Raw genomic sequence first — 72,089 nt, 5'->3', positions numbered from 1 at the left:
TTAAGGCGTAATCACCTGTTTACGGCTCACAGAGTCTATTGGACTCCGGCTAAATTACACAGGATAACACAAAACAACTACTATTGCCCTCGTTGTAACCAGAACGCCGCGGATGATATCCACATCTTTCTAGAATGTCCGGCCATTCAAAATTTCTGGAAAGCGATAATGGATTTCTTGGGAGATGTACTTTCAACAACTATTGCATGTTCTCGCAGATTAGTCTTTTTTGGCTTTCTGAAAGAATATAACATCAAGGATTTGGATACTCAATTCATTTTTTACACAATAATTATTGCAAGGAGACAAATATGTATGGAGTGGAAGTCAGCGGCTCCCCCTAGATTTGCAGTATGTTTGAAGTACCTAATGGAAGTGTGTAAAATGGATCAGGCTGGCCGCAGCGAGAGTTTGGAGAATGTCTGGTCTAAACTGATGGTCTGGATAAATAGGTGAGCAGTCCTGTGATTATGCCAGAGGTTGTGTAGGTCCTGTCCTCCACCAGGCCTAGGGTGCCCAAAATAGGTCTGGAGGAGTAGGATAAGGAAAACAGCCTACCTCTGGGAACCCCTGTTCGCTATGATACTGTTTTCCATGGTGGACCAGAAAGAAAAACAACAGTATAAGAGGCAACAGTGAGACCCATCTAGAGCATATATATTCTGGTGAAAAAAAATAAAAAAAAAATAAAAAAAAAAAAAAAAAGAAAAGAAAAACTAGCCTTGAGAAAGCCCCGGCGCAAATCGCCATGAGGGGGCGAAACACGTGTCGGCTGTCCATGTTCTATGAAAAACAATAAAGATACCTTTCTGCAATGAAAAATAGCTCTGTCCTTTGTACTACAATTCAAAAGAACGGATATTAATCCTGGAAAAACTTTCGAGATCTTCTTTGGAGTACACACTCACCATTCCCTAAGCACATTACCATCAACTTGAAGCTGATGGTAATCAGCATTTTCTAAATGCACAGTTCGCATCTAGGAAAAGGCAACTTGCAGCGCATTAGGGAATTACAAATTGCAATTCCCTAAATGAATTCACAATATAGGTAATCGCAAATAATTGCAATTACCCAATTTGCAAATGCCAAGGCTTTTAATGCTTCAGAAAAGTCCTTTTTGCCCTCGCAAATGGGCTGATTCAATGCTTGATGCATGTGGCCCTTGGTCTTCTAAAGCTATAAAACTGAGGCTTGGCCTGTGTGATTTCCGACAATCAATCAATCAATCAATCAGAACATTTGTAGAGCGCACTACTTACCCGTGAGGGTCTCATGGCACTGCGGGGGGGGGAGGGGGGGTGCTACTGCTGCTCGAATAGCCAGGTCTTGAGGACTCTTCTGAAGGTTAGCAGGTCCTGGGTCTGCCGTAAGAGGATGGGGAGGGTGTTCCAAGTCTTGGCTGTGAGGTGGGAGAACGATCTGCCACCGGAGGTCACTCTTCGGATGTGGGAGACGGTGGCGAGGGCGAGGTCAGCGGAGCGGAGATGGCGGTTGGGGGTGTAGAAGTTGAGTCGCCTGTTGAGGCATGCTGGTCCAATGTTGTGGAGTGCCTTGTGTGCGTGGGTGAGGATCTTAAAGGTGATCCTCTTGTTGGGTAGCCAGTGCAGGCCTCTCAGGTGTGGGATGATGTGGCTGCGGTGAGGGATGTCGAGGATCAGACGTGCAGAGGCGTTTTGAATACCCTGAAGTCGGTTCAGGAGTTTGGCCGAAGCTCCTGCATAGAGCGTGTTTCCATAGTCCAGCCTGCTCCTGACGAGGGCCTGTGTGACTGTTCTTCTTGTTTCTGTGGGGATCCACCTGTAGATCTTGCGGAGCATGCAGAGGGTGTTGAAGCAGGAGGTTGAGATGGTATTGACCTGCTTTCTCATGGAAGTGTGGAGTCGAGGATGAACCCCAAGTTACGTACATGGTCGGTGGGTGTTGGAGCAGTTCCCAGTGCGGTTGGCCACCAGGAGTTGCGCCAGGCTGAGGGGGTGGAACCGAGGATGAGGACTTCCATCTTGTCTGAGGTTAGCTTCGGTCGGCATTTCTTCATCCACTCGGCGATGACTTTCATCCCTTTGTGGAGGCTGGTTTTGGCAGTGAGGGAGTCCTTGGTAAGGGAGAGGATCAGCTGAGTGTCGTCAGCATAGGAGATGATGTTGAGGTCGTGTAGTCGGGCGACGTGGGCGAGCAGTGCCATGTAGATGTTGAACAATGTCGGGCTGATGGATGAGCCTTGGGGTATGCCGCAGATGATCTTGGTGGCTTCGGAGCGGATGGGGGAGATGGACGCTCTGGGTTCTTCTGGAGAGGAAGGAGGTGGTCCAGTCCAGAGCCTTGTCTTGGATCCCAGCGTTGTAGAGGCGTGTGCGTAGGGTACGGTGGCAGATGGCGTCGAAGGCAGCTGACAGATCCAGGAGGAAGAGGGCTGCGGTTTCTCCATTGTTCAGCAGGGCCCTGATGTCATCAGTGGCGGTGATGAGGGCAGTTTCTGTGCTGTGGTTGCTGCGGAACCGAACTGAGAAGGGTCCAGGATACTGTTCTCCTCAAGGTAGCGGGCCAGTTGTCTGCTGAAGGTCTTCTCAATGACCTTTGCCGTGAACAGGAGGAGGAAGATGGGCCGGAAGTTCTTCAGGTCCTTGGGGTCCTTGGGGTCAGCCTTGGGTTTTTTGAGTAAGGCTTTGATCTCTGCGTGCTTCCAGCTCTCCGGGAAGGTTGCTGTCTCGAAGGAGAGGTTGATGGTTTTCCGGAGATGGGGTGCAACGGTGGTGCAGGCTCTGTTACAGATATGGTGTGGGCATGAATCTGATGGAGATCCAGAGTGGATGGAGTCCATGATTTTGATGGTGTCGTCGTCGCTTATGTTAGTCCAGGTGAACAGGGGGTCGGTGTGAATGGTGACCGTGGGGACGGAGTTCTCAGCGGTTGTCGGGGTGGTCATGGCGTTAAAGCTGTCATGAATGTCTGCGATCATGCAATGGAAGAAGGTGGCAAGGGAATCGCACAGGTCTTGCGAGGGTGGGATGTCGTTGGTGTTGGTGTTGGAGCTGAGGTTGGAGAGTTCCTTCACGATGTTGATGAGTCCTTTGCTGCTGTGTGCATTGCTGTCTAGGCGGTCTTTGAAGGAGATCCTTTTGGTGGAAGTGATGAGGTGAAGGTGTCTGCGGGTGGCGTTCTTGTGGGCTGCGTAGCTGTCTGGTGTCTGTTCGCGGTGCCATTTCTTCTCTAACTTTTGGCATGTTTGCTTGGAGGCCTGGAGGTCCTCAGTGAACCAACTGGCTTTCTTGCTGGTGTGTCTGTTGGAGGGCTTCTTGATCGGGGCAAGGCTGTTGGCGCAGTCGTCGATCCATTGTCTGAGGTTGCAAGCGCCGGTGTCGGGGTTGGTGGGGCTGCTAGGTGGGCTCCAGGCGAGGGTGGTGGTTAGCTGGTTTCAGGGACTTTGCTCCAGCAGCGTCGGGGGATCTGTTGGGAGCGGTGGTGCGTGGTGGGTTTCCAGAAGGTGAAGTGGATGCAGCAATGGTCGGTCCAGTGGAGATCGGTTGTGTGGTTGAAGGAGACATGGGAGCTTGCGGAAAAGATGGGGTCAAGCGTGTGGCTGGCAGAGTAGGTGGGTGTTGTGACGAGTTGTCTAAGTCCGAGGTTGGCAAGGTTGTCAATCAGGGTGGTGGAGTTGGTGTAGTTGTTGTTATCGAGGTGGAAGTTCAGGATCCCGAGGAGGATGTAGTCTGTGGAGGCGAGTGCGTGTGAACCGACAAAGTCGGCGATGGAGTCTCTGAACTGTGGTCGGGTCCGGAGGGTCTGTAGACGAGGGTTCCTCTGAAGGTGGTGTTGGGATCAGTGTGGATCTGGAAGTGCAGGTGTTCAGCGGTGCTGATGGTGTCGACAGGCCCATTTGAGAGTGTTTTAAGTAGCATCAAAGGTAATTATCCACAACATAATGTTCAGAACAGCAGTAAACTGCATGTTTTCATATGTGCTTGAAGTGCTATTCCCAAAACATGCACACAGAAAATAACAAGAGACAAAAAAGGGGTTCCAAGTCCCCAAGTAGCAAAGAAAGCTTTGGGGATTCGTGGCTAGGATAACAATAAAACACTTTAAAATATGAGCACTCCGTAAGGACAAAGAAAGGAAAGGAGATAAAGGCATTCAAGCAGCAAGCATGGCGCTGCTCGTTCCAGAGGCAATACTCCATGGAAATTAATTTGCAAGAAGCGGTAGGGCATGTTCCAACCATTAACCAATTGTAGGCTATGATTTTGGAATGACACAGACATAAGCCAATCCGAACGGTGGGATGGATCAGACCCCACAAAGTTAATACAACAGATCACCTGGCAGCTGCAATGTCTAGGCTCGACCTAAAAAAAGAAGGAGGGATGACAATAGCTCACAGCTGAGACAAAATAGTAATCCTCACAAGAAGCACCGCTGCCTAGGGAGACAGGCATTTGCAATGCAGTAGGTCTCTCGTTTGCAAGAGTTTGAGCTATAGGCATTGTAAATGACAATACCTTTTATGTATGTGTTGGTTTTTAAAACATAAATTAAAGGCATTGTCGTTTATAATGCCAGTAGATTAAACTCTCGCAAATGCAAGACCTATTGCATTGCAAATGCTTGTTTTTAGTATTGGAGTCCACCAGTGCCGGTATCAGTGGGTTATCGATTATCAGAATGGAAGGAGCTTAAAGGCATGGGAGCCATGCCCGACGTCTTAGGCCATCCCATGCCCATCGCACAGTCAGTCATGGTAACTAGTGTTCTTCTGTATGGGTGGGTGATATAGTGCCGTGGATAGGGGGGTGCAATGTATCAGGTCTGCCTCCACTGCCACGTGCGGTTGAAATTTGATGGGATATGTCCAGTTGAGGGCATATTGAGCCTGCGCACATAGTGCATATAATTATGATAATAAAGTAATTTGTAAAGCGCCTGGCTACACCGACTGGTGTGTCCCCGCGGTATGGAAACTGTTATATGCAGGAGTCAAACCGAGAGGCACAGCTTATAACTGGTAAAGCCAGGTTTTTAGGCCTTTGCGAAAGATGTTCTCAGATTTTTCTACATGCAGCAAAGGTGGCTGAGTGTTCCAATGTTTGTCTGCTGGATAGCCAAATGAGCGTGCACCCATCCTTGCCCTTTTAATTTTCGGTGATTTGAGTACATGTGCTCCTGTCGATCTCAACTAACGATTAGGCTTGTAGTGGGTCAGGGGATCATACAGGTAGCTAGGGCCTTTCCCCTGTAGACTCCGGTGACAGAAACATAAAGCTTTTAAGAGAATTCTTATACTGATTGGCAGCCAGTGAAGTGAGTCCAGAGCTTTCGTCGCTGAAGCCCGTCTAGGTAGATTGAAAACTAGGGTTACCACTACATTCTGAATGCGTTGCAGCAGTGCAGGCTTCATTTTGATGCTCCCAATTATTGGACATTCCCATAGTCCAGCTGCAAGGTCACCAGAGTGTGGACTAAATATTGCGTGTCTTACTGATTTGTATTTATGATGTATAAAATGAAGAAGGATCTTTAAGAACAAATTACGAATCAATTTGCTTGTTGTTTCTGTATTTTTTTGTTAAGTTGTTGGTAATAACCAGTAGATGAACGTTACATTTGATGACAGATAGAAATCATACAACTTATGTTGTGATAAGACAGATAATTAGTAGTGTTTGTTTTTATAAATAATATTTTTTCTGAAGTAAACACCGTGGCATCCTCTTTTCTTTAATTAGCTATATTCACCCAGATGCCGCTTGGTTTACCGGGTACCCCCTGTTGTTAATAATCATACTTGGAGACCAGCCCTCTGCGGAGTCTGAAGTTAAGCACCCTGTGTGCGTGGTATTGTCGTAGTCGGGCTGCGAGTGGTTCCATTGCCATGGCAAACAGAATTTGAGAAATAGGACATCACTGTCGGGTACCTCTTGGAATGGGGCTGATGTCATTCTGTTAAGGCGTTAGGGTGCCATCGGGGACTGATATAGCAAAGTTATAAGGCGGATGAATTGGGGGTAAAATCCTATTCGCCGGAGGAGACCGAACAGGAAAGGCCATTCCAGTGAATCAAATGCCTTTGTGGCGCCTAGGAGGGCAGCGCCTGTCACTAATGTGGGCTCCACACATTGTATGACTGTGACCTGTGTTCTGAGATTATGTGCTGTCGACAAAGCCCGATTGGTCGGGGAGAATTATGTCTGGTAAAACGGTCCATATTCGATTGGAAATCAGTTTAGCTAGGATTTTGTTATCAATGTTAATCACTGACAAGGGGCAAGAAGAGTCACATAAATGTGGTGATTTCCTCGTTTTCGGTATGGAAATGATCATTGCTTCTCTTAAGGAGGGTGGCAGCATTTGGGCCTCTACATAACAACCATATGGGGGACTAGCAGGATAGCATATTCTTTATAAAAAGAGGCAGTTATGCCGTCCAGACCAGGGGCTTTGTTGTTCTGGAGACTGTGGTTGACTTGCAGGACTTCCTCTTCAGTGATGGGTGAACCAAAGTACTGTCACCTCACATCGTCAAGCCACAGCAGTTCAAAGGTATCAAAGTATTCTATTAGCATTTCCTCAGGTATCTCTTCCATAGTATGGTAGAGATTAGAGTAGAAGGAGGTCATTGTGTCGAGTATGGCCTGTGGGGAATTCTGGTTTGTTAATTGCTCATTGTGGAGTTCTGTAATATAGTGTTGTGCTCTAGGTCTGTGTAGCATATCGCCCAGGATTTAGCTAGGACCTTCGCCTTCCCTGTACTGTCTCGCTTGGGATTCGCGGGTTAAATAGTGAAGTTAGTGGTTTGCTTCTTCCTCGTATTCGGTGAGTTTCCCTCGTATTGACGCTAGTATAGCAGGGGATCTCATGTCACAGAGTAGCGTTTCATTATCCCACAGATTGTTTTCCAGCAAGTCTGGAATGGATTGCTTTTAGCACCCCAGTCTGCTTTAAGATACAAGCCCCTCTTACCACAGCCTTGAAGGCCTCCCATAGTATCTGGGGGGACTGACTGAGCCCCCACTGACTACAAACTATTCTGTGATGGCCTGGTGTATTTCAGCCTAGAATACCTGATCACGCAGTGCGCCGCTGCGCGTGGTGCCATGTAAAGCTGCAGTTTGTGGTCGAGAGAAGGGTACACTCTAGAAGTACTGGAACATGGTCAGACAGAGTCCGATGGTGGTGTGTCATGGCCGTTGCTGTTGACAATGTAGTCACGTCTCTGGTGGTCAGCCAGTAGTCTATGCATGACCAGGCTTTGTGTGCCAATGTCATGCATGTTCCCTCCCCATGGGTCCCGTTCTTATCTACATACATCATTTATGTTGAAATCTTGCATTAAAGCATGGAGTTGTGCCACTGCTTTAGGATGGGGCCGCCGAGCATCTCCTGATCTGTCTAGTTCAGATCTAGGATTACATTAAAATCTCCCCCCAGGTTATAGCTCCGTGGCCCATTTTCACTATTTGGTGCCACAGCTCAGTGTAAAAGTCTGGGTCGTCTATGTTAGGGCCATATATGCAAACCAGTATGAGGGATTGCTGTTGGAGTTGTCCTGCCGCTATAGCATACCGCCCCTCTGTATCTTTTTTAATCTGACTGAGCATCCATGGGATTCCTTTCCTATAAGTATTGCAGTGCCCCTGGCATAGCTGGGATTCAGGGAGGGGTGTACCCCTGCACACCAGCGCACCTCTAGGCGAGTGGAGGTGGGTGGGGTCAGGTGTATTTCCTGAAGGAAGCAGATATCTGTGTGGTGTCTGTTGAGGTATGTGTAAACAAGGCGAGCTTTCCTGGGGTTGTTGAGCCGTCTAACATTCCACGTTAGGAGCCTAAGTCCTCTGGGTGCCATTGGTATGTTATGAAATCTGGGTGCTGTTATGCAGGGTCATCTTCTTGGTGCGCCGTCTACTTGGTTGGGGTCGTTGTGAGCTCAGTCTGGTGTCTACCATGATACAGTAGGGCAGTAGTATGGGATCTGTCCTATAGACTGTCTGCTTCAGTGTCTTACCTATGTGTATTTGACAGGGGCCTCCTCTAAAACTTAGACAAAATCTAACACTCTCAAAACAGTAGAATAATGAAACCCCCTTCCCTCCCCCTCCAATCCCTGAACTTGCTTGGATAATCCATCCCCACCCCCTCCCTGGTCTGAATAGAAGAGTGTGGGACTCATTCCTGGGGGCAAAGAGGACCCTCGTGTACACCCAGCCTTCCTCCAGCTTCGTGGGTGACATAGTTGCTCATGCCTTGTGGATGGCTCCATTGGCGGTAGATCACATAAACTGTGTTAAGGAACCCTGAAGTGGGCTCTGCACAGGTCTTCCCCCACAGTTACAGTGCCGCTTTGTACTGTGGTGATTGTTTGAAGTGGATCAGAGAGGTTTGAGTTGAAAGTTCAGTCATTTTCGTCCAGATTCCATGATCTTGATCCCTTGGAGAGTGTCTGGACATCATTGCAATCAGCCCTTTAGCAAATTTGAGCGCTGCTTTGGCGTCAGTGAACTGATGAGCTCTGCCACCATGTGTTATCCGTCGTTTGGATTGGTGGAAAGGAGTAGATTTTTTTCTCAGATTTTTGGAGTAATTTTTTAGTTGGTAAAAATTCCTTACGGTCAGTCTGAACTATAATCGTGAAGTCCGGGTAAAAGGAGATTGTATTGATAGAAAGAAAGAGGAGTTCTCCCAGTTAATTATAGGCCAAGAGGGGGGGACAAGAGTGAACTAGGCATAAAGGGTACCTCTTAAGAGACCTATATTGCTTTTGTCAAAGGAATATATCCAGAAAACATTTACATATAAAAGGATGCTATAGTTAGAAGCCAAGACTTGTAGATATTACAAAAACATTTTATTTTCCTTTTCTTTAGTCTTTTTTTTAAATTTTACTTTTTTAGAAATTTATACATATGTGCATTTTATCACATAACAATACATGCAGAAATTCATAAATATTCATTATACATTTTATAGGTTTCAAACAGTGCGGTTGAATAAAGTGCAATTAGAGAAAGTTGTGCCCCTAATAATGTCGTATCTTGCTAACAAACATTCTTTCACACATACATGTCCAGGTACACTCACCACCCCTATGCATAATGTCTCTAACATATAGTCGCCAACTGAGTTCAAACATAGTTTCTGATAATAGTGTTTGCATTTTATTCTATGCAGAACCATATGAAGATATAAGATAAATGTACATCGTTTAACTCACAAATATACGGTGTCACCCAGTCTACAATCAATCCATGGAATATTTTACAAAATCGACCTATTTTGCTCAGCAGGTAACGCCTTCTAGTATAATCTCTGCAGGTTTCTCTCCCTCTAAAAAACATTACCTTACCAGTTCAATCATTCTTTTCTAGATTTTACCCCACCTGTAGCAGTAAGAGTGGACCCGTATCTCTTCTTCTGGTCACATACACTGTACATCTGTGACTTGAAATAGGTAACCTCTTTAGGTGGCATTTTCTGATAAAATCTATCAACCTTGGTAATAGAAACTTTATGTCTGACTGTCCTCAGCACTTTCAATCCCTTACAAATCTGTTATCATTATGACCGCACTGGGTGTTCTTTTGCTCCACCTCTTAGGCCAGCTTTCTACTTTCCCCTCATATTTTTCATGTCTTCAACAAGATCTTTATATACTTTATACTACAGCAGTCTTTATAAATTAGATACATGATCAAAAACGGATCTACTAGACTATTGCACTTATAGGATGCTATGTTGCAAAATGCTAAATGGTATACATTTTTGTAAGTAAAAAAGTAAAACCAACAGAATGAATAAATGTTTACAGTTGTTTTCTTTTACTTTCAGAACAGAAAAAACTTACTGCCCCTTCTTCTTTTTAAGCTTTGTATATTGGTCTTTTGTATAAGTCTTTTGTGTTTAATCATCCTGGCCCTGAGGAAGGTGATCCAATCATACACTATCACCGAAACGTACGTAGGCCGTACACCCCAATAAGATCTGGACAATGCATCAAAGATTGGTCAATAATACATAGATCAACGACTAACTGGTGGAATTCTCAATTTTGTGTACCAACAGTGAACCACCATATGCACCTTTGGGTTATCGTTTCATTCTGTCAAGTTTTGTTTTCATGTTTCTATGTATTTTTATAAAGAATAATGAATGTAGATGTATGACTGGTATGTGTGAAAGAATGTATGTTAGCAAGATACGACATTATTAGGGGCACAACTTTCTCTAATTTATTCAACCGCACTGTTTGAAACCTATAAAATGTATAATGAATATTTATGAATTTCTGCTTGTATTCTTATGTGATAAAATGCACATATGTATAAATTTCTAAAAAAGTAAAATTTAAAAAAAAGACAAAAGAAAAGGAAAATAAAATAATGTTTTTGTAATATCTACAAGTCTGGCTTCTAACTATAGCATCCTTTTATATGTAAATGTTTTCTGGATATATTCCTTTGACAAAAGCAATATAGGTCTCTTAAGAGGTACCCTTTATGCCTAGTTCAAAAGGAGATTGTATTTCCTTGGTATTGTAGGTTGCCGCGTTCACTTGAAAGTCACAGCACTGTGTCTCAATCCTTGATGTTTAGGATTCACGCTGTAATGGGGCGGGACGGTGCGCCTGGGGGCGGTCTGGGGTCCAGCGTTCTGTGAGCCCGCTCTATTATGAATCAGGGGAGAACACTTCTCCGAACAATTCCTTGATCATGTTTGTTACGTATTTTTCCATATTGTCAATGGCAGTGGACTTCTGGACTCCAATAATTCTCAGGTTATTTCATCTAGATTGTGCCCCTATTTCTTCATTTTTGCCTCTTATTATTTCAAGTATTTTCTCCATCTTGGGTAGTTGTTCATTTCACTTTGTTTGGTCATTCTCTACATCAGAGACTCTAGTTCCAAGGTGCTCTAGTCTATTATTGTATTTATCCACCTGTTCCTTCATTCTGGTGAGCTGACTGTCCTAGAGCTCTAGTTTGGCGTCTATGTTGCAGAGACTGGACTTAACTTCCACCAAGATTTCTTTGTTGTCGACATCTTGGGCGTCTTCCTCCTGGGGGTAGTCTAGGCTGGTCGCGGGTTGTGGTGTGTCTGCTTGGCCTGTCTTTTTTCACTTTTGAAAGGGAGTTTGGTCTGTCTAGTGTCAGGTTTGCCCATGTTGTTGAAGAGTCTAGTTATTGCTTTCACTTTCCAGTCACAGCAGGTATTGCGTCTTCTGTATGAAGATCAGCAGGGGGCTCTCACGGAAACTCACAGTGCAAGTTTCGCAGGTTGAGTTTTGTGTGCTAGCGCCATTGTTCTGAGCGACCTCTGTCTCATCCAAGGCCGTCCCAGTTCCACAGGGCCTGCGCTCCCAGGGAGGGGGGCCACAGGAAAGCGTATCCACTCTGCCCCGGGTTCTGGGTGTAATGGTGGGGCAGCTTTTTCTCAAGTGTAGCCCCATCAGGGTGAGCTGCCGGACCGCCGTCCCCTCCAACAGATGTTGTGTCATAGGAGTTATAAGGGGCCTTGCCCGGTCTCTGGTCTTTGCGTGACCCAACCTAGTCAGGCCTGTTGCTCATCCTCAGCCCCCTCTTGTGCACTTTTTGTGGTGGGCCAGCTTGTATGTTACTATAGCAGGTCGTCTTCTTGGCATCAGTGTCATGGGGTATTCAGTGGGTTCTCAATAGAATGGGGTGGGCAGCCGCAGCATCTATCTGCAACACTGAGGGGCATATTCTCAAAGAGCTATTGTGGAGTTAAACCAGACATATACTTGGCCATTCCCACTGGCTATCGCCTGTTGGGAGTTAATCGTGCCAACTCCAAATCTGGAGGAGGCCTTGCTGTTATTGCTAAGTCCCACTTTATTATTAACATAAATAAAATACCCAACCTGGGGCTCATTGAAGCTATGTATCTCACAATAATGGACTCCGCCTCTACAATCTTTGCTGGCATCCTGGTTTATAACCCTCCCTCCGCTTCTTCCGCATCCCTTAGCGCTCTGCTACACTCAATTGCAGATTTTTCCCTTAAACACTCGTATTTTACAGTGTTGGGAGATTTCAATCTCCACGTTGACAATCCCGCCTGCACCCAAGCCTCATCTCTGCTCGAAACTTTACAGGGCCTGACCCTGTCTCAGCTTATAGAGGGTCCGACCCATAAAGCAGGTCATACGCTTGATCTTATTTTTTCGAACCACCCTGGCATCTCCTCTCTCCCCTCCGTACCCCTCACGTGGACAGACCACTTCCTCCTCCCTTTTGAATTCAGCCTCCCCTCCCTGCCCCCCCCTACTCCATGAACAGAGAAATAGGACGCAAATGGTCCAAAGTTACCAGTGAGGCCATTAAGACCTGTTTGGACTATCATTTTAATCCATTGGAAGACCTGGACAAGGAAACAGCGAGATTTAACTCTGCCCTCTCTTCTGCTTTAGATATTATTTCCCCCCTGGCCCCTATGACTTCCTTCAGATCTCGCCCATCTGCTCCTTGGTTCTCCCCCACGCTGAGAGAGGAAAAGAGCAGATGCAAACAGTTGGAACGAAAATGGCGCAAGTCCTACGACCCTATCAGCAAATCAGCCTATAAAACGGCATTAAATAAATTTCAAAAACTTAAGAGGTCCACAATGAGAGCTTACTTTTCTAAACCTATCCAACAGGCAGAGAATTCCTCAACACCCTCTTCACTATCGTTAAGGATTTTGTGAATCCGCCTGCCTTGAAAGCCCAATCTACTCCCACTCAGGATCTCTGTAACGGACTATCCGATTTTTTCCAGGAAAAAATCATCAAACTATCGTCTTCCTTTGAGCCCGTGCCTTCCAGCCCCCAGCTAGGGCCTTCAGACACCCAGCTCTGCTCTTTTAATACCTTTGCTGAGCTGACCTCAGATTCAGCCCTGTCACTTTTAAACCAGGTGAAGACTGGATCTCCTTTGGACCCAGTTCCGGCGAAAGTGATGGTCAATCTAGCCCCTGTTTTAATCAACCCTCTCCTCGCTATATGGAACTCTTCTTTGAATCATGGCCATTTCCCTTCAGTTTGGAAACAAGCCAGGCTGCTTCCTATTCTAAAGAAACCAGATGCAGATCCTTCCCAATTTAGCAATTACCGTCCCATCTCCCTTCTACCTAAACCTGCCAAAATTCTGGAGAAAGTGGTCTAGAAACAACTGGCCCTTTATCTAGAAACTAACCAGCTGCTGCATGATTCACAGTCCGGTTTTAGAATGGGATACAGTACTGAGACTGCTTTGCTAGAGGTATCGGAGACGATTAGGGAATCGGTGGACAGGGGCGAGGAGGCCATGCTGGTCCTCCTGGACCTGTCCGCTGCATTCGATACTGTGTCTCATGATATCCTGGTGACTAGGTTGCAGCAGTTGGGGATCGGAGGCACAGCCCTGGCCTGGATCAAATCATTTCTCACAGGGAGATCTCAAAGGGTACTTCTCCGTCCTTTTGAGTCTGAAGACAAACCCCTTCTTTGCGGGGTGCCTCAGGGCTCTGCCTTGAGCCCTCTTTTGTTTAACGCGTATGTGGGCCCTCTTGCCAGGGTAGTCGAATCGTGGGGAGTCAGGGTGGTCTCTTATGCTGATGATACCCAGCTCATTTTTTCTTTTAGAGACCATTCTGACTTGCATTTTTCCAACTTTCGTAACTGCCTTGGCAACATCTGCACCTGGATGGCTTCCAATCATCTGGCCCTTAATACAGACAAAACCGAGGTGCTTTTCTTTAGCCAGAAACCAGCCCCCCAGCCAACCTGTGGTGGCCTACTGTGCTAAACCCCCCTCCCAATCCAGTAGAGTCAGCCCGTAATCTCGGCTTCCTTTTCGATAACACCTTGTCCTGCAAAGCCCAGGTTAACAAAGTCACCGCAGCCTGCTTTGGCAAATTGCGCATGATCAGGAAGATCTTCCCTTACCTTCCCCAGACTTCCCATAAAACAATTGTCCATGCTCTCATTACGGCACATCTGGACTACGCCAACAGCCTATATGCTGGAGCCCCCCTCTATCTCATTGACCGATTACAAATCGTTCAAAATGCGGCTGCTAGGCTTATTGGTAACATCCCTGCCCGCAACTCAGTCAAAGCATATCGGAAAGATTTACACTGGCTCCCTATCGCTCGTAGAGTTCAGTTTAAAATCCTTACCCTTGCCTTTCGAGCCATTCACGGAATTGGCCCATCCTACCTGAGCCAAAGACTCAAACTATCCAAGTCTGATAGAAACCTAAGGTCCAATAACCTACGTCTTCTGGTTGTTCCCAGATTCAGGCTAGCCCGGAGCGGCGGCAGAACGTTCGGTGTGACGGCGGCTAAATTCTGGAACGACCTCCCTCTGGACCTTAGGTTTATCGAATCTGAGCAGATCTTCAGACGCAAATTAAAAACTTGGCTGTTCACCCAACCTTGAGTAGGAGGGCTTCTGCTACACTGGGCTGGAGGGTAGGACCCGGGTTGCCTCCTCTGGTGATATTCTTGCTCTCTCAGTGCCGGGACACCCCCGACGGGGGTAGCTGCGCGCTTTACAAGCTTCTTAAATAAATAAATAAATAAATAAATAACAGCACTTTATCGGAGCCAAAGTAGTGATGAATGTATCTCCCCATTCACAAGCAGGTGTTAACAGCCCACAGCACCAGTTCAACCGCGACAGCAGCTGCAAAAAAACATCGCCACAGATGACTTCCGCAACTATTGCTAATGAGATGCAGAGTAGGCGTTCCTGTGCCAAAAGCTGCGACAACACCACTCCACAACATTTACAACGACCAGAAAGAACTGCAATAGGAACACAAAACAGGTGATAAGGCACATTAGCACCAGGAAAATAACACCTTCTCTGACCTTGTGAAAATTTGGACCACAGCCTGCACCACAAAAGGGAACCCAGCCCACAGCCACATCTGAAGGGCAACAGATTCCATGGAGCCACTGGTCATGAGGCCTAGACACCCAAGAGGGCCACAACACCCACCGCCACCATCCCAGGACCCCAACCCCCCACCCAGAACACCCCAGCTCCCCGGAACACCACAGAGGCAGCGCAGACAAAGACAGCGGACCCCCAGGAACCGCACCAGCCTCACAGAACTAACACCTGACAATGTCATTGCCCACTACAGGCCCAAAAGGACAACCATCCTATGCATCTTGACCAACAATGCCAAACAGGCCGACTGAACCAACACAGCAGGCAACCAACATCACACCCCACACAAAGCTGCTGGCTGTGCTGCACCTATGGGCCCCTGGTACCCCACAACCAACACTTGCCAGAGTCAGAGGAGTCATACATGCAGCCACATCCAAGTCCATCACACCGGTCCTGGACATCACCACAGCCTGGTACCCCAGTCCCTGTATGTCCAACAGAATACGCAGGATCTGATGGCCACCAAGCACGGACCAAACGCCATAGCTTGATGCACGCACGTCTTGGGGGCAATCCACAGCACACATGTCAAACCTGTGCCCCCTGCCAACACAGCACACAATCACTGCAACGGAAAGCACACGTCTCACATCAATGTGCAGGCAACAACAGAACACTGTGGAACCTCCACCAACGTCGCCTCCGAATAACCAGCCAGTGTGCATGATTCCTCCATCCTCCGACAGTCCATCAGCAACCAGCGTTCCCAGGATGGCACCAAGGGAAATGCACAATCCCTTGGCAAGTATCAAACGAACACTCCACTCACCTCAACTCCACAACCATGCAACTCACAACCCTGGCAATACACACGTCACAAATTCATAACCAACATGCAAAACAACATGTCCACCCACCCGACATGACAGAACAACTCACAATGATAACCTGGGCAAGCCCTGCACATGAGCCATCAATGGCATGGCACCTCAGCCACACACTACCTGAATGTGGGGAGAGGTGGCAACCAGGCATGTGTGAAGGAGACAGGAGAACCGTGATTGGGAGAGTACACAATGCCAAGTATGGCGGAGATGTGCTGGACAGACCGCAGTATGCAGAACACACCCATATCCATGGCGACATACACCTCTGGTGTATGTAATGTAGTGGACACAACCATGTCTCCCTGGCCAATGGGAGAGTATGCAGAAATGTTGCCTGTTATGTCCTCCCAGTAAGCGTTCGCAGAGTGGGATGGCCCGCGTACGCCAGGCCAGCATAGGCGTGTGAATGAAAAGCACGTATCCCTGGGTGTGGTCCTCTTCCAGAAATCCCACAAGGCCATCCACGTGAGCGGAGTTGCCTGCAATCCTGTGCACCTGCTGTACCCAGGCCCACTGGACCCCAAACCCATAAGGCCGGCCCCTGCACAGCCAGGCCACACTGATTACCTCCCGACACCAGTGTCAAGCAGGACCCACCATGAGCAGGCACAAGCTCCAAAACCAAGGTCCACAACCCTGGCAGCCTCTCAGACCATCGCTGGCCCCCCGACGCTGGCCCACATTACTCCATCCTCATTCACATACTACACCGGCATCATCTTCGGCCCAGTAGGTACCATATGTGAAACTGTGTCCTGAGGCCTGAATGGCAGTGACCCCAATGCCGGGGCAGTGGCCCCAGCACCAGACCCCCCATCAGTGAGGCATAGTTCCATATTGGCATCTTGTGACATGTGGTGCCACTAACCCTGTTCAACTCTAGCCGGCTACACGTGGTGCCACTCACCCTGTCCAACGCAACCCGGCGACACATGGATGAGGGACCAGGACTAACCTGCAGGCCAGTAGTTCCCACATCCAGCACCTAGTTGTGAATCCCAAATGGCAGAGTCCACAGCAGTGGTCAAACGGAGAGGAGTAATAGGAAGATGGGGCTCAGTCTGGACGAAAGCCGGGTCACAGTCATGAGGTGACCAAACTCTATCAACAACTGACCTGGTGCCATCAACCCTGTTCATCACAAGTCCACGTCCCGTGGTGCCACAGAACCTGTTCTACGCAGGCCGTGGTGCCATCAAACCTATGCCAGAAACACTAGGTGAATGGCCCGTGCTGACCGCTGCCACAGGCCTACAATGTGGTCCATTAGGTCACACATGTAGAACTGTGTCTTGAGTAAGATGTGGAGGACTCCACACCATTGTACACACTGCATCACAGGAGGCATCCCTTAACAGCATGGGTGCCACTAACTCTCTGCGCAATGAGTCATGGGCACCATCTGGTTGGACCTTGGTGGCGTCAGAGCTCATGGCCTGGTGGTTTTCTGCATCTTCTTCTGGCTGGACTGGACTTGGTGTCCGACATGTGTCTGCTCCATTTATCTCCACAATGGTGACTGTATCAGCGTGGGCCGGCCCACTGCATCCTGCCCTGGGGGTACACCTTCCACTGTCCATCGATACACTCCGTGACAAGGCCCCTAGTCATCACATGAACCTGCTCTGCACCTGTGACCTTGCCCCAGTGCACCGTAAGTCAGCGGCCCGTGGCGGCAGGCCCATGCAGGACGCAGTGCATTCGTGGCTACTAACTCCGTGCAGCACAAATCCGAGGGCCTTATGGTTGAATGGTTGTGTCCTTTATAATGTACACTGTTGTCGGTTTCTGACTGTACCAGGCAGCCCTTGCCGGCTGGTGTGCACACACCCCACACACATCCAACACAGGTGTCACTCTGGAAGTGTGCCTAATAATAAATGTGGCCGTGCGCACATCCCCATAGCCATTTTCTCCATCTGAGCAAGTATGCTCGTGTATTCATTATGCAGCATGTTGGGCACCGGCCCTGCAACATCACAGTGTGCTGTCTTTTGCGGACGTTGCCATGTCACCTCGGCATTGGCAGTGACCCTTGACATGTAGCCCTACATCTGCCCCCTGCATGCACAGGCTGTGTGTGCTAGTTCGGCAGGGGTGGGCAGGGTGTGGTCTGGACATGTGCCGGTGCATGAAGTATGGTAATTGTGTCTTTGTTTTGGGGTATTGTCACCACCAGTGCCTCAGTACACGATGTTGCAATGTGGCATGTACCAGGAGGGCGGGCCCGCAGGGATGGGGACATGTAGGAGCGCGAGGACACTTGGTTTCTTGGCACCTGCATGCCAGGTGTTATGTGTATTAATCTTGCGGATGAATTAGTCTGTTGCCTGGCCTCATTCGCAGCACGTTCCCAGTCAGCCATGGGCTGAACACCTGTGTCCGCCCTGTCCGGACCATCGGCCTACACCCAAGTGGGTGCACACCTTCGAAGGCCAGTGTTATAGTTGGCATGGCACTGGACATGCGCGGACAGACAATAGAATGGTGTCCCATAGGAGTGCAGGTGATGGAACCGTGCAGCGCACACAACTGTGGATGCCCGTGGCTGGGAGGAGCAGCTGTGTAACAATGTGACACACTTTGAGTCTGTGCATTGTACTGGGCATGTCATCCATGAATCCCAGGGTCGCAGAGGTCCCACCACACCCACAACCGGCCTCTGTACGTCTCCTGTATGCATGCAGCTGTTGAAGTTACTGTAGGGTCGAAAGGTCCTTTCTCTGTACTATCAAACGGTAGCACATCTGCAGCTCCGAGCAGGAACTTGCATGTGCCCAGCACCCCCTGACAGAGGAACTTGCATGTGCCCAGCACCTCCTGACAGAGGAACTTGCATGTGCCCAGCACCCCCTGACAGAGGAACTTGCATGTGCCCAGCACCCCCTGACAGAGGAACTTGCATGTGCCCAGCACCCCCTGACAGAGGAACTTGCATGTGCCCAGCACCCCCTGACAGATACAATAGCATTTGTTTGTGACTCAAACAGTATGCACTGTCCGACGTGAGACCAACGTGTACACATCCCACACACAGTAGTCCTTGGTCATAGTTGGCGTGCGTGAAATGGCAGTCACACGTACTCCCACCCCAACCAAGGCCTGAACCCATTGTACACAGACACTGCTCATTGCACCGAGCTGTGCCATTTCATCCACTGGATTGTCTCAGGGCAAGCCAGTGCCGCTTCATGCAGAGGCACTGATGCAATGGCAGACCATCCCAGATACATGCTTGACTCCAGTCACGTGGAGCTGTACCGTGCACGTCTGCTGCATCTACTGGGGGCACCGCCATTGGCAGGGCTGCTGATCAGTTACCGGCTGAAGTTCCACTTTGCACACGTCACCTGGTGCAGCCTCTGTTGCATTGTCACTTGTGCATATTCGAGTGGCCCATGGATGTCTGCCTCTCCAAAGTAACGATAGCTGGCCTGGATTACTAGGTGTGTGTGCACCCCCTGTAGGCCCATGACCAGGAGGATCACCAGGATGACCGCTTATGGCATGCATGGATGTTTGGCATGCAGGCTGAAAACTGGACCTGGGAGATTGCACGAGTTGTAGTGTGCAGGGAGCACATTGAGCCACTACCCGATTGGGCTTTGGTGCACATTGGGTTCAGTGGTTGGAGTCAGCACATCTGTCCGGGTCAGCTAATGGATTACAATGGCAACATGTAAGATGTGCTGGACGACGATCGCTCATTGGAGATGTTGGCCTACGCAGCTGCAATCGCGTTCATGGACGACTGACAAGGTACCTGCAGCCACAACTGGATGTGAGCCATTGCATGTGTACCGACACATGGTTGCATGTTGTGGGTATGGTCACCTGTCCCAAGATGACAGTGGACATGGCTGCATTGGCCAGGACTCATATTCCAGGCGCGGACAACCAACGCGGGTTGGCACTGACTTGTGTTGGCGAGGTTCTCCTTCCTCATTCAGACATGCTGCTGTTGTTGTTTACATATCGTTGCACTTCTCTTGGCCGTACTGACTCGCACTTGTTGATTAAAGTTTCCGCACTTTCACTTGTCTTCAACTGTGTCGTTTCTTGATTTGTAGGCCAATGTGTGTGTCACAGACTCTCTGACTCCCTGCCATACGTGCATTGCTACACCATCAGGACTGTGTGTTTGTACTTCAGCATTATCATGTCCCTGTTTTGTGCTTTCCCAGTTGCGTCTGGCCGTTTACTGGCCACAGGCGGGTGCACTTGTGTCCTTTGTTTGATTGTGCACAAGTTGGTGTTTGTACCACGTTGTGTTCGAAGTTGGGGTGCTCTGCTTCCTATGTGTGTGTGCTGCATTGTGTGTGAGATGTTCCTTCCGCTCTGATTTGGCTCACCCTTCTCCCTATCAGGCAATGTTGTCTTCACCTCTGTGCTTGTCCAGTGGTGTGACATTACCGTGTTGTGTGACTTGTGCTCCTGGTTAGTGTTGTTACTCTTGGACATGGTTTGTCTGCAGTTGTGCTGTGCTTAGGTGTGCATGTGTGTTATTGTGCCCATCTCACCCCTTCCCTCAGTCCCTGCTGGTTCCTCTACCTGTTGCTGTTGTGTCTGTTGTTTGGTGCAGTTTCCGCTCCCTGTGTCCTGCCACCGTCTCCATTCTGATGTGGTGGACATCATTTCCTCCATGTCATCCAGCTCTTGGTGTGGTGCTGGACTCCCACCTCCAGTGTGCATTGCTGCCTTCTTGTTATTGCCATGTTTCTGCTTGTTTGTGACTTACGCATCATTTCTGGAGTTCTGGTTTTCTGCAATTATCCTACTCCACTCTCAGGCTGCATTCATCTTGTGCAAGATGGCCTGCCATGTCTAATGTTTTGTTGCAAATGGGTTTGGTGGGGTTATCTGCAGTCTCAGGTTGCCTCCATTGTATTTGGCTGTTGTTTTCTGTTTGGTCTGTCTAACTTTTTCAGGCTTTTGTTGTGCTTATTCCTGCCTGCCGTGTGTTTTGTGGACCTGGTGGTGCTTATCCCTGCTTTGCTCATTGCGAATGGGCTCATCGCACGTTTTCTGGTGCTGTGGTTTGTGTTTTTATCTCCGTCAGGGTGGTTGTATCTCTGACCTTGGCCGCGTTTTCGGCGGACTATGGCATGCTCCCATCGTGTTATGAATTACACGTTAACACAGGGTTATTTTCCCACGATTGGCTGCGATGTTTAAAGTTGCGTTAGCAATTTTTGGTGATGTTTATCACACGTTCTTGTGAATATACCCCTGAATTTTAGTCCTAGGCGCAGTGCATTCTCGGCACAGCCCTTTGCATGGTTCGTTTCTGCTCAGAATTGTCCCAGGTGCATTGGAGAGAAGGGGTTCCAAGCGGGATGTCCGCGCAGCCCATAGCCCCCACCGCAGCCATATGTTGGGCACACCTCACCAAGCCCCTCAGTGGATCGTCGCTTATTGAGTGCTCTAGGTTCATTGCCCACCGTGGGTGTTTGCTGTGCTGCATCACTATGTGGCCAGTGTTTGTCATTGAGGGTCGATGTCCCCGCTGATATTTCGAGTCTCCCTTTTTTCCTAGTGCTGTGTTGGTTTTTTACTAGTCTGACTGGGATCCTGGTAATCAGGACCCAAGTCTATCTGTTTTCTCCTTAAAACTGTTACGCCAACGACATCCCGCCCTCACAAGAACAGTGCGACTCGCTGGCCATCTTCTTCCACCGCAAGATCTCGGACCTCCACAACAGCTTCAACACCACAACTGCCTCGACTACGCCAGGCTCCACCTCACCTGCGAACACCACGAGCGCCATCCGTCTGACTCCTGGTCCAACGTCAACGATGACGAAACACGCAAGGTCATGAACTCCATCCACTCAGGATCTCCGTCAGACCCGTGCCAACACCACGTATTCAACAAAGCTGACGTAGCCATTTCACCCCAACTACGGAAGGTCATCAACATTATTATTATTATTATTATTACTGAGTTTATACAGCGCCTGGTTACACTAGCCAGTGTGTCCCCGCGCTATTCAGTGGCATAGGAAACCCCCCAGTACAGCTCACAGACTAATGCCGTTTAACCTTTTGGAAACAGATATGTTTTAAGTTCTCTGCGGAAGACTTTTTCAGAGGACTCCGTCCGGAGTCTAAGAGGAAGAGCATTCCAACTCCGGGCCGCCAAAAGGCGGAATGATCTGCCACCCATCCTGGCCCTAATGGTCTTTGGGATACACATTAATCCAGTACCCTCAGACCGCAGAAGCCGTGTGGGTTTGTACAGTATGAGCAGGTTCCGCAGGAAACTGGGGCCAGTTCCATGGGCGAAACGATGGCCAATGCAAAGTGCTTTGAACTGGATAGGCTCCTTGATTGGCAGCCAGTGTAGCATCTTCAAGGCCTTCATGGAGGAGGATCTTTTCGGCAGTGTCAATACCAGGCGTGCAGCAGCGTTTTGAACATCTCCTTTGAAACAGCGACATTCCCGGAAAGCTGGAAGCACGCCGAAATCAACGCCCTTCTCAAGAAGCCCAAGGTGGACTCCAAGGACCTCAAGAACTTCCGGCCCATCTCCCTGCTCCCGTTCCCAGCAAAGGTCATCGAGAAAATCGTCAACAGGCAATTGGCCCGCCACCTGGAAGACAACAACATCTTGGACCCGTCCCAGTCCGAATTCAGATGAAACCACAGCACCGAGACAGCCCTCATCGCCGCCACAGACGACATCAGGCGCCAACTAGACAACAGCGAAACATCAGCACTCATCCTCCTGGACCTGTCAGACGCCTTCGACACGGTCTGCCATCACACTCTAAAGACACGCCTTATAGAAGCCAGTATCCAAGAGAAGGCCCTTGACTGGACCACTTCCTACCTCTCCGGCAGAACCCAGAGCGTACGCCTCCCACCCATACGATCCGAAGCCACCAACATCATCTGCGGGTGTCCCCCAGGGCTTATCCCTCTCCCGATGCTGTTCAACATCTACATGGCCCCCTCCCACAAGTGGCCCACCAGCACGACCTCCACATCATCATCCTACGCCGATGACGCCCAGCTCATCCTCTCCCTCACCAAGGACCCACTCACCGCCAAAACCAACCTCCACAAGGGAATGAAGCTGTCGCCGACTGGATGAGGAGCAACCGTCTGAAACGGAACTCGGACAAGACAGAGGTACTCATCCTCAGACCCACCCCCTCAGCCTGGGACGACTCCTGGTGTCCAACCACACTGGGAACAGCACCAACAGCCAGCCACCATGCACGCAACCTAGGATTTATCCTCGACTCCTCCCTCTCCATGGCTACGCAGGTCAACGCCGTCTCCTCCTCTTGCTTCAACACCCTCCGCATGCTCCGCAGGATCTACAAGTGGATCCCGGCCGAAACAAGAAGAATGGTGACACAGGCCCTCCTCAGCAGCAGACTGGACTACAGCAACGCACTCTACGCAGGAGTCCCAGCCAAACACTTCCAACGACTACAAAGCATCCAAAACGCCTCCACCCGACTAATCGTCAACGTCCCCCGCCGCATCCACATCACCACCCACCTGAGAGACCTACACTGGCTCCCCATCAACAAGAGGATCACCTTCAAGCTCCTCACCCACGCACACAAAGCACTCCACAACGCCGGACCAGCCTACCTTAACAGCAGACTCAGCTTCTACACCCCACGCGCCAGCTCCGCTCTGCCAGTCTCGCCCTCACAGCTGTCCCCCGCATCCAACAACCTCAGGTGGCAGATCCTTCTCCTACCTCGCCGCCAAGACCTGGAACACCCTTCCTACCCACATACGGCAGACCCAAGACCTACTCGCCTTCAGAAAACTCCTCAAGACATGCCTCTTTGAGCAGTAGCAGCACCCCGTCCCCTCAGCGCCTTGAGACCCTCACGGGTAAGTAGCGCGCTCTACAAGTACTCTGATTGATTGATTGATTTATATGTACTAGGTACACTCCAGGTTGGATACTGGGGTACCCTTGTCAGTCCCTAGTATACAGTACACCAGGGCATAGGTACCCCAGAGGCCTCTCATAGGCTGAAGTATGTATTATGCCACCCATGAGAGGCCATGCAAAATGGAACTACATGTTTGCCATCGCAGTCTGTGTAAGATTTTACGAAAGATAGAGGTTTACCATATCTATTGGTCACTACACTTAAAACCTATAAGTCACCCCTATAGCAGACCTTGACAATCCTGAAGGCAGGGTGCTGGGTTTTACATGCGAGGGTGCCCCTGCATGAGCAGAGCATCCATGTGACGCAACCAGACATATACGTAGAGGTGCATGGTATGCTCGCGAAAAAATGCTATCTCGAAAGCTGCTGCAACAAACCATGTTGTGTCTGGTATCAAACACCTTGGAATCATTCCTCCACCCCAGTAACTGGTGTGGAAGGTATGATTCCACCTTTCTGATGCGAGCTTTGTGGGTCCCTGGTCTTCCCGGTACCACCCTTCCCGACCCAGACAGCACACAAGGGTTGCTGCCGACCATAGACACATGTATGCCCTCCTGCTGCTGAGCCAAGCTCAAGCAGAGGAAGGCAGAACAATAGGCATCCTGTCACAGGGAGGTGTGGGCACCATACAGACAGGATCTGGTATTCAGGCTTGGCGGGTGCACTTCCAAAGTGTTTCTTAAAATCAGCACGAGAGGCACTCTTGGTGCCCCTGTGCATAGTCCAACTCAAACCAGTTCTGGGAGCCGAGGGCTCCCACTGTGGCGCGAACCTGGACACAAGACAGAGTAGTATCCTCCCCACTGTCCACACCTCCCCTGGGAGGATCCCCAGAATCTGTCCAACCCTCTCCTGTGGGTACAAAGGGGCTTGCCTGGCTGTAGGACCCTAGATTCGACATGGACAAGATTCTGAACCAGAAACCACTGAACTTCGACCATCTGGACACTTGGACTTCGCTGGACTTTGTTTGGGCCCGACTTCATCTCCCACTCAGTCTGCTGCATTGTCTGTGCCCGTGCACCATACAGGATCTGTGCAGGACCTGTGGAGCATCAAGGACAGCTGAAGACATCTCCCTTGGAGCAAAGCAGTCACTCCCCTGCCTCAACAGGCACCACATCCCATAGTACCAGTCTGCTGTTCCTGAGCCCCTATGGACTCCAAAGATCCCAGCAAAACAGAAGGTAGGTCCCTATATCTCTCAAGGCCCACGTTGCCCTCTCACTACGTTTCAGGTCAGAATCCCTTGAAGGGGCTGCAAAATCCCTGTGCACTGCATACTTTTGCTAGTGCATATGCTTGTTGGCTGTTGCCAGACAAGTACATTGGGCTACTGATAGCCCCAATCTCTGGGCACATTTCTTACCAAGATCTTTGTCCTCCTCTCACTGAGTGCTCCATGGACTGTCATCTTGTGAATCCAACTGAGGTCCTCTCACGACACCTGTGCCTCTGGCCTGTGAGTCCACTTGAGGGTCAACTTTGTTTTCCATTAGCTTCCCTAGTTGCTCCAGGCTTGCCCTGACTCCCATTCCTGTGGTGAATCTCCTGGACTTTGCTGGTCTGTAGGTTGCCTGCAGTTACAGTTCCAATAATGGGGAAAAAACGGGTGCCTGTCCCGGCCGAGCCTGTGAATACTTTAGACTCATATCTCGTGCAAGTAGTCAATGATATTAACAACAAGCGAAGGCAATCTCTAGGGTTGAGTCAATCACCCATCTTGCCGTCAGTAAGTCCCTCGACAAGCGCTTTAAGTTCTGAGACATCAGAACCACCGCCAGAAAACCTCCCAGTAACCCCAGTAAATTTGAACTCTCAAGACTCGGGGTCTGTGGACAAAGTTGATTCTGACCCTCGATTAGACAGACAAGATTTGATAGATTTATCAGATAATACCATCAATGACTCAAACCAACAGATAGCTGCCACGGACGTAGCCTCACAATCCCCGCAGCCTGCTACACGGGCTGTTAGAGCTTGTCGAAAATCTGCAGCAAAACGGGGGGGAAAACATCTAGGTAGGAAAAAGGCCACTACCCCACCCCCTACTCGAGTAAGGAAACACGTTGATCCCGATATTGATACTGAGCCAAGAAGCACTATTGATGAGGACCTTTTTAACAGGATCCAAGATATGATTGACATCAAAATTAGGACTATAATTAAACCCATGATAGGGAAACTGGACAAGTTAACATCCGAGGTAAAAAAGTTGGGTGTGGCACATAGCAAGTTGGTAGACGAGGTTGAAAATGTATCTTCCCTCGTTACAAATTTAATACCCACAAATGTGGAGGTTACTCCGAACGAGAGCAGCTCGCAACCCATCCAGCAAGGGCCGCCACCCCCGCCTCTATCACCATCATTACCTGTAGTGGGTCAGGACGTAGACGCTGTAGACCCCCGCATCAGTACATCCGCTGCTATAGTGGGAACACATCAAGAGGATATTTCTGCTCAATTTATCTTGGAAGCCTCGCCGGTAGTTCTGGTGTTGGCAAACGTCCCTACTCTAACACAAGATAAAGTAGAGTCCAACCAGGACCTAAAAGACAAAGCGTTACATTGGCTCACTAATAACATGCACATGACAGAACAAGGTTTTGATAAGTTGGCAGGGGACATCGTTATGTCAAGGAGGGTACCATGGATTGGCAGCAAGCCCAAAAAGTTTCAAGGGGATTGCGTTATTCTTAACTTTGCTAATGCTGAGGTTCTTCCAGACATTTTAAATAACATTTTTCCACCCCAACGTCGCAGTGGCTCCATAATCCCTCTCACCCTCAAGTTCTTCTTTGATGAAAATAGGTTCACCATCTTACCTAAACTCCCCAGTTACAAAAGACATACCAATACTAGTAGATGGGGAGGGGGCCCCAGATTTCGACATTATAATGACTGGTCTCAGCCCATAGCATATCGGGAGCCAGGAAGACTTTATCGCCCAAATGAGCTAAACATTAGGCCACCCTTGGCACAAGAGCAAAGAGGAAATGTTTGGGGTTCTGGCCTACGGGCTTATGATTATAGCACCCGGGGCGTTAGGCCAACACAATGGTTGAGAAACGATCAGTTCCCGGCACACCCAATAACCCCACAACCCATGTGGAACTTAGCTCCATATGGTCAGGGCCAGGTAGCCACTCCCTTTGAGTGGGGATTTGGTACTGGCAATAGATTTGCTCCCTTGTCCGACTTAAATACCTGCGACTGACTTGAACCAGGAGTAGCTCAAGAACAGGAGGAGTCGATCGATACATCACCAATAAGCGATGGTCCGGCATTGCAACTACCAACAGTTGAAGGAGTAGTTGAGGGTGTAAATGAAGACTTAAGGTCACCCACTGACTCCTGTAAGATTATAAGTCGGAACGTGGCGGGCCTAAACGCCAAACGTCAGGACCATGCATGGCTAAGCTTTATTTCTAAATATCATATCATCGCCCTGCAAGAAACTTGGGACATATCTAACAACCTCTGGTGGGACGGGTTCACCAGTTTTACTAAACCTGCAGTCCCTAGTAGAGCAGGCAGAGCTAAAGGGGGCTTGGTGATTTTGTTTTCATTGGCTCTAAAAGGCAGCTATAGGCAGATCAGTTCTGATTCCGATAATATTCTAATGGTCGAAAGGGTGATCAGCAAAGACTGTAGGACACTATATGTCAATTTTTACAACTCTGGGAATAGCGAATTCAATGGTCGTAATGTCGCTAGTCTAGATAATATTTTAAACACAGTATTACAGGATATCAACTTAGTTTTTGAGCTGATTTTATTAGGCGATTTTAATATTCATTTATGTGAATTAGCTTGCAAGGGTAGCGATGTAAATGAGGTCGACGACGTAGCCCTACAGGGACCTCACTTCGAACATTCTGCAGAGGGGCAGGAGCTTGAGGAACTCCTGGCCAACTTTGATTTAAATGAACCTGACTGCGGCCTGAGAAACCCAACTTTTACTGGCACCCAACATGGCACAGTGATCGACTATATTTTTGTCTCATTAGGCATTTTAAGCCGGTCTATGGCCTATCGCACTGTATCAACACACTTCAGTGACCATAACCCAGTACTTCTTGAAGTGGCCTGGGGAGCCCACATGGGGGCACCACCAGCAACCGAGAAAGCGGCACATCCCCTGAGGACTATTGATCAAGACAGACGAGTAAAGTGGGCTAAAGTGATCCCGGAGAACTTCTATAAAAAATGCTTCCCTAAAATCGAAGCTCAAGTTGAGCTTTGTAGAAACCCGGGCACTAAAGGGCATACTATAGTAGCAGCTTACGAGGCAATATGCGTTCAGGTCTCCAAGGATCTCCTGGCCAAACCCACCCCGGGAGCCCAAGGTCATAAGCGTTGGTTTGACCATGTATGCTCGAAAGCACACAGAGAACTGCTGGCGGCACTAAAATCTGTTCCCAGGGCTAAAGCTGACATTTCAAGAAAAAGGAAGATTTATAAAGCCGCCATAAAAAAACGCAAAGACACCATTAAACGCGAAACATGGGACAATCTCCTTTCGGCGGCAGTACTGAAGGACAGTAGGAGATTTTGGGAGATCATGAAACAGCCCCTATTCTCGGAAGATAATAATGCACCTTTGGACTGCGTGATTACCGACGATACATGGTTGTCTTTTTTCAAAAACGTATATGGGGGCGCCGATGATGAAGGTTCTAATAGGGGTCAATTGCCCAACAACCACGTACATTCTATCACCTTTAATCCGCAAGAAGTGGAAAAAGCACTCCTGGCAACCACTAAACACAAGGCACCTGGTCCGGACGGAGTCCCGGCTGACTTTTTCATGTTTTCACCTAAACTATGGGCCGAGGTTATGTCAAATGTGTTTAATGCAGTCATCGGCAATCCAGCCCCCGCCTCATGGGCCATATCCACGATCGTCCCCATTTTCAAAAATAAAGGACGGAGGGACGATCCCGCATTCTACAGGCCCATATCCCTTTTGGACTCGACCATAAAAATATTGGGTAGAGTTCTCTTAGCCAGACTGAGGGAGAACATTGAGGGTTGTGGTGGGCTATCTGATCTGCAATATGGTTTTAGAGAGAGAAAAGGAACTATTGAACAATGTATTAACCTGCACTTACTCATCTCCAAGTATACGGTGGCCAAGGAGGGTTCTGTGTTTCTTGCTTTTATGGATCTTTCATCGGCGTTCGACCTTGTTAATAGGTCAAAACTGTGGGCGATCTTGTTGGAGCTGGGCATCGATGAGGCCTTGGTCTCGTTTATGGCCACCATGCATCAGGAGCTGTTTGCAGCCGTACGTGTGTCAAACAATGGTAGATGTACCCCACTGTTTAAATCCCTAAAGGGGGTACGGCAAGGCTGCATCTTAGCCCCCACGCTTTTTACCATCTATATTAATGGCCTGGGGGCACACCTGCGTGGCCAGGACGCGGACGTTCCACGCGCAGGAGATGTACAAATTCCGGCACTCCTGTACGCGGATGACGCCGTGTTGATCGCCCGCACTGGTGTTGGCCTTCAGATTCTTTTGGATGCCTTTGGCACTTTTATGGATAACTTGGATCTGAAGGTAAATGTCTCCAAATCTCACACGATGGTAATGGGGCGTGAGTGTACCAAAAAAAGGCATAAATTATTCTTTTGCAGAGGGGTCCCTGTCTCAAAGGTAACCACATTTCCCTATTTGGGTGTACTGTTTGACCAAAAGGGAACATGGGGGCCACAGATTAGAGCTAAAAAGTTGGCGGTAACTAGATCTTCTTCAGCGATCCTGGGTTTTGCAGGCAAGTTGGGAGCTAGGCCCATGGAAGCCCTTCTAAAGATCTATAAGTGCAAGCCAGTGGCCATCGCACTATATGGTTCACCTTTGTGGGGCTATGTTAACCTTGACCCTATCCAGAGAGCGAAAAATAGATTTATTAGATCCCTTCACTCTGTACCTCAGTCTACCCCTGTGAGAAGTTGGCCTGATAGGTAGTGTTTCCAATTCTGGAACCACTGGTTATCAGTCCAAACAAACCCCAAAGATGTCAGGTTGTAAGTCAACCTTGTTAGACAAGCTATCCTAGTGGTAGCATGGACTAAGCAGCCTTAAAGGCTTAACTTAAGAGGTCGTGTTAAGCGAGCTGTTTTACCACATACAATCCTGTAATCAAATGAAAGGACACCACACAAGTATATATTGTAAAAATATATGTATTTATTTCTAAATTACTCCCCAGTACTCTTTATGAGGAAAGGGGCACAAGCGTTAAATCAAAAGCACAGTAAAACATATAAAGTTGCACAATTATGGATGAGGGCGGGTGGCCACTCAGACCATATACTAAAAAAATGGTATAAGGAACACTTATCGAACAATGGTTAGGCCTAGGGCCTAGAGATTCGCTGGGAGCAGTCAGGACTAGCAATGCTGAAGTCGGGAGTAGCCCACAGGAGACGGGTGCAGCACGGAAAGTGCGGCGCGCACCAATGTAATGTCAATGGTGCGTAAAAGTTAGTTAAAGTGAATTAAATGATACTTCCGCTGAACCTAGGAACACAAAACTTTAGACACAGACCCTAGAGGTGTGTACCAGTGTATGGACACCGGCGTTGCAATGTTACCTCACCCACAGGCCGTGGGTGCACAGGGTCGAAGTGGCGTCGGGTTCTGACACGCAGGTTCTTGGTGCTTGAAGCTGTTGCAGCTGCAGGCGATGTGAAGCAGAAGTGTCCGGTGCGATCCAAGGGTGGATCGAAGTAGAAAAGTACCTGAAAGCAGAGGGGACAGAGTCTGGGTCACTCAGCAGTGACCAGGGTGGAACCAGGACGGAACCAGGCAATGTCGGGCGCAATCAGGCGGTTGTCGATAGGCTTCTCTCCGCTGTCACGTGGGCTCTGGGGCATCTGCGACGTCCAGGAGCAGGACACGATCTGTCCCACGTAGGCTCTCGCCGTCAGCACCGTCGGCTTCAAGATTGCAGCAAACAGCACTTGGCAAAAGCAATCCACGCGGAACCGGGAGATTGCTTATCACTCGAACCAGGAGGGTCAGAGTGGGGGCTCCTTTTCACAGGAGCTGGTGCAGATCTGGAGCAACCAGAAAAGCGAGTCGTATTTCAAGTTTCGTCGGCACAGGGGCCACAAGCCAGCTGGCAAGTGACCGGGCCAACGCGTCGAGCCCACACAAGCAGAAGGGCCCCACGCAGCACTCGTCGAGTGTGGAGGGGTGAGCTTTGGTGCAAGTGGAGCTCGGGGCTGGGGCTTCTCAAACCCCGGTGTACAGCTTCGAGGGTCACTCGGGGGCTGCACGGTCAGCGTCTCGTGGCCTTTTCAAGATGGCGTGCCCCACGCTTCCGGTCGCCTCCACGGGTCTCAGCTCTGCAGGGACTGTGGATCGGGCAGGTAGAAGGCAGGCAAGCTTGATCTCGTCGATCTCTGTCGCTCGAGTTCCGGCGGGAACTGCAACAAAGCAAGGGTCGAGGGCTGGGTGGTACCTGTTTGCACAGGGTGGTCACTCCTTGACCACAAGGGAGATTCTTCAGTCTTCTCACGTCGTGTAGAAAGTCGAAGGGTCCAGAATTCGTTTCTTATGTTTCTTCAGGATGATCTGAGTTCCATTGGGACTGCTCCCCCTCTTATTCGAATCTAGGGGGTTGGACATCCTGCTAGGTCCCCTCCTATGGGTGGGACCCAGGAAGGGGGTGGTTACACCCCTCTCCTTTGATCCTGGCCGCGCTGGGACAGGGGCTGGGAGGCCCCAGAACCGGTTTGGCCGGATCCTGCAAGGGGCAGCCTTGTGCTCCCCAGGCAGTGTCTGGTTTCTTTGAAACCTCCCTACTCCAATCCACTATCTCCTGTCTGGGGTGGTTTGACACCGCCCTGTGACAGGAAACTCTTTGTCCAGGCCTCCTCTGCCGAGTTTCGGTCAGCAGCAGGAGGCCAGACCCGTGTCTGTGGCAGGGGCATCCATTTTGTGGATCTGAGGCTCATTTTAAATCAACCGCGTTTCAGTAAAGTAACATGTCTTCTCCCTCTAGAAGGGTGGAATGCTACCCCCGTCGCCAGAACTGGCGAGGGGGTAGTATTCCAATTCGTATGACACCTTACACGACATGTTTTGATAAAGCCAAACCAAAGTTGCTATATAACCGCGAGGATTATAAGGCGCTTAAGAGTATATGGTATGGCATTATCCCGGATCAGCTTAGGGAGTTGTTCCCGACAGCTGCAGACAGGCTCAGCTCATGCCAGAGCACCATCTCACATAAAACCACGCACTCTGCCTCCAGGATTGATGAGGCCTTCCATAGGAGTGGCTTACAGGCTATATATGTGTCCAGATATAGGTTTAGATATAGGTATACTATATCTAAGCAAGGGGTGATTACACCCACTTGCCCCAGCTGAGTGATCAGCCAGTTGTGTCAATTTAAGAACCAGCCAGGGGTGGCAAAAGCTATGCTTCAGCCCCTGGTAGGCCTTGGTGGCACCTATGCCCTGAGCACCTATAGTGCATGGTACAGGGGCTGACAAGGAGTCCATTTCCAATTGTGGTATGTACCTATAGCACATGTATTATAAATTTAGAGAGAGAACAGCAGGCTGGGGGTCTGATTAGCAGGCCCACAGCCTCAGTAAGTCGAAAACCAGTGAAGCAAAAAGCAAAAATTGGGGTGACCATAGGATAGCAGACCCTACTCTCCTACATAACCCCCCCCCCCAAACGCAGGGACATTAAACTTAACCTTGACCAGATAAGTCTTCATGTTCTAAGTGGAAGTACCTGGAGAGACCATCTGCATTACCATGGTCAGTCCCTGGGCGGTGCTCCACTGTAAAGTCCATCCCCTGTAGGGAAATGGACCACCTGAGCAGTTTGGGATTTTCACCCTTCATCTGATTTAGCCACAAGAGGGGCTTATGGTCTGTCTGAATTAGGAAGTGAGTACCAAACAAGTATGGCCTCAACTTCTTCAGGGCCCAAACCACAGCAAAGGCCTCCCTCTCAATAGCTGACCAACGTTTCTCCCTGGGGGTCAGCCTTCTGCTAATAAAAGCAATGGGCTGGTCTTGACCATCTTGATTAAGTTGTGAAAGCACAGCTCCCACCCCCAACTCAGAAGCATCTGTCTGTACAATGAACTGTTTGGAGTAGTCAGGACTCTTCAGGATAGGTGCAGAGCACATGGCCTTCTTCAGGTCATCAAATGCCTTTTGACAGCTAACTGTCCACTGAACCTTTTTGGGCATCTTCTTGGATGTCAAGTCATTCAATGGTGTCACAATGGACCCATAGTTCTTTACAAATTTTCTGTAATACCCAGTCAGGCCCAAGAAGGCTCTGACTTGTGTCTGGGTAGTTGGAGGAGCCCAGTCCTGTATGGTCTGGATCTTGCTCTCCAGTGGTTGAACTTGACCCCCACCTACTAGGTGGCCCAAGTACACAACCTTGCTCTGCCCTATCTGGCACTTAGTAGCCTTGATAGTCAGGCCTGCCTTTTGCAGGGCCTCCAGAACCTTCTTCAGGTGGATCAGGTGATCCTCCCAGGTGGAGCTAAAGACAGCAATATCATCTAGATATGCTGCACAAAAGTCATCCAGCCCAGCAAGGACTTGATTCACCAACCTTTGGAAGGTGGCAGGTGCATTCTTCAAACCAAAGGGCATTACCACAAACTGATAATGTCCACTAGGGGTAGAGAATGCTGTTTTGGCTTTTGACTCTTCAGCTAGTCTGATTTGCCAGTAGCCAGCTGTCAAATCAAATGTGCTCAGAAACTTGGCAGAAGCCAATTTATCAATGAGCTCATCTGCTCTTGGGATGGGATGAGCATCTGTCCTAGTGACAGCATTGAGACCTCTGTAGTCCACACAAAACCTCATTTCTCTCTTTCCATCTTTGGTATGAGGTTTTGGCACAAGGACCACTGGGCTAGCCCATGGGCTCTCTGATGGCTCAATCACTCCAAGCTCCAACATCTTTTGCACCTCAGCCTTTATACAATCCCTGACATGGTCAGGTTGCCTGTAGATCTTATTCTTCACAGGCAGATTGTCACCAGTATCCACCTCATGGGTGCACCAGTTAGTCTGACTGGGTGTGAGTGAAAACAAATGTCTGTGGGCCTGCAACACCTGTCTGCAGTCCACCTGTTGCTGCTCAGTGAGGCTGCCTGCCAAGGCTACTCCATCAACTGAACCATCATCAGGGTTCTGGGAAAGCAGGTCTGGGAGAGGGTCACTCTCTTCCTCCTGTTCCCCATCTGTGGCCATGAGGAGACTCATGTCCTCCCTGTCAACAAATGCTTTCAAACGATTTACATGGAGCACCCTGTGGGGGCTCCTAGGGGTACCAAAGTCAACCATATAGGTGACTTCTCCCTTTTTCTCAATGATAGGGTAGGGTCCAGTCCATTGGTCCTGGAGAGCTGCTGGCCCCACTGGGTCCAACACCCACACCTTCTGCCCTGGCTGGTACTCAACCAGAACAGCCTTTTGGTCATGCCAGGCTTTCTGTAATTCCTGACTTGCCTCAAGGTTTTTGGATGCTCTCTCCATGTATTCAGCCATCCTGGAGCGGAGACCAAGTACATAGTCCACAATGTCTAGTTAAGGCTTTTTGAGAGGTAACTCCCATCCTTCCTTCACCAAACTCAGTGGACCCCTTACAGGGTGGCCAAACAAAAGTTCAAAAGGGCTGTAGCCAACCCCCTTCTGTGGGACCTCTCTGTAAGCAAAGAGCAAGCAGGGTAAAAGGATGTCCCATTTCCGCCTAAGCTTCTCTGGTAACCCTTTTATCATTCCCTTTAGGGTCTTGTTGAACCTTTCAACAAGCCCATTGCATTGTGGATGGTAGGGTGTGGTAAACTTATAGTTTACTCCACACTCTTTCCACATTGCTTTTAAGTATCCAGACATAAAGTTGGTACCTCTGTCTGAAAGAACCTCCTTTGGAAAGCCCACTCTTGAGAAAACTGCAATGAGGGCCTTTGCCACCACAGGAGCTGTGGTGGTCCTCAGGGGAATTGCCTCTGGATACCTGGTGGCATGATCCACTACCACCAGTATAAATCTGTGCCCAGATGCTGTTGGAGGATCCATGGGACCCACAATGTCTATTCCAACTCTTTCAAAGGGTACCCCCACCACAGGTAGTGGTATCAGGGGGGCCTTTGTTGTGCCACCTGACTTACCACTGGCTTGGCAAGTGACACAGGAGCGACAAAACTCCTTGACATTTTCTGACATGTGAGGCCAGTGAAAGTGTGGAACAAGCCTGTCCCAAGTCTTATTCTGGCCTAAGTGTCCTGCAAGGGGAATATCATGGGCCAAGGTAAGAAGGAAGCCCCTAAACTTCAAAGGTATAACCAACCTCCTGGTTGTGCCAGGCTTGGGGTCTCTAGCCTCTGAATAAAGGAGCCCTTCATCCCAATACACTTTATGGGTACCTTGAGCATTCCCTGCAGCCTCAGCAGCAGCTTGCTGTCTGAGGGGTTCAAGTGAAGGGCAATCTAATTGGGCCTGCCCCAGGTCTGCCCTTGAGGGTCCCCCTGTCCCCAGGAACTCAACCTGATCAGGCTCAAGCTCCTCTGAGACAGTCTCCTCTTGGACTGCAGAATCAGTTTCCTGTGAAACTTGATCCTCAACCTGGGGCAAGTGGGAAGGCACAGCCTTAACCCTCTTGCTCCTTCTCTTGGGTTGTGGTTGGTCTATTGTTTCAAGATCCACCACTGGTTCAGGAAGGCACTTCTTAGCCTGAGACCTTGTCACTGCAAGGACATGAGCTGAAATCCCTAGCATTTCTGCATGAGTCCTGTACTCCACTTCTGACCAAACTGAGCTTTCAAGATCATTGCCTAACAGACAGTCTACTGGGAGGTCTGCACTCACAACAACTTTCTTTAGGCCATCTACCCCTCCCCAGGAGAAGTTCACAACAGCCACACTATGGGAAGTAGTGGAGTTGCTTGCATTGGTCACTAGGTAACTTTCACCTAGTACAATCTGTCCAGGGTCCACAAAGCCAGGTGTCACCATTGTGACACTGGCACAAGTGTCCCTGTAGGCCTGAGCCAGTTTCTCATTGATTAAGGGAGTCTGCCTATATTTGCCCAGGTTACTGGGGCTTACTGCAGTGGGCAAAGATAAGTCCACATCATATAGGAGAACTGCCTGTGTGGGGATTCTGACTAGGCCAGATTCCACCTCAGTACCCAGGGTCAACCCTACTAAACCCTTTGGCTGTGTACCACCACTGTTAACTGTACTAGGGGGTGCAGGTGCTTTAGGAGCTGCAGTGGTGGGGACTGGATTTTTCTTAGTGCATTCACTGCCCCAGTGTGAAACTGATTTGCAGGTATTACACCAAGGTTTCTTTGGGCCATCATTCTTCTTTTTCTTGTTTCCATTTTGGGAACCCCCCTCCTTATTGCTAGTTTGGGGGCCTGAAAACTTCTGGTCCTTTTCTTTATCTTTCTGATTCCCACCCTTCTGGTCTGTTTTCTTCTGGTCACCTTGGTTCTGGTTTTTCTGCTTAATCCTTGTTCTGACCCATTTGTCTGCCTTCTTTCCCAATTCTTGGGGAGAGGTCAAATCAGAGTCAACAAGGTATTGATGCAACAGCTGGTTCTGACAGTTATTAAGGATCTGCTCTCTCATTATAAGATTGTACAATCCTGTATAGTCTGAAACTTTACTTCCCTGCAGCCAACCCTCCAGAGCCTTAGTGGCACAATCTACAAAATCAGTCCAGTCCTGAGTCTGTGCTTTTTGGGTGTCTCTGAACAACAACCTGTATTGCTCAGTGGTTAGGCCAAACCCTTCAATAAGAGCACTCTTCAGAACAGAGTAGTTTTTGGCTTCCTCAGGTCTAACAGTGAGGAGCCTGTCCCTCCCTTTCTCAGAAAAGGAGTACCATAAAATTGCTGCCCACTGATCCTCAGGGACCTGCTGTACCATGCAGGCCCTCTCAAGAGCAGTCATCCACTTGTGGATATCATCCCCTTCCTTGTAGGGGGGCACAATTTTTGTCAGGTTTCTATTGTCATAGGCCCTGTCTTTTTCTTTAGGAACTTTGCTGCCACCAGTGGCATCTAAGCCACTTAATTTCTGTTCCCTAGCCAAGGTAAGTTTAGCTTGAGCCAAGGTAAGTTTAGCTTGAGCCAGAGCCACCTCCTCCCTCTCTATCTGGAGTTGGACAGCCCTCATTCTGGCCCTATGCTCTTTTCTCTGGGAGGAAGTCATCCCTCTTTGAGATTCTCTTGAGGCACTAGAAAGATGAGAGTCCCCTGACAGAGATCTCACCCTCCTGTTGCCTGGGAGAATTTGGTTATGAGATCTGGAGTGGTGCTGGCCCTCTCCATTCTCATGTAGGTCCAAGTTGGCCTGGTTAAGCCTGGCAACCTGTACCTGGTTTTCCCTCTGATCCTGATCCTCAGGCTCTTCTAAATCAGAGCCTTCCTCTGGGTCTTCCTCCTCCTCTCCTTCTTCCTCTTGAAGATCCTCATTCTCAGGGGAGTTTATCCCTTCACCTGATTCTAAGGGAGCCTGACTCACCTTATCTAGGTCATCCTTTTCTAGGAGAGCTATTAGGGAAGGAATGGTAGGGCCTCTGCCCTTTTTTAGCCCCCTGGCTGTGCACAAGGCACTCAGGTCTTTGTGGCTAAGGTTGTCATATCTGGATGTTGTCCCTATAGGATCAACTTCTACAGGAGCAGAGCCTGAGGCTCTACCTGTATCAGACATGACTGCTAGTGAGGTGTAAGTGATGCACTTACCTACACTAAGTGTTTTCCTACTGTACCTTGCTAGTGAGTTGTAGTCAGGGTGTGCTACTCCCTTTAATCTACAACTACTAAGTTCAGTAGAACTTAATATGCTAAGCTTTTGATTTATATGTACCTAGAGGTACTTGATGTGATCTTTCAATTTGATAAAGATTGCAATGGTAAAACAAACAGCAAGCTCAAATCCGCACCGCTGCACACCAATGTGAGAAGTTGGCCTGATAGGTAGTGTTTCCAATTCTGGAACCACTGGTTATCAGTCCAAACAAACCCCAAAGATGTCAGGTTGTAAGTCAACCTTGTTAGACAAGCTATCCTAGTGGTAGCATGGACTAAGCAGCCTTAAAGGCTTAACTTAAGAGGTCGTGTTAAGCGAGCTGTTTTACCACATACAATCCTGTAATCAAATGAAAGGACACCACACAAGTATATATTGTAAAAATATATGTATTTATTTCTAAATTACTCCCCAGTACTCTTTATGAGGAAAGGGGCACAAGCGTTAAATCAAAAGCACAGTAAAACATATAAAGTTGCACAATTATGGATGAGGGCGGGTGGCCACTCAGACCATATACTAAAAAAATGGTATAAGGAACACTTATCGAACAATGGTTAGGCCTAGGGCCTAGAGATTCGCTGGGAGCAGTCAGGACTAGCAATGCTGAAGTCGGGAGTAGCCCACAGGAGACGTGTGCAGCACGGAAAGTGCGGCGCGCACCAATGTAATGTCAATGGTGCGTAAAAGTTAGTTAAAGTGAATTAAATGATACTTCCGCTGAACCTAGGAACACAAAACTTTAGACACAGACCCTAGAGGTATGTACCAGTGTATGGACACCGGCGTTGCAATGTTACCTCACCCACAGGCCGTGGGTGCACAGGGTCGAAGTGGCGTCGGGTTCTGACACGCAGGTTCTTGGTGCTTGAAGCTGTTGCAGCTGCAGGCGATGTGAAGCAGAAGTGTCCGGTGCGATCCAAGGGTGGATCGAAGTAGAAAAGTACCTGAAAGCAGAGGGGACAGAGTCTGGGTCACTCAGCAGTGACCAGGGTGGAACCAGGACGGAACCAGGCAATGTCGGGCGCAATCAGGCGGTTGTCGATAGGCTTCTCTCCGCTGTCACGTGGGCTCTGGGGCATCTGCGACGTCCAGGAGCAGGTCACGATCTGTCCCACGTAGGCTCTCGCCGTCAGCACCGTCGGCTTCAAGATTGCAGCAAACAGCACTTGGCAAAAGCAATCCACGCGGAACCGGGAGATTGCTTATCACTCGAACCAGGAGGGTCAGAGTGGGGGCTCCTTTTCACAGGAGCTGGTGCAGATCTGGAGCAACCAGAAAAGCGAGTCGTATTTCAAGTTTCGTCGGCACAGGGGCCACAAGCCAGCTGGCAAGTGACCGGGCCAACGCGTCGAGCCCACACAAGCAGAAGGGCCCCACGCAGCACTCGTCGAGTGTGGAGGGGTGAGCTTTGGTGCAAGTGGAGCTCGGGGCTGGGGCTTCTCAAACCCCGGTGTACAGCTTCGAGGGTCACTCGGGGGCTGCACGGTCAGCGTCTCGTGGCCTTTTCAAGATGGCGTGCCCCACGCTTCCGGTCGCCTCCACGGGTCTCAGCTCTGCAGGGACTGTGGATCGGGCAGGTAGAAGGCAGGCAAGCTTGATCTCGTCGATCTCTGTCGCTCGAGTTCCGGCGGGAACTGCAACAAAGCAAGGGTCGAGGGCTGGGTGGTACCTGTTTGCACAGGGTGGTCACTCCTTGACCACAAGGGAGATTCTTCAGTCTTCTCACGTCGTGTAGAAAGTCGAAGGGTCCAGAATTCGTTTCTTATGTTTCTTCAGGATGATCTGAGTTCCATTGGGACTGCTCCCCCTCTTATTCGAATCTAGGGGGTTGGACACCCTGCTAGGTCCCCTCCTATGGGTGGGACCCAGGAAGGGGGTGGTTACACCCCTCTCCTTTGATCCTGGCCGCGCTGGGACAGGGGCTGGGAGGCCCCAGAACCGGTTTGGCCGGATCCTGCAAGGGGCAGCCTTGTGCTCCCCAGGCAGTGTCTGGTTTCTTTGAAACCTCCCTACTCCAATCCACTATCTCCTGTCTGGGGTGGTTTGACACCGCCCTGTGACAGGAAACTCTTTGTCCAGGCCTCCTCTGCCGAGTTTCGGTCAGCAGCAGGAGGCCAGACCCGTGTCTGTGGCAGGGGCATCCATTTTGTGGATCTGAGGCTCATTTTAAATCAACCGCGTTTCAGTAAAGTAACATGTCTTCTCCCTCTAGAAGGGTGGAATGCTACCCCCGTCGCCAGAACTGGCGAGGGGGTAGTATTCCAATTCGTATGACACCTTACACGACATGTTTTGATAAAGCCAAACCAAAGTTGCTATATAACCGCGAGGATTATAAGGCGCTTAAGAGTATATGGTATGGCATTATCCCGGATCAGCTTAGGGAGTTGTTCCCGACAGCTGCAGACAGGCTCAGCTCATGCCAGAGCACCATCTCACATAAAACCACGCACTCTGCCTCCAGGATTGATGAGGCCTTCCATAGGAGTGGCTTACAGGCTATATATGTGTCCAGATATAGGTTTAGATATAGGTATACTATATCTAAGCAAGGGGTGATTACACCCACTTGCCCCAGCTGAGTGATCAGCCAGTTGTGTCAATTTAAGAACCAGCCAGGGGTGGCAAAAGCTATGCTTCAGCCCCTGGTAGGCCTTGGTGGCACCTATGCCCTGAGCACCTATAGTGCATGGTACAGGGGCTGACAAGGAGTCCATTTCCAATTGTGGTATGTACCTATAGCACATGTATTATAAATTTAGAGAGAGAACAGCAGGCTGGGGGTCTGATTAGCAGGCCCACAGCCTCAGTAAGTCGAAAACCAGTGAAGCAAAAAGCAAAAATTGGGGTGACCATAGGATAGCAGACCCTACTCTCCTACAACCCCAACCTATTCAATCCATCAAGAGGTGGGTTTACCGTATTTGTCAGATTTATTGAGCTTAGCGCCCCTGATCCTATGGCTGAAAATGTTGTTGAATGAAGACCTCCCATTAAATCATAAAATACTGAAAGATGTTTTATCTTTAGATAAACATAGTAGTATTCCATGGATGGCCTATCTAATCAAATCATTCACTGACCTGGGTCGCCCTGAACTCTTTTCATGCCCAGATAAAATCAGGGCTTTGGACATAGGTTACATAAAAAAGGCATTTAGGGAAAGTAAGGAAGCGCGACGCGAGGATGTTGAACTACTGAAGCCATCAGTCAGGTCACATAACCTTTTGGTTAGTGCCCCCTCCCTCGCACCTTATCTCAGTTTTGTTACTTTCCCTTATCATAGGTTCCTATTAACCAAGTTCAGGTTCAACCTGATACACTACCACCTTGGTTCATTCAAGGGTTGTCAGAAGCCAGACCAAGCCCCGCCCTGTAGTTGTGATAACTTTTCGGTGCAGGACACAATGCACTTTGTCATGTTTTGCAGCTTCTTTCATGAGCAGAGGAAAAAATACTTGCTCCCTATTCTAAAAGAAGCGGGTTTTACACAGGTACGCCCAGCATTGCTTCATTTACAGCTTTTGACAAATCCTCGCACTACCTTTTGCATTGCTAACTTTTTAGTGGCTGCAGCTAGGGTGAAAGCTGCTGGTCAAATCTCGCCTTAGCAATTTTTAAGGGTTTTTATGGTTTTTCTGAAATGATTTGTATTTGTATCATCTTAATTTTGTATATAGTATTTTAAATGCGTATGCAGTTTTGATGTTTTTAGGATAACGCTGGGTTATGTATGTATGTATGTATCCTATGTCATGTTTTATTGTCTTTTTGTTTCTTTGTATGACTTGTAATAAGTCGAATAAAGATATCCTGACTGACTGACTGACTTTGCTGGTCCAAACCATTACTCTTCTTGACCTTCTGCGTGGGTTGCCATTGCCAAGGTTTTTTGGTGCCACGCAGGACACCGACCCCCAAGCATTTGACATCCTTTATGAGACAGCTTGCATCCAGCCCCTGGTTTTCTTTAACATCTATGGGTCCCCGTGGCTTCAGAGTCAAAAACACCGTCAACGCACCTGAAGCACCTGACATCGGTGGGCATTCGTCTACCGTGTCCCTGGTCACTCCCAGTGACCCAGACTCTGTCCCCTCTGCTTTCAGATACTCTTCATCCCAAATTCACGTTTGGATTACTACTGTGTGGCTCTCCTTTCATTTAATTAATACAATAAGATTGCATTCTGGTAAAACAAGCTGATTAACATTCCTTCAAGACTAAGCCTGAAGGCTGCTCTCCACAGCTACCACTAGGATAGCTTTCTAAGGTTATCTTTGACCTCTTAAATCAGCATAAGGGCTGTTTGGACTGGTGCGAGGTGTCCACTTTAATGAGTGGACCGCATATACCAGGTCAACTACTCACAGGGAGGCTACTGTATTCACTACAATTGATTTGGCCAGCGCATACCAGACTCTAGGCATTGCACAGCTTTTATAACAACTGAAAGCAGGATCCAGTATAGGAGAATGCCTTTACGGGCGGCAGGTGCACCTGCTGATTTTCAGAGGGAGATGTCCGGAGTATTATCAGGCATAACAGGTGGGAAGGTGTTTAGGATTACATTTTGATATTTGGAAAGGACAAAAAATAGCATGATGGGACATTGAAGGAGGGTTACATGCTCTAATAAAAAATGTTCTGAGTGTGAAGGAAGAGAAATGTGATTTTGGAAAAGGGCGGGTGGAATACTTGGGGCACATTATATCTAAGGAAGCCGTACGTCCAACAATCAGTCATGTTGAAGCTATTGTGAATGCTCCTAAGCACAAGCCGAAAGAACAATGAATGTCTTTTTTGGGGCTAACAGAGTTTAGTTCCCGTTTTGTGAAAAATTATGTCTCGAAGGTGGAAAATGGATGAGCGTTATTAAAGAAAAATGCAACATTTGGTTGTTGCCAAGGAGGAGTTTGTAGCAATCAAGAATGAGATTGTAAATGCACCATGGGGTTGGATTTACTATATCTGTGGATGCCAGTGGTTATGGAGTAGGAGCTGTTCTATCACAAAAGAAGGATGAGTGGGTGGTTGCATATGCATCTCGCACCCTGACACAAGTCGACAGGAATTTTTCAGTGATAGAGAAAGAATTACTCGCTCCAACTTGGGCTGTAGAGTGTTTCAGGATGTTCGTTTTGTCGCATGAAATTGGGAATCTGTGCAGACCATAACTCTTTAGTGAATATTTCAAAACTAGGAAGTGTGAAAAATATAACAACAAAGTTAGCATGATTGGTTTCAAAGTTGCAAATGTATTATTATGATATTGTATGCGTTCCAAGCAAAAATAATTGTGTTGCTGATAGGTTGTGTCAGTTACCAGTGTAATTGTGCACAGCACAGGCAATGGATGAGAGTAGACATGATGTGGCGTACACATATGAAGACGTGATGCGTCATAGGAATAGGGATGTGACGAATGTGTTAGAGTTGTTGGAGGTGAAGGGGATAGTTGAAATGGAAAAAGATGTGGTGCTGCTGGGTGTAAAATATTCATTGTAAATGTGTGGCCTTTGCAATGGCAAGTGCAAACTGAATATAGCCCATTTTGGAAGGTAAATTATTTATTTTATTTAAAACACTTGTAGAGCGCGGCTGTCACCTGGCAGGTATCCTGGCGCTGAAAAGCTTACTCCTGAGTTAGAAGCGATGGGAATTGATTATGGGGGGGTGGAGTGGCGGGGGAGAACTAGGGGAAGAGCCATGTTTTTATTCGTTTCCTGAAAGGTAGGAGCTGTGGAATTTGACGAATGTCGGCAGGCAGACTGTTCCAGAGCTTAGCAGCAGCTACTCTGAAAGATCTTCCCCCGATCCTGGCCTTCTTAAATCTGGGTACCGTCACAAGGCAAGCAGTCGCGGATCGTAGAGTTCTGGTTGGGATATACCAAGAAAACATTTGTTGTAGGGGTCTTGGTCCTGATCCGTGTAATGCCTTGAAGACCAAGCAGAGAGCCTTGAAGGCTATTCGTTGCTTCAAGGGAAGCCAATGTAGCTCGGCTAAGGCAGCAGTGGCCGAGGATCTCCTGGTCCAGCCAAGGGCCAATTTGGAGGAATTATCCTTTTGTAAATGTATTGTCCTTAAAGGAGGTAGATTTGTACCTCCTATTAGGATTCGCAAGAACATCATAAAGTTAGGACATGAAGGCAATTGGAGGATGTCAAGCATGAGGCGGAAAGTTTAGGAACACAATTAGGTGGCCAGGTTTGTATGGTATGGTGGATAGTTGGGTGAAGGAATGTAGTACATGCATGTCAAGTGACAAAGTGATTAAACCAATCATGGTGCCTTTGCAAACTGTAGATTCATCTGATGGGCCATGGTGGAAAGTATCATTTGATATTATGGGGCCACTTGCCACGTTACCATCCAAGTAGGCATATGCCATTGTTCTCATTGGGCATTACTCTAAGTGGGCGGCAGTTCATATGGTTGGTAGTGTGACCACGGAGGTGGTTATTGATTTGTTTGGAAGATATTTTTTCCAGGAAAGGTGTACCAAAGTTGTTGGTGTCTGATAATGGGGTGGTGCTTGAATCAAGTAAGATGCAGTCGTTTTTGGAAAAATGAAATCATGTAAGGGCGTCGTTGTATTATCCCGAAAGTAATGGCCTGGTTGAGCGGTTCAATGGAATTGTCAAAGAGGCAATACAATTGGTACTTAAGTCTAGGTTATAATGGATGAAAGCTCTTCAAAGTATGTTGTTATCGTACACGATTACACGTCATTCAGTAACAGGTAGAATGCTGTTTGAGGTGTTAAGAGGAAGGAAACCCTTTAAAAAATTGTACGTTGGTTGTTGAGGATAAAGAAGGAAGAGAAGTCAGAGGCTGAGCTTCAGATGAAGAGGAATGTGGAACGGAGTCAAACTCAGGTCATTAACAGAATCAACATTATTATTATTATTGTTTGAAGCTTGTAAAGCGCACAGCTACCCCCAGCGGGCGTTTCCCGGCTCTAAGACAGGCGGCAGGTGCGGGTAATCATAGAGAGCGAAGAGTTGGAAATTAGCCAGGTCTTTAAGTGGCATTGGAAAATAGATTCAGATTCAGCCATCTGCAAGGACATTGGCAGGCAGTTCCAGGCTTTGGCCGTCATCACTGCAAAAGATCTGCCACCCATTCTGCAGAGGCAAAAACGGGGAGTCACCAAAAGGCGGAGATGGTTTGATCTGAGTGAGCGGTTAGACTGAGCATCCTTAAGTCAGGCTCTAAAGTAGTCCGGTCCCTGACCCAGCATTGCTCTAAAAGCTAAAACCAGTGATTAAACTAAATGCTCCTGGTCCCTGAAAGCCAGTGAAGCTTCTTCAGTTGGGGAGAAATCGAGTGGCGATTTGGGATGTTATCGATCAACCTGGCCGCCGCGTTCTGAACAATCTGTAAGCGTTTGATCAGGGAGGCAGGAGCCCCAGCGTACAGACTATTTGCATAGTCCAGATGTGAGGTGATCAGGGCGTGAACAATGATCCGGCGAGATTCCCGAGGGAGAAAAGAGTGAATTTTGCGAATCATGTGCAATTTACCGAAACACACTGAGGAAACCTGGTTGAATTGAGATTTACAGGATAGCTCGCGTTGAACCAGAATCCAAGATTCCTGGCTGAATCCACAAGTTCCGGAGGGGGGTTTAACTCCAATGGCTGCCATCAAAGAGGTGGAGGAGGGTTTTTTGATGAAAAACAGCACCTCAGTGTTCTGAGAGTTCAGCCTAAGCGTGTTTGATTCCAACCGGGTGGAGATGTTGCACACGCAGTGTCTAAAATTAGAGGAGGCTACTTCAGAGTGATCCTTAAATGAGAACACCAATTGTGTTTTGTCAGCATTAGAGATCACTCTGACACCACAATATTCTACCACTGAGGCCAGAGGAGAGACATATACATTAAATAATAGCGGGCCCAGGGTGGAGCCCGAAGGGACTCCCCAGTTCAGGGGTTTCTCCTCGGACACAAATGGCTGAAGGGAGACCTGTTGAGTGTGGCGATCTAGAAAGGATCAGATCCAGGATAGAGGAGTACCCTGAATCCCGAGAATGTATAGTCTCTCAAGCAAAATATCATGAGAGACCGTATCGAATGCCGCGGACAGGTCGAGAAGCACCAGCATCGCTGCTTCACCTGCGTCCAAACATTCACAAATGGTTTCAGAAACCTTCAGCAGCGCAGTCTCTGTGCTATATCTGGCTCTAAACCCGGAGTGTGAGTCGTGTAAATGATGGCACATCTCAAGATAGCTCGATAATTGCTCCTGAACTACTTTTTCCAGGACTTTGGCTGGTTTAGGTAGCAGGGAAATGGGGCGATAATTTTTTTAAGAGTTCATTTTTAATTTTTGGCGGAGTTCATTTTCTCGACAAAATACTCTCACATTACTGAGCGCTTAAGTTTCTGAACATTCTTAATTGCGGCTCTGTAAATTGATTTAGCCTCTGTTTCATAGGATTCTGTTTGAGTTTCTTGCACTGACTTTTTTCAGCGCGCAGAGCGGGGGTAAACCAGGTGGCAGATTTTTTTTTTCTAGAGGAGACAATAGGTTGCTCTGGGGCAACCGTATAAAGGGCAGAGGAGAGCCAATAATTAAAGTTAGATTCCTCTAGTTTCAAATCCCCCTCAACTGCAGATGGGTGCGAGAAAGGGTGGGGCCAAAGTGTTACAAGTGATTTTAAACCATTTCCTACTGTGATCCAGAGCCAAAGAGAAATTAGTTGATTGAGACAGAGTAGCCAAACTAAACAGGATTCAAAAAATGGTCTGACCATGTAAGAGGTATAGGCGGAGCGCGGACAGTAAATCAGGAGTATGGGTGGCCCGATGGGTAGGGCCTCTAACCCGCTGGGTTAGATTAAGGCCTTCCAGGGTTTCTAGATGCTGTCCAGCTTTAGTGCACTGAGTATCATCCACATGTAAGTTAAAATCACTAAGGATTATAATATATGTATGTTTAAGCGACAGATCAGCTGCAATATTATACAAATCTGTAAAATGTTGAGGCGGGAGGTATGGAGTCTGTAAATAAGAATTCCAGCCATGGCTATATTCGATACAGCAGAGATGCTGAAATACATGGCTTCTAAGGGGCTGATGTTAGGGATTTTCCCAGCCTGATCGTCGGATCACTGCAATCCCACCACCCACCTTGTTGTTAGGCCTATTTATTCCCACAAAACAATATTCAGGGGGGCATGCCAAGATTGAGGTCGGGTTTAGAAAAGTCCCTAACCCACGTTTCGCAGGCATGAGTTGCAAGGGAAAGCAAAATGTCATCCAAACGGCGGGGTAGCGATCTACAATTGAGTAAACAGGCTTCAATGGGGGTGAAGACCAATTTGCCCCTTTGCGGGTCCAAAGCGCATTGGGTGTAGTCTGGGAGGAGCTGCGGGATCTAACTTAAAAATGAATAGACAAGCGGCACAATTAAATTGAGACGGGCCCAGAAAACTCACATAAGGTCGCGGCACCACAGCACTTATCTCGCACTTCAAGCACTTGCGGCCTAGACCAAAGGATTTGGGCACCGGAGGGGCACCCAGCAGCATGGCTGGCGCTGGCCGCGGAACAGGCGCTGACAGGCTAGCTTTTGGTGCGCCTTAAGTGTGCCAGTGATGCGCCCGCTGCGCGTGTCTGCTGCACGCCTCTGCGGCACGACGGAAATGCTAGGTTTAAATAGTAAGCGGGCGCTAGTGCGCTAACCCGCTTGTTCTGCCCCCAGAGGCAGCCGGAAGCCGGCAGTCCTCTATACTCTCCACTACAAACAGGCACGCCTGCCATGGACCGGAGTAAGAGGAAAAGAGCTAAAGAGCGGCTGAGGTAGGGGCCCTACATACAAGATAACCAAAAGTGCAATGTGCCAGCAATTGATTTAAAAACAGTTAAAAACACAAACATCAGTTTCAATTTCAAAATTAAAACGCAAATAGCGCGAGTGCCTTACATCTACGCGCGTCGGGTAATAAGAAGATGTTGAATATTTTGGTACGTCAGTATGTGCGAGTGAGGAAACCAGGCCTAGTGGAAAAGGGGGCACCTCATTGGTCTGATCCAGTGAGGATCGTAAAGGTGTTGAAAGGTGCAGTGAAACTTGAAGATGGGGGAGTGCGGAATTTATGCCATGTGAGTGAGTGCAAGGAGGTTAGAGGATATAATGATTAGGAGTGGGGTATGCATGACACTGTAAGTGGATACTTGATGGGTGATGAGGTGTATTCAAGGGTTGCAGCAAGCGCTAGGGTGAGTGAGATGTGTGGGAGTTCTGGGGTGGCCAATGGTGGAGGTCAGAGTGATCCAGATGTGAGAGGGTACTTTGAAGTGCGAGAGACAGTAAATTGCCTGGTCATATTACAGAGTTTGGGATGGGATAATATTATATTTTAGTTATTTACAGTGTGCATATTTATTTCCTGGTAGTTGGTGGTCTAAGGGGGGAAAGGGCATGTGTCATTCATCTATTGTTGTTTTGTTGTGTTTGTTATTTGTATTGAGGGGAAGGTGTGTGGGACATTGGAGTGTTGTGAGTGGAAGGTTGGTGAGGGACATGATCGGGTATTAGAATAGGAACATTGGGGGCAGTTGGCCAGGAGTAGCTGTTGTGCTGGGTTTTGCTGACATTACTCTCTATGTATGAGGAACCAGGAACCCATGAATAAACACTTTGAAGTTAATATTACCTATCGGAGATGGAGTCGCTCTTAACTTGCAGTGCACCGTGTATTATCTCCACAGTATGACACCGAGCCTGCACACACTGCACTGTTGGATGTGTTCAGGAAACTGTTAATAGTGTGTTTAATGTGCGCCCACGCATAAGCCCGCAGCACTGCATTGCTCAAGGTGAGTGCGCGGTGGAAGAGGAGACGCAGACACTCTGTAAACAACACATTATTCTATTCCTAAATGCAGGGGTAACCAGCAAACACTGCAGAGCACATACCTTGTCCTTGGTGACAGGAGATGCAGAGACAGAATGTATAGGTATGGGTGTATCACTCACAGGGTTTTTACAGTGTTTACTTACACGCATCAATACTTAAGACTTGAATGATGGATTCTGCAATATGGTGGTATAATTACAAATATGCCTGTGCTTGGACGTCATGATGTAATCTCCTAGTTGCACCATGAATGATCAGGCCAATGAGATCTTCTTCTGGGCAGCTGTAGTGCCCCCTGCCCTCTGTGACCGAGAAGTGCAGTCTGTCTCTGGCTATTGCCCTTCCATTTCTGGTGCTTTGCAACAGTATTAAGGTCTTCTTAGAGTTTCTTTTGCTCAAATGGGTGTAACTTCTGATATTTATATGTTTCCCTCGTCTTCATTGCTTGATTTTGCTCTTGAGTAAGTGTCACTCATAGCCGTTGAAATGTCACTCATAACTACACTGAATTTATTAAAATGTTACTCATAGCGATCTGAAACCCTCAGCAGGTTGGAGGCAGGTGAAGGCCGGTGATTTCTGGGTTTAATGTGCTGTTGCGGCATCTTAAAATAAAGCTGCTGCCTGGAGGTGTCTGACTCTGGTCAATCAGCCCGTGCGAGGTCACAGTGGGGCGGGTGCGTTGCCGGGAACGAACAACAGGCAAGGTGCTGCCTCCAGAATCCATGTCTGGAATATTTACCCACAGAGACACCTGCCCTCTGATTGATTGATTGATTGATTGATTGATTGATTCTCCACGGGGCACCGGAGTTCTACTAGTACAGCGCATGCCAGTGCGATCGCTCAGGGCTGCGCAGCTTAGTTCCTCGAGCACGGCTCCTGCAGTGTTCCCCGAGCGCTATAATTGCGTGACTAATGCATTTTAGTCTATTGATGCGGACACCAGCAGTAAAATGTGTTAGTCTCACTCCTGATGCGTGGTACTGGGCAGGGCTAGGTGCATTTCCCCATTGACTTGCATTGAAGAAGCTGCCGTGTCAGGCAGAGACAGCCTTTTTGGCTTCAAAAGTCGGGACTGTCCTGTGTGAATCCGGTCTGTTGGCACGTATGCACACCAGTTCACCAGTTTATACAATTCCCTTAATGTCACCTCCTTCTCCTCTATCCCTCATGGGAAACAAGTAAAAATGTCCCCCTCTGCGTGTTTCAACGGTTACCTCACTATCTCACTCTATAACAACGGTACTGTCATGATCCAAGGCAAAGACACCTGTCTCTCGCTCTTTGACCACCTCTTCCCCTCCCACCTCCCCTCCTCTGAAACTGGGTTTCCCCCTGACTCTCCTTCTAGCTCCACCCATTACTCCCTTTCTCCTCCGCCGACCCCACCTCACTCCAATTGGCTGCTCTCTGGAGAAGCACAGGTCGGCACTCTTCCCTCCCCCTCCCCTGTGATCTCCTCTCCTATTCCTACCCCCTCACAGTATGCCCCCTCCCACATCACCTCAGCCTTACCGCTAGCTAATACGCTCCTCGTCCCATTAGCACCATCCCGGTACTCCTATCTCTTCTCCTCCCCCATATTCCTTCCCGTCACCCCCCTTTTCAGTCAACCTCCCCTCCAACCTTCTCCCCCAGTGAACTTTCCCTATTCTTCCCTTATCCCTCCTTCCATCCCTCCTTTCCACCCCCCTCCCCTCGTTTTTCACCCAGTTTTCTCCACAATCCCACTGCATCTCTCTCCTCCCTCCCACTCCTCCAGCAATGCTGTGCTACCCCCTTTCCCCCCTTGGTAACCCTTTCCATTTCCCTCCCTCGGGTCCAGTAGTACCACTTCCTTTCCTCAACCTCCCTTTCTCTCAACCCCCCTCACTCTGCCAGACGCCCGTTCCCTCACAGCCACCTCTCCTAGCTGACAGGACCTCCACAACCACCTCACCTCTTTTCCTCCCAAACCTCCTACATTCCTATGACTCCACACAGGTCTCCCCTCTCCTTCTACCCTACCGCTGTGTTCCGCACCTTTCTCCCCCTAAATTTGTCCTTAATTCCTCTCCTTGCAACATCAACAAAGACAACTCTCCCTTAACCTCCGATTCACTTACTCCCGTTCTCAACCTCCACCTTTCCCCACATGTGAACCCTACACCCCAACTTGCCTCCTGTCCCCCCACCTCTCCCTGCCTTCCACCTCCAATTCCGCCCCCCCCCTGTTTCAATCGAGCCACACAACCTCCCGTGCTCTGCCTTACTCTCTCTGGAAAATAAGCTAGGCTCTCTTATCACCTCCATCTCCCAACTTACAGCTGCCATTTCTCTTTTATGCTCTAAGAATTCCACCCTTCCATGCACCTCTACTCCTTCCCAACTTCCCATGAGATGCACCTCGCCCCCTCACCCCAATACAGCCAAGCTTAACCTGTCGTCTGCAAACATCGCTAACTCACACAAGCCCTTGAACGCCGCCCTTCTTCAACCTGCATACCCTAGCAACCCCACTATCTACACTATTTCGACCATCTCCTCTGTCCGAACCTAGCATCCACATAAACCCCCCCGAGCACCCCCGCATAAGTACAATATCCTGATCACCCTTCAGAGCCCAAGTGTCCCCGTCATCAAGATAGTCTTGACAGAGCTGCGCTGTCTGCTCCACAACTGCAGATCTGCAGTTAAACACAAACTTGAAATCTCCGATACCATCACCCATCACAATATTGACATGCCCTTCCTCACAGAGACCTGGTTCAACGATACCTCTCACTCTATGTTTGATCTCCTATTACCCACAGGCTATTCTATATTTAGGAATGACAGAACTAACAACACGGGGGAGGTGTTGCAGTCATCTTTAGAAATTCCCTTCAACTTAAGCCTTTTCCTATCAGCTCCTCCCACACCTTTGAATGCCTTTCTCTTGAGCTTCAACTGCGCCACTGTTCACCCCTCAGATTCCATGCCATTTACCTCCCGCCTCGTAGTGGCCCTTCGATTATGGAAAAACTCACGGACTTCATCAGCGACCAAAGTGACAATCTGACCTTTGTGGGTGACTTCAATCTCCACTGCTCTCTGCAAATGATCTTATCCAACATTGCACAGAATCAACACACTCTAAGGGCTCAATCCTGGACCTTGTCATTTCTAAAGCAGCCATGCTTCCTACCACTACCCCTATTCATGTAGACTGGTCTGACCACCTCCTCATCCCATTCTCTCTTCAACTATCACACTCTATAACTCTTGGCCAACCCAAGAGGGCTATTTCATGTTTCCGTGATGCCAAAAATATTGATGTTGGTCCCCTCTGTGAATCAGCTTGGTTATCACTTCCAAGGCTAGACCCGAACCTAGATGTTGACGAACTCACCTCCCAATGCCTCACAGTTCTTACAGCCGAAATTAATAACGTCGCTCCACTCAAAAGCAAAAGGATAAGGCCCACTCCCTCAGCACCTTGGTTCAACAAATCCCTCTATGAGGAAAGGAAGCAGCTAAGATTCCTGGAGAAACAATGGAGGCAAGTGCCCTCCACCGATAATTTGACCATGCTTCGCTCAGCAAGATCCAAGTACCACAAGCACATCTTCCTTGGGAAAGTGGCGCACTTCAAAACCCTCCTTGACTCAGCCAAAAATAGACCCACAAAACTATTCGATCTCATCAAGATTCCTAGCTGCTCTCCCCCAACCTCCAAGTTGGAGGATTCTACAAAGAGAGCAGCGGATTTCGCTATATTCTTCGATGAAAAAGTGAAATCACTTGTGGATCAGGTCGCTCATCCTACCCCTCCAGAGGAGCGCAAATCCTTAGCCATTTGGCAGAGCTTTGACCCCATATCTGAAGATGCCCTTCTCAAGTGCATACGCGAAACAAAGCCCTCCAACCATTCTCTTGACCCTATCCCCAGTGCCATTGCCATTGACTTCTATACCCATTCCCTTTCCTATTGGACCACTCTGGTCAACCTCTCCCTCTATCAAGGCTCCCTTCCTGTCTCCTTCACAACTGGGCAGGTCACCCCTCTGCTTAAAAAACCCACTGTTGATGCGAATGACCTCAACAATTTCCGTCCCATCACTAACCTACCCTTTCTTGCGAAGATCACAGAAAGATGTGTAGCAAAACAACTCTCTCGTCATATCAAGGACAATGATCTTCTTGACAATTGTCAGTCCGGCTTCATCCAAAACTGCAGCACTGAAACATCCCTGCTGCAAGTGATTGATGACGCACTGAGGATACTCGATTTAGGGGGGTCCTGTCTTCTAATTCTCCTTGACCTTTCTGCAGCCTTTGACACTGTCAATCACAACGCCCTCCTCAATATTCTTCAACAGAGAATGGGCATGGAGGGTACTGTGCTTAAATGGTTTGCATCCTTCCTCTCTGACAGATCTCAAATGATCAAAATAGCGAACAGTCTTACATCGCCTGTGGCGGTAGGTCAAGGTGTTCCCCAAGGCTCTATACTTGCACCCACATTGTTCAATCTCTATTTAGAACCACTGGGAAATCTCCTAAGTAAAGCCGGGATTCACTATCATCTCTATGCAGACGACACTCAACTCTACCTCAAGGTTGCCTCCACTCACGATCTCTCCATCCTAAGCTCTACTCTCGACTCCATTCAAAACTGGATGTAAACTCATCAACTGATTCTAAATCCCTCCAAAACTGAATCCCTCCTCTTCTCCTCCTCACTCTCTCCTCCCCAGGTTCAATCATGGATGGAACAGATGAATCTACTAAACAATAAACCCATCATTGTCGACATCGCAAAATCCCTTGGTGTCATACTAGACAAAAAACTCAATCTAATTCCCCACATCAATTCCATTGCAAAATCTGCTCGATACCAACTGCGCCTTCTTTGGGGAATCCGTTGCTTCTTCCCGGAGCAGGACCTTATAACCCTGGTGCAATCGCTGGTCCTTTCCAGACTAGATTACTGCAATTCTCTTCTTTCTGGCCTCCCCAAATCCCACTTGTCCCCACTTAAGTCTGTTTTCCATTCAGCAGCTCGTTTCATTTATGGGGCCAAAAGAAGCGATCACATCACACCGATGTTATCCACCCTCCGCTGGCTTCCCTTCGAGGCTAGAGCTATCTACAAGACCGCTTGTATCACCCACAAAGCCTTGCACTCCTCCTCTCCTCGCTACCTGGCGAATAAACTGAAACTCCCTGGAGGCTCTAGACCTTCATGCAATGCAGAGAATCTATTGCTTGAACCTCCCACTTTCAAGAAGGAAAGTACGATGGCCCAATCCTTTTCAGGCAACGCAGTGAGAATCTGGAACTCCTTTCCGCCTCAGCTCCAGACCACTGCCTCCTCCCAGGCCTTCAAAAGAGACCTCAAAGTTCTCCTCCTCCAGAAACACCTCCAAAAGTAATTCATGTCCTCTTTGTTATTTGAAGGAAGACCTCCCACTACTGTAAATTCTACTTTCCTTGACCTTGGAAGTGCCTTACCAGTGTGTTCTTGTGGTTGGAGTGTTTGCCTTTTTTGCAGTATTATCCATGTACTTGTGTTTGGTACCCTTTTGTAACATGCACACACCACTTTGCCCTTGTAACTCACGGTTTGCTACCTCTCACATGTTTTTACCTTTGATACTTGCACAAGTGTCACCTTTGCCTACGTAATGTTTGTTCTTGTGCCTGAGTGTCTAGCACATAATGCAGTATTATACCTCAAATTATACTTTGTTTTCTCTTGTAACCTGCACACTTGTCACTTTTTCCCTCTTGTGCACTTTTTACTACCTCATGTACTTTTGGTTGCTCACAATTTTTACTACCTCATGTACAATTTTTACTACCTCATGTAGGGCCGGCTTCAGCACCGAGACGGCCCTTATTGAGGTTGCCGAGTCTATCAGGTGGTCCTTAGATTCAGGGGCATCAGCAATGCTGGTGCTCCTGGATCTATCAGCTGCTTTTGATACTGTAGATCACAGCAGATTGCTGACCCGACTTAAGGACATAGGTATTGGAGACAAAGCTCTCAACTGGCTACTCTCCTACCTCACTAATCGCTCCCAGAAAGTGGCCTTGGGCCCCTTCTCTTCTGGACCAAAAAATCTCTGGTGTGGCGTCCCACAGGGGTCGGCACTCAGCCCCCTGCTGTTCAATGTCTATTTGGCCCCGCTTTTCACCTTGATTGCCAAATGGGGGGTCAAGGCAATATCCTACGCGGACGACACGCAATTAGTCTTCCCATACACCGACACGTCCGAAGCAGCATTTAGCAAAATCAGGGGCTGTCTGATAGACGTGGCCAAATGGATGAATACCAACAAACTCAAAATGAACGCGAGCAAAACGGAGGTGCTATTCTTTGGAAACCCCAAACATCCCCCTCCGGATCTGTGGTGGCCAACGGAAATGGGCCCTGCCCCATCTCCCAGCTCCCATGCTAAAAATCTAGGAGTAAAATGGGATGAGAATTTGTCTTTCTTGCCGCATATACAACAGCTCACCGCGGGCTGCCTGCATAAACTCAAAAATTTGCGGAAATTTCTGCCTCTGCTACCAGTCGAGTGCCGGAAAACGGTTGTTCACGCAACAATCACTTCCCGACTCGATTACTCTAATGGCCTCTATCTTGGTCTACCTAAATATGCGGTGCAACGCCTACAAATCGTGCAGAATGCGGCTGCGAGATTAATAAAAAGGATCCCTTTTAGGCAGCACATCTCTCCGCATCTGCACGAGCTGCATTGGCTACCAGTGTCAAGCAGAATTAAGTTCAAAGTGTTAACCCTGGCTTTTAGAGCACTAAAAGGCACGTGTCCAAATTATCTGAAACTCCGACTCCCCCGCTACCACCAAAAACGTGAGCTGCGCTCCAACTCCCTACTCAAGCTAACTGTACCGCGCGTAAGGAAAGCTAGACTTGGAGGCAGGTCCTTTTCGGCCGGCACGGCGAAACTTTGGAATACCCTGCCTCCTGCCATCCAATCCGCCACGTCAGAAGCAAGCTTTAGGAAACTCCTAAAAACCTGGCTTTTTATGCAATAATTCTGCCCCCCCTCCTGACTACTTACTCTTGCTGTGGGACTCGCTAGCGCCGGGACACCTCCCCAGAGGTAGCTGTTCGCGCTCAATAAGTTTCTGTATTATTATTATTATTATTATTTTTGTTTGCTCACAATTGTCACTTTTACCTTTTGTAACTTAACGTCTGCTTTTGTAATCTGTTCTCATGTAATTGTCTCATTATGTATCATTGCTGTTCCTATTGTGAAGCGCTCTGACGCCTTCGGGTAAAGTCCGCGCTATATAAAAATGCATAAATAAATAAATAAATACCTTTAACAGATTTGAAGCCTTTGGCTCCATGGAGGACAATGATTGACTCGGACCTAATCCCTGCCCCACCAGCCTTAAGATGTACAATTTAATGGAGTTAGGAGAGGACGATTCTGAACTTGTCACCAAGGTCACTGGCGCATCTCCCCTCTTAATGTCAAAAGCTCCGCTGGGATATACTAAAGAGGTAGACATTACGGGTGAAGTTGTTAGAGATAGTGAGTTCATTAAGAGTAATGTTATTCCATCTGAGGGTGTAATGGAATCTGGCTTTGTGTCCTGTGATAATCTGCTACCACCCAGTATAAATCTAAGTCATAGAAACTCAAATTTTTTACTAGCTTCTGGAACATTGCAGAGCTAAAGAACAAAAACCGTCGGTGGAATGGTCATCATTTGTTGAAGTCCATGACCTTATGGCCTTCCATGTCTTTCGACAAGGCTATTTAAATGTATCAAAACCTGCTATGGCAGGTCTGAGGGGGAGACCAATGGGGTGTCTAACAACCTGGGTGAGACAGGCCGATAGGTATAATGTCCAGGAATTGAATATCGACAGTGAGATATGTTAATAATTAAACTCCAGACGCTTGATGCCCCCGATTTGCTAATTATGAATGTTTACGCGAGAGGGATGCCAGGTGGTAAAGCCTCTGGCAACGTTGCACTCTTGGTCTCCTTTCTCGATCAGTACAAAGGTGTGTGTAACCTAATAATAGCACGTGATTTCAATTGTTCCTTAGAACCGTTAGATATCAGTGATGTAAATCTGAGTCTAGAGGAGGATGTTCAATGGAAAATTCCGCAAATGACACTTCCTCCGATTAAAACATGGAATGGAGCTGCGCTTCAGCTAAAAGTACTATGTCTAAAATGGGAAATAAGACCTGCTAATGGGAGGTCGGGCCCTCGGGTTTGGGATCACTATCGTGTAAATCCCACCCAGCCCGTCCTCCCCGTTCACCCCTCCTCAAGCCATCTATCCCTTTTACAGGACTTACCGCGCTGGACATCGGGGGACTCGAAGAGGACCTCCTCGTCTCTTGTCGGCTGGTCTGCCCGGGAGCAGGGAGCTGCTTCAGTGCCTCCCAGGCTGGTCGGGACGACTTCACGCCACCGGAGCGGCACAGCATTGACCTGTCTTAGGTCCGACCGCAGCTCCGCTACAGAAGAGACCAGTACGTCAGAGAAGACCGGAGCGGCTGTGGAGACTCCCGGGGCTCCTACCGGAGTCCAGCGAAACCGCGTCCTTTGCCTCCGATGTGAAGATCATCTTGGCTGCACCCACATACGGGAGCGCACAACACGCAGGGGCAAGGTGTCCCCTCCAGGGCTTTAAGTGGGATGAAAAAACTGGGGGGTCTCTCAAAGGGGCGTGGCCAGTGTAATTAGGGGCGTGGCTTTAAATCACTTACGCAAAAAATCTGTGTTTAGCATAGTGTGCCGCCCGACTTGTAATTTGCTGTTTCCGTCATTGCATCCAGATATTTGATATAAGTAACATCATACCTACATTAAGTAAGGAATATTGGCTTTATCAATGGTTATTACTTGCAGAAGATAAATAAGCTGCAACTATGACTTGTATATAATATTGACAGAGCTTCCAATTAAAGCCCTGGTGACCCTACCACAATGTTGCTGCTCCTGAGTTTCAGAAAGAGAAGTGAAATCCAGAAAGAAAATGACTCTTAAAGGATTTCCCTTCCCCCACAACGCTCCCCTGGCATGACGTCATGCTGTAACTTCTCTACTACTGAGAAGTGAGCAGTGTGAGCAGGGCACATCCATGTGCCTGGTTCTGTCTCGAAACGGGTCTCTATCAGGCTTTGTTTTGCGCCAATATTTACAACAAGGGGTGGTGATGGACAGAGTCTCTGAATTAAGCAGAAAGCTCTCACCCAGTCAAGAGATCAGGGCTAGATCCAACACCGTTTTTTAGCTCACTGCACCATCCCAGTTTCAGAACCTGGCTGTATGCAAATTAGTCTGTTCCTGTCCCAGTGCATGATGGGAACAGGGCAAACCAAACTACAAAAGCCAATTCTTACACTGGGAAGGAAACAAGCTCCCGGGGACCGGTTTCTGGCATTACAGCCGTCTTCGGCCCGGTTTACTTGAATCCTGATGGTGCAATGAGCAAGGGTCTCACATCTGAGAATACCCTTCCACGCTTAGGGTGGACAAAAATATTTACAACAAGGGGTGGTGATGGACAGAGTCTCTGAATTAAGCAGAAAGCTCTCACCCAGTCAAGAGATCAGGGCTAGATCCAACACCGTTTTTTAGCTCACTGCACCATCCCAGTTTCAGAACCTGGCTGTATGCAAATTAGTCTGTTCCTGTCCCAGTGCATGATGGGAACAGGGCAAACCAAACTACAAAAGCCAATTCTTACACTGGGAAGGAAACAAGCTCCCGGGGACCGGTTTCTGGCATTACAGCCGTCTTCGGCCCGGTTTACTTGAATCCTGATGGTGCAATGAGCAAGGGTCTCACATCTGAGAATACCCTTCCACGCTTAGGGTGGACAAAAATATTTACAACAAGGGGTGGTGATGGACAGAGTCTCTGAATTAAGCAGAAAGCTCTCACCCAGTCAAGAGATCAGGGCTAGATCCAACACCGTTTTTTAGCTCACTGCACCATCCCAGTTTCAGAACCTGGCTGTATGCAAATTAGTCTGTTCCTGTCCCAGTGCATGATGGGAACAGGGCAAACCAAACTACAAAAGCCAATTCTTACACTGGGAAGGAAACAAGCTCCCGGGGACCGGTTTCTGGCATTACAGCCGTCTTCGGCCCGGTTTACTTGAATCCTGATGGTGCAATGAGCAAGGGTCTCACATCTGAGAATACCCTTCCACGCTTAGGGTGGACAAAAATATTTACAACAAGGGGTGGTGATGGACAGAGTCTCTGAATTAAGCAGAAAGCTCTCACCCAGTCAAGAGATCAGGGCTAGATCCAACACCGTTTTTTAGCTCACTGCACCATCCCAGTTTCAGAACCTGGCTGTATGCAAATTAGTCTGTTCCTGTCCCATCTTTGGACTGGGTAAGAGTGGTCTGCTCAATTCAGACACTCTGTTCATCACCACCCCCTTTTGTAAATCGATTTTGGCCACTATAGGTGTGGCAGGGTATACTCAGACATGAGTCCCTTTCTCACTGCTCCATCAGGATTCAAGCAAGCCGGGCCGAAGAGGCTGAAATGCCAGAAACCGGTCCCCGGTAGCTTGTCTCCTTTCTGGTAAAGAATTGGCTTGGTAGTTTAGTCTGCCCTGTTCCCATGATGCACTGGGCCAGGGACAGACTGATTTGCATATAGCCAGGTTCTGAGCTGGGATGGGGCAGTGAGATAAATAACGGTGATGGATCAAGCCCTGATCTTTGGACTGGGTAAGAGTGGTCTGCTCAATTCAGACACTCTGTTCATCACCACCCCCTTTTGTAAATCGATTTTGGCCACTATAGGTGTGGCAGGGTATACTCAGACATGAGTCCCTTTCTCACTGCTCCATCAGGATTCAAGCAAGCCGGGCCGAAGAGGCTGAAATGCCAGAAACCGGTCCCCGGTAGCTTGTCTCCTTTCTGGTAAAGAATTGGCTTGGTAGTTTAGTCTGCCCTGTTCCCATGATGCACTGGGCCAGGGACAGACTGATTTGCATATAGCCAGGTTCTGAGCTGGGATGGGGCAGTGAGATAAATAACGGTGATGGATCAAGCCCTGATCTTTGGACTGGGTAAGAGTGGTCTGCTCAATTCAGACACTCTGTTCATCACCACCCCCTTTTGTAAATCGATTTTGGCCACTATAGGTGTGGCAGGGTATACTCAGACATGAGTCCCTTTCTCACTGCTCCATCAGGATTCAAGCAAGCCGGGCCGAAGAGGCTGAAATGCCAGAAACCGGTCCCCGGTAGCTTGTCTCCTTTCTGGTAAAGAATTGGCTTGGTAGTTTAGTCTGCCCTGTTCCCATGATGCACTGGGCCAGGGACAGACTGATTTGCATATAGCCAGGTTCTGAGCTGGGATGGGGCAGTGAGATAAATAACGGTGATGGATCAAGCCCTGATCTTTGGACTGGGTAAGAGTGGTCTGCTCAATTCAGACACTCTGTTCATCACCACCCCCTTTTGTAAATTGTTTTGCGCCAAGGCACTTTTTTCCGGACTGCAGTGACAACAAACAGTGATCATTGCAGTCAGGGAAAAAAACAGGCTGCCTGTGTCAAGGCTCAAAACAGAGCCCGATAGAGACCCGTTTCGAGGACCCCTGAAAAAAACTGCCGGTGCTCAGACCCCTTGAGACCCGGCCCACTTAAAGCCCTGGTCCCCCCCCCCATTTGCGCTACACGGTGGGTCTGGTTATTTTACCTCCGTGTATGCAGTTGGGGATATTTCGGATGACCCGAACTGGCGAAGCCTGACTCTAAGATGGCCGCCGCCCAGGTCATGTAATGATCGAGGGGAAGATCGTCGTGGCTGCCCCCCTCTTACCGGATCGCGCAGCGGGCTGGGGCAAGGCTCCCCCCTCCCATCCGCTCTACATGGTGGGCTCCTCAACCCCAATCTAATTCATCACTATATCGAGCTGAGATCGGCCCGATCAGCGGCACCTGGCCCCAAGATGGCCGCCACACAGGACAGAAATTGGCATAGGGAAGACCGGATTGGCTGACCCCCAACAATACCAGATCGCGCAGCGGGCTGAGGAAAGGCCCCCCCACCTGCTACTCACGGTGGGTCCCCCTGGCATAATAATTTAATCACTGTATGGACCTAGGTTTGGACCGATGGGCAGCGCCTGGCCCTAAGATGGCAGCCTCCTTGGACGCTGAAGGATCAAGAGGCTGCTCCTGCTCAAGCTGGGGCACGGCCCACCCTCACCTGCCCCCATACCAAGTACCCTGATCTACCTGATTAACTGAGTCACTAAGTCCTGGAATCCCTCAGAGGTTCAGCTTGGTTGTCGACACCTGGTTTCATAATGGGCGCCGCCTGGGTCCTGAATGATCACTGGAGGCCACTTGAAGCTGCTCCTGCCCAACGCTCGACCTTTTTGACTAATCCATAGCTGAAAGCTTCCCCCGCCCCCCAGGTAACCTACCCATGAGAAAGCTCAAGGATGATGGCAACCAATGAGGACAACCCTACGCATACTCCAACGATGCTAGCGTCTCTGGGCCCACTCTAAGGTAATAGCCTACTCCATGTCGCCTTCACCTCCATGCAACATCCACTCCCATGCCTCAGCCTACTCCCTGTCCCCCCACTACCTTCTTCACAACAGTGTCTTCCACCTGCAACCAAATACTTGGTCTACTCCGTGCCCCCTCAATCACGGCTCCCGTAGCAGGGTAGACCCTCAAGTCCCCACGTACAGCTCATCCCGTCCCTCCTTCACAACTAGCAATATTGTCACCAGGCACGCCATCTTCCGTCGAACCTCCCACCTTGATCCACAAGAAACCTCACGGCGTGAATGCCTTTGCGATTAGCTTCCCCCCTAACCTGTCTCCGAAAGCGAGAAGAACCCACAAACACTATCTAATCAGACAACACCTAGAAACACTATTTGTAGACACATACCACTGCTCCTCCAAAAAACAGATGAAGATGGATCTCATCTTCCACACAGATAGTCCGGAAAGCTGGAACACCGTATTGAGAATGCAACTTCTAAAACGACAACCTCCTCACATAGCTGCAAACTGACAACCTCCCTCCCCAACCAAGCATATAGAAAAGGAAATACATCAGTGACCATTTACTCAAATGGCACAGTTTTGATACAGGCCAATAATGAGAACCTAGAGGCCTTCAACTCCCTCTTCCCTACCCTTTGCTCCGCACACCTTCAGTCACGGCGTCCTGCTCCACCCCATCCCACTGCCCCGATCAACCTGCCCCTGCAGGAGTTGCAAATATCTACTTCCTCCCCCTCCGACGAGATCCCCCAGCCTCCTCCTCAGAAATTCCCCTCATTATGCTGTCCCTGCGAACCATAACCTTCAGTTCTGTAAAGACAACCAGTCCCCGCAGCCCCCGGTATCCTATCCTCTTCATCATCACTCCAGCATCCCACGAGCTCAGCCCACTGACCCCCACCAACCTGTCAGAGAGGATCAAGCCCCACCGCCCCATCAATCTTACCCACTGCAACAACATAACACCCTCCCTAGGGCCTGGTCTATTGACCCCCTCATCACTCCAGCTGAATCACGGAGGAAGAACCCAAGACCTAACCCCCTACCGAGGGCTACTAACAATCTATTTATTTAAAACATTTATAAAGCACAGCTGTCACCTTGCAGGTATCCTGGCGCTGAAGACAACTCTTTAAGATGAATGCAGTAGGAAATGAGCAGTAAAGTGATTGGCGTTTAGCATTTTGGATAGAACCAGGTTTTAATCCGTTTCCTGAAAGGGAGAAGTTCTGTTATTTGGCGGGCATCCAGAGGCGGAATGACAGCCAAGCTGACCTTCCCAGCACTAAACCTCTAAATGGGACCTGCCCCCCCATTGCTCGAGATGCCCCTATCCAGAAGTGCTCGTCACCAGCCCTGGAAAATATGGCGCACCGTCTGGCCTTACTAGAAAGTCAGCTTGAAATGATATTCAGTGGCCTGGATGAAATCCTTTCCAACCTAGACAAGACTCGCAAGCCTCAATGGGGCCGATTCACAGAACTAACTTAAGACAAAATCCTAAACTTACTACTTTTGGTATTCACAGAAGTTAGGATTTTGTCTTAAGACAGACTTAAGACAAAATCCTACCTTACGTCTGTCTTAAGTCTGTCTTAAGACAAACTTAAGAAAAAAATCCTAACTTCTGTGAATACCAAAAGTAGTAAGTTTAGGATTTTGTTTTAAGTTAGTTCTGTGAATCAGGCCCAATATGTCCAACACAGGGTTTGAGGTCCGACTGACTCTTTTCCTCTTAATCCCTGCTTTGGGAATTCACCCACCCACCCCTAAGAACCGTCCACCAAGGCCCCCTAGAACTGACGTGGGGATCCCACTTCAGTCTCCCTAAAGAACTAAAGCCCCCGCATCTGAAGCTCAGACACACACCAGTAAAGATGTGGAGATCCAATCAAATAGAACTCTCAAATCTACAGCAGCAATGTCGGATGAAGAAGCTATGGACCTAGCCTCCACCCATGTCTCAACTGCCACCAACGCAAAGATCAAAGTGATCACGGGCTTCGGAAGAGACTTCACACCCATGATGCTCAGCAGACCCCCACCCGCCCTCACCTTTATACCGAGGGCTCCTCTAGGAAAGCATACGAACAGAAATAATATATCTACCAACTGCATGCTCATTAACTATAGATCTGCCCCCAAGCCTGCAACCGAACTCGCTGAAGCCATCCTCTCTCTGGACTTAGGCATTGCGTTCATCAGGGAGACATGGCTAAAGGAGATCTCCCCACCCTGATTTGACATGTTAGTGCCCCCAGGTTTCAAACTCATCAATAAAGATAGAATAGACCAACGCGGAGGAGGTGTAGCCATCATCCATAAAGATGATATTGACATTACTGTAACGGACCCTTGCGAATATAGCTCCTTTGAGTGTTTATTCAGCATGGGCGAATTTTGCGGATTCGCGATCTGCAAATTTGCGGATTTGCGATCTGCAAAATTCGCGAATTTGTGCAAATCTTTTTTTTGGGGGTGATTGCGGGGCGCTTTGCGTGTTTGCGGGGCGCTTTGCGTGTTCGCTGTTTTTTTTGTCATTTGTTCCCTTATGCCCTCTGCCCTTCTGCCCTCTGCCCCACTCCTGTTTTATTTTATAATTATTTATAATTTATTGTTTATAATTTTATAATAGATAATTTTATAATAGATAAAATAAAGCAGGTGCACCTGCTTTATTTTATCTATTAGTGCTTCCTGATGAAGCTAACTTAGTAACTGTTTTAGGATGGCGCTGGCAGCTTGCCGGCGACATCCTAAAATAAAACAGGAGTGGGGCAGAGGGCAGAAGGGCAGAGGGCAGAAGGTTAGCTTCAACAGGAAGCACTAATAGATAATATGAAGCTGGTGCTCGAGCACCTGCTTTATTTTATCTATTAGTGCTTCCTGATGAAGCTAACTTAGTAACTGTTTTAGGATGGCGCTGGCAGCTTGCAGGCGCCATCCTAAAATAGTTACAAGCTTGAAGCTTGAACTTTTGCCCCCCGGATCCGTTCTGCTCGCGGATTTGCGGATTTCCGGTAAATTCACGGGAGTTCGCGGAATGCGAATTTACCGAAAATCTGCAAAATCCGCAAGCGGAACGGATTTTGCGCCCATGCTTAGTGTTTATCTGTCACCATTAAGCTTAAGGACAACAGCCCGTTAGTTGGTCACCTTCTATACCACCCACCAACAACTCTACTTTTGGTGAACATCTATCTGACCTGATTGCCCATTGCGCACTCAAAGACACTAACCACATAATTCTGGGCGATCTCAACCTACATTGGAATGAATCCGACAACACACTAATCCAATCACTCTATACTCTCCTCTGTGACAATAACCTCTCCCAACATTGCTCCGAAGAAACTCACAACAAAGGAGCGACCTTGGATGCCATCATTGCCCACCAAGACACAATTACAATCAATCAATCACTGCATTTGTAAAGTGCGCTACATACCCGTGAGGGTCTCAAGGCGCTGGGGGAAGGGGAGGGCGCTACTGATCGAAGAGCCAGGTCTTGAGGAGCTTTCTGAAGGCCAGCAGGTCCTGAGTCTGTCATAGGCTGGTGGGGAGAGTGTTCCAGGTCTTGGCGGCGAGGTAGGAGAAGGATCTGCAGCCGGCGGTGGTTTTCCGGATACGAGGAACTGTGGCGAGGGCGAGGTTGGCTGAGCAGAGGCTGCGGGTGGGGGTGTGGAAGCTGAGTCGGTTGTTGAGGTATGTAGGTCCGGTGTTTTGTAGGGCTTTGTGTGCGTGGATGAGGAGCTTGAAGGTGATCCTCTTGTTGACGGGGAGCCAGTGCAGGCCTTTCAGGTGGGGTGTGATTTGGCTGCGTCGGGGGACGTTGAGGATCAGTTGTGCCGAGGCGTTCTGGATTTGTTGTAGTCGTTTCAGGAGCTTGGTTGTTGTTCCTGAGTAGACGACGTTCCCGTAGTCGAGTCTGCTGATGATGAGGGCCTGGGTGGCGGTTTTTCTCGTGTCGGGAGGGATCCATTTGAAGATCCTGTGGAGCATGCGGAGGGTGTTGAAGCAGGACGCGGAGACGGCGTTGACTTGCCTGGTCAAGGAGAGGGGGAAGTCGAGGATGACCCCCAGGTTGTGTGCGTGGTCTGTGGGTTCCGGGGCTGTGCCTAGCGATGTGGGCCACCAAGAGTCGTCCCAGGCTGATGAGGTGGGTCCGAGAATGAGGACCTCCGTCTCGTCTGAGTTCAGCTTCAGTCTGCTGTCCTTCATCCAGTCGGCGGCTACGGCCTTCATTCCTCTGTGGAGGTTGGCTTTCGCGGTGTGGGGTTCTTCTGTGAGGGATATGATCAGCTGGGTGTCGTCGGCGTAGGAGATGATGTTGAGGTTATGTTGTCGTGCGACGTGGGTGAGCGGTGCCATGTAGATATTGAACAGCGTCGGGCTGAGGGAGGATCCCTGTGGAACGCCGCAGATGATCTCGGTGGATTTCGAGCGGAAGGGTGGGAGGCGGGCGCTCTGGGTTCTGCCGGAGAGGAAGGATGTGGTCCAGGCCAGGGCCTTCTCTTGAATTCCGGTGTCATAGAGGTGTGCTGATAGGGTGCGGTGGCAGACTGTGTCGAAGGCTGCTGATAGGTCCAGGAGGATGAGGGCGGCCGTTTCTCCTTTGTCCATCAGGATCCTGATGTCGTCAGTGGCGGCGATGAGGGCGGTCTTGGTGCTGTGGTTGCTGCGAATACCGGATTGGGAAGGGTCCAGCATGTTTTTGTCTTCGAGGTAGCGGGTTAACTGTTTCTTGACAATCTTCTCTGTTACTTTTGCCGGGAATGAGAGCAGGGAGATGGGCCAATGGACAACATCCTCCAAGTAGACTGGCCGGATCATCACATGATCTTATTCCACATCAACCAAAGAGTCTTATCCCTGCCTCCCGTGCAAGACCCCCCCAAATAGTCCAGAAATCTCTCCCAGATTCCCCTGGAAGTCATGGAAGATAGGTTAAAGCTGCTCCTACCCAGCGACAAAGCTCTATCCACAACCAAACTTACCTCACTCTATAACACTAATATGGTAAACCTTCTTGACCAACTAGCACTATTGAAACAAAGAAAAAACCGAGCCATTCCGTCCAGATCTTGGTTCGACTCTGACACTAATGAAGAAAGGAGACAACTAAGAGCTGCAGAAAGACAATGAAGAAGCGGGCCCACTATCTTTCACGAGACAAACTCAGAACTATCCGGAAGAAGTACAACAATCATATTAAGAAAAAGAAATCCATGTATTTCCGCTCTAATCTGGACAGCGCAAAAAACAGACCCAAGGAGCTCTTCACTATTATTAGACAGCAAATTTCCAAACCGGATTCCTCCCTGGGGTGGGTCTCCAAAGAACGTTGCGCCAACTTCGCCAACTTCTTCAATGATAAGGTCTCCAAGATCGAGCGCTCTTTGGGTATTGGAAGTTCTACTAAGGGTTTGGATTGTACAGCGAGGGCGCTCAAACAGTGCAGTAAGGGTATGTAGTGATGGACATAAAGAACAAACGTTGGACGGTGCTACTAGTGGAGAGGAAAACCCTGAAGCCTCTCAGAGGCGGTCTGGCATACGATGCCGGAACGCCACACAAAATATACAGCAGGTACTGGGCACACGTAAGGTATACAAAACTTATGGGTGATTTAGTCGGTTGAGACAAAACAAGAGACACCGGTTTGTATGGTGAAGACAATATATTAGACTTTATATACGTCTTCTTTCTTTTGAGTGTTTACAGAACGCCAGCCTACACGTGTTTCATCAACAGGGCAATGCCTGTGACTCATCAGGGCTGTAGCGGCGCTTGTATTCAGGGTGGTGTAACTGGTGCTAAGGGTCAAAATCATGAGTAGATAGTCGAGGGCAATGTTCAATAATATGACGGGTAACTTGCTCGCACAGTCGTGTATGACTGTCGCGATATCTCCTTCGGAAAATGATGTCGCTTCACGTTTCGTCGGGCAGCAAGTGATCAGGAGCGCTTGTTGCCTGACAAGACGCGAAGGCCATCATTTTCCGAAGGAGTTACCCGTCACATTATTGAACAACTGACTAAATTACCCATAAGTTTTGTATACCTTACATGTGCCCAGTACCTGCTGTATGCTCTTGGGTTATCAACTGCTCTCCCCGGCCCTATAGCAGCATATGGGGGGGGTGCTTGGTGGCGCTCTACCACCAATTACTAAATTATGGTCACTCTTCCAGCCCATTCTAGAAGAGGAAATAGTCAAACTTATCTCTACCTCTAAACCTTCATCTCACACCTTAGACCCCCTTCCTGCTCTACTCACCAAAAAACTGAAACTCTCTCTAGCCCCACTGTGGTGCAGGATTATTAACAGCTCCTTAAAAACCGGAACCATCTCAAATTGCCTGAAAGTGGGACAAGGCACCCCATTACTAAAAAAAAGAGGCCTGGATATAAATGACTTAAACAACTTCAGACTAATCTCCAACCTTCCTCTCCTTTCCAAAATACTAGAAAGATGTGTACTCCAACAACTAATACAGCACTTGGACAATACCAATCTCCTCGAATCACATCAGTCAGGATTTAGGAAAGGGTGGAGCACGGAAACTGCAATCCTCAACATAATTGATGACATATACAAATCACTGGACTCAGACCAATGCGGCCTCCTCATTCTCCTCGACCTATCGGCGGCATTCGATACAGTTGACCATATTCTCCTCCTCAAAGCCCTCGAAGAAAGGGCTGGGCTAGATGATGTGGTCCTCAATTGGTTCTCCTCATTCCTGCACAATCGCTCCCAAAGAATCAAACTCAGAAGCTTCGAATCCGACCTTCATCCAGTCAAAAGGGGAGTTCCCCAAGGATCTGTGCTCTCCCCACAACTCTTCAACATTTACATGGAACCCCTCGCCACCCTACTCAGGAAAGCTAACATCCCTTTCCACCTCTAACCGGACGATACCCAAATCTATCTGGAAATCTCCTCCTCTAAAGACATTCACAGACCTAATGAAACACTAAAGGAAGTTCATCGCTGGCTGTCAAGCAACCATCTAAAGTTGAATCCTGACAAAACTGAAGTACTCCTCATCTTGAACAAAGAAGAGAACCCACAAATGATCGAATGGCTAAAAGATATTGACGAGCTCAATGGGAACCTCACCCTAGCCGACTCCGTCAAATCATTAGGCATCACGCTTGACTCCAAACTAGACTTGACAAAACACATCAAGATCTCGACAAAGAGCCCCTTTCTTAATCTGAAGCTACTAAGTAAAATAAAACCTTCTATTCTACCCAATGATCTCAAACAAGCCACCCAAGCATTGGTGCTGTCAAGACTTGGAAATGCAATCCTCTCTGGAATACCCAAAATTCACCTTGCTCCTCTGAAAACAACCCTCAACACGGCTGCCAGAATGGTCACTGGGATAAAGAAATTTGAGTACATCTCTCCGGCACTAAAAGAACTCAAATGGTTACTAATAGAAATGCGGGCGAACTTTAGAACAGCCTGCCTCGACCACAAAGCCCTTCACACAGACAAACCTGAATATCTGGCGTCCAAACTTAAAAAAGCGGGTCAGAACAGGAACCTCAGAAGCTCTAACACCTTACTTCTGATCCTATTAAAAACTCGAAAACAAAAAACCATGGACCGGTCCTTTGCCGGAAATGCGCTCAAAATATGGAACTCTATCCCCCCCCCACATCAGAACTATTTCTTCCTTCCCTAAATTCAAAAGTCAGCTCAAAATCCTGTTCCTTGACCGCTCCTTAACTATCAGATAGGAGCAGTCTGGAATGTCTTAAGAGATTCTGCTCCCCTCCCGGATGGGGATTGCCAAAACCCTGTAATGGATCTCTCCTTCCTCCTACTATGATTCGTATCCTGAATGTCTCGTCGTATTGTATTATGTTTTGTTTTGTTTGCTTTCTTTTGCACCGCTTTGTAATTATGTGAAGCGCTCCAATACCTTCCGGTCAGGCTAGCGCTATATAAAACTTCCTAAATAAAATAAATAAGGGCTTGCCAACCTGTAGCAATGGGTTGAGAAGTAGTCGTATAGACTTCATCTTACTCAATAAGTAATTTTGTCCATCCCTAATAGATATGGTTCTTTTGGAACAGGTGGAAAGCGACCACAACCCCTTAGTACAGTCCTTGCAGCTTGAAGGATGCCATGCCATCGAGGAATTGGTAACTGAAAGGGCATTTGTGGAAGTGCAGCTTGGTAACGATACTAGGAGAGTTAAAGTCTAATTGCATCAATAATGAGGAACAATTGGAGCTTCTGAGGCAGATGGTCGACAGTGCAACAGCAGATCTCCAAAGATGAGTTACACAGGAGGAAATTGACACCAAGGTCATTCACATACACAATGAACTTTTTAACAAGCTTAAGGGCTTTTTTAGAACCAATGTTAAAAAAAACCATGAAGCTTATAGGCCCACATGCATCAAGCGATTTTGGAATCGCAAACGGTGCGATTCGCAAAAATCGGCCGTTTGCGATTCTAAAATTGCATTTTCAGATGCATCATTTGTTTCTGCTGAAAATCGCTAATTTTGCGATTTTCTAAAATGTGATTGCATTTAAGGAATCGCAATTTTGCGATTCCTGAAATGCAATGCATCATTCTTAAAAAATTTGCGATTTTAAAAATTGCAAGTGCAAATTACCACGAGGTTGAACCTAGATCTGGCATTAAACTCATTCCCGAGAGGTAGAGCGCCTGGGTTAGACTGTGTACCTGCTGATCTGTTCTTGCATAACAAAGCTATGTGGGTAATTTGATATCCTCTCTCCATTGCAGGCCGGGTTCCGCTCACACACCAGCACTATTGGCCAGGTTTTTAGGTTTCTCCTAATTTATTGGCGTGTGGTGATTTTAAAAGATGGTACAATATATGCTGCTTTCGTAGATCTTAAGTCGGCTTTCAACTTAGTCCCACGTGACAAAATGTGGAGAGTTTTTGCTGAACAGGGCATGCCCTTGGATTTACTGGCTTTTTTAATTAAACTTCACACCTCTAACTTTGCACAGGTTCGTTGGGGTCAGCAGGGGAGTGTGACGGATAGGTTTCCTATTAATAGAGGGGTTCGACAGGGGTGCATTTTGGCACCAACTCTTTTTTCCCTATTAATAGGGTAATTCAGTATTTTATGAATCATCCAACAGACGCCCCTACTCTTGCATGAAAATCCCTCTGCTTACGTTTGCAGAGGACACTTTGTTAATCTCTAAAACCCAAAAAGGTCTTCAGACGGCCATTGTTAGGTTTGAGGAGTTTTTTTGGTAACACAGCCTTTTAGTCAATGTGGATAAGACCAAATTCATGGTGCGACACAAACACAAGATTTTAAAAGGGAGAGTAGCCATGAAGGAAGCTACACTAGAGCAGACACAAGTTTTTACATACTTGGGTATTACTCTAGGTAACAAACTTAATTGGAAATCCCAAATAGATCAGTTGGTCCTTAAGCATGCACAACCGTCTGGTGCCCTATTAAAGGAACAGCGCCTTTCTCATACTAAACCTGTAGCCCCAGCATTAAAAATGTACAACTCAAAAATGAGTGCTTTGGTCATGTTTGGGGCCGAATTATGGGGTTTCAGTAATCTTGCGTCCCTGACATATTTTTGAAGGGCATAACGGGTCTTCCGCAATCTACCCCATTGCTGCCCCTCTATCTACATTTGGGTTGTCATTTTGTAGAGGACATGGCACGCTATAGACCATTGGCCTATTGGAGAAGGCTCTGGGTCACTCCAGAGCTTTCCCTGTACGCACAAGCTCTCCTCGAAGTAAGGGATGCAGACTATATGTGTAAAATCCCATGGTTGAGGCAGGCAAAAGTTATTTTTAGTGAGATGGGGCTGAGTCGATTGTGGGAAAATCCTGCAGACAATGTTTTTCCTTCTAGAAAGGAATTCAAGGAGATATAATGGAACATGGTTAACAAGAAGCGCTTCTCTACTTTATCTAGGCCGTCTTTATTGAGGGAGTTTTTGGAGATCAAATACTTTACTGAGTACGAAGGGTACTGGTATTTCATTAAGGTTTTTAATGATAGGAAACGTTACCACCAATTTAGAGTGGGTTCACTTCCAATCAACTCATTAGTTGATAAATGGTGTACCACGACTTGCACCAGATGTCATTTAGGATTCTAAAAACAGATACAGCTGCACCTATAGTAATTGCTGTTGCCAAATTCTTAAATTGGATGTGGGACATTCATGCAAAACAAGACAGGATTATGTTAACTTGTTTTTATTGTAGACACCTGCTCCTTTTATATAGCCACTTATCTACATGCAGCACCTATTACAAATAGGTATTTGGCATCTATGTGTTAGTACTTTTATCTATTTTAGAGTATCTATTTATTATATATATATATATATATATATATATATATATATATATATATATATATATATATATTTATTTATTTATTTGTATTTCGGTGGAACAACCTATTGGTGTCAATTCTCTAATGTGTCAGTTTCATATCATTCATGGAAATGATTTGGTTAAATATTTTTAAATGTAAATGTCTTTCATAATTGTTGTTAATCGAAATAAAGACTTATCGAATCAAATCGATAATTTGAAATGTTTTATTTCTCCATTTTCCTATCCTGCTTTTTCCCGTTGCCTTTTTCCATCCCTCACACTTTCATATTTCTCTCATATTGATGGGTTTTACCCTTTTAGGTTTATGAATCTCTACCATAGTTCCCATCAGCTCTGCCAAGTACCACGCATCAGGTGTTAGGCTAACGCATTTCAGTGTGGTGGTCCGCATCACCGCACTGAAATGGAAAGCCATGTATTTGTAGGGCCTCAGAATCAATCCAGAGTGCTATTAGTGCTCTGCGTCACCGCACTGAAATGGAAAGCCATGTATTTGTAGGGCCTCAGTATCAATCCAGAGTGCTCTTAGTGCTCCGCATCTCCGCACTGAAATGGAAAGCCATGTATTTGTAGGGCCTCGGTATCGATCCAGAGTGCTCTTAGTGCTCCGCGTCACCGCACTGAAATGGAAAGCCATGTATTTGTAGGGCCTCGGTATCAATCCAGAGTGCTCTTAGTGCTCTGCGTCACCGCACTGAAATGGAAAGCCATGTATTTGTAGGGCCTCAGTATAGCGCTTGTACTGCCTTAAGAAAGCCCTTTTTAACTCCTACCCTTTCCAGTGTG

Source organism: Lissotriton vulgaris, chromosome 1_1 (assembly GCF_964263255.1).
Source record: "Lissotriton vulgaris chromosome 1_1, aLisVul1.2, whole genome shotgun sequence".
Taxonomy (NCBI): domain Eukaryota; kingdom Metazoa; phylum Chordata; class Amphibia; order Caudata; family Salamandridae; genus Lissotriton; species Lissotriton vulgaris.
Note: the sequence above shows the minus strand (reverse complement) of the source record.